The sequence below is a fragment of the Nicotiana tabacum genome, chromosome 18 (assembly GCF_000715075.1).
Source record: "Nicotiana tabacum cultivar K326 chromosome 18, ASM71507v2, whole genome shotgun sequence".
In the NCBI taxonomy this organism is placed as follows: Eukaryota; Viridiplantae; Streptophyta; class Magnoliopsida; order Solanales; family Solanaceae; genus Nicotiana; species Nicotiana tabacum.
In genome coordinates, this window is record NC_134097.1 from 93,154,452 (window position 1) to 93,215,399 (window position 60,948).

General features: G+C 39.7%; 2 protein-coding genes across 4 annotated transcripts; one reads left to right on the top strand and one right to left on the bottom strand.

Annotated features, from left to right (window-relative positions):
• Positions 1–42,385: 42,385 nt before the first annotated feature.
• LOC107764332 (F-box/FBD/LRR-repeat protein At1g13570-like) lies at positions 42,386–48,118 on the top strand. Its single transcript, XM_016582888.2, has 4 exons — positions 42,386–42,502; positions 46,514–47,361; positions 47,438–47,596; positions 47,683–48,118. The coding sequence occupies exons 2-4, from the start codon at positions 46,525–46,527 to the stop codon at positions 47,983–47,985; spliced, it is 1,299 nt and encodes a 432-aa protein (XP_016438374.1). The 5' UTR covers positions 42,386–42,502; positions 46,514–46,524; the 3' UTR covers positions 47,986–48,118.
• A 78-nt stretch (positions 48,119–48,196) lies between these two features.
• Positions 48,197–55,960, bottom strand: LOC107764333 (uncharacterized). 3 transcript variants are annotated; one of them, XR_012702193.1, is made up of 3 exons: positions 55,746–55,960; positions 48,891–55,539; positions 48,197–48,786 (listed from the first exon to the last, which is right to left on the bottom strand). XR_012702193.1 is itself a non-coding variant. In XM_075237066.1 (2 exons), the coding sequence occupies exon 2, from the start codon at positions 52,174–52,176 to the stop codon at positions 49,576–49,578; it is 2,601 nt and encodes an 866-aa protein (XP_075093167.1). In that variant the 5' UTR covers positions 52,177–55,539; positions 55,746–55,960; the 3' UTR covers positions 48,197–49,575. The 3 variants fall into 3 exon arrangements, 2 of the variants coding, with proteins under 2 accessions (XP_075093167.1, XP_075093168.1); XM_075237066.1 differs by having other exon boundaries at positions 48,197–55,539; XM_075237067.1 differs by having other exon boundaries at positions 48,197–55,558.
• Between the last annotated feature and the right edge of the window lie 4,988 nt (positions 55,961–60,948).

Consider the following 60,948-nt stretch of genomic DNA (forward strand, 5'->3'; position numbering starts at 1 on the left):
ATAATAAATCCTGTTTCGATTGTCCTTTAATTGGAAAAACTCCTTTACACCCTTTCGGGGTGTAGTAAAAAGGGGAGGTGTGACAACTCTGGTGACTCTGTTGGGGATCGAATTCAGAATCTCTGGTTCAGGGTTCAAGAATTCGAGCTTAGAATAATTGTTATAGTTGGCTTTATCCATTATCTGATTTTGTTACATGATTTGGGCCTAATGTGCTAATTGATTGTTTTTACCGCTTTGATATTCCGTGAAGTGTATATAAACTGTTGCGAAATCCCTCTTCTCTCTGAGTCTTCTAAATCATGAAGAAGTGTGCACTTCTTTTCTGTTAGAGTCATATTCCAAATTTAGAACGAGGTTCGGACAAGTTGCAAAGCCGGTGAAGCTTCTGTATTCCCGGTACGTGATCGCAGCAAACTCAACCTGAGGAAGAGTGGGCGCTAATACTTTTACCCAATAGCGGTATCGAGGTCAATTTTCCACAGGGAACTTCAATTTGGAGTTGTGTGTTTGTATAGTCTAGGACTATGTTTTAGCTCCTAATTGATCTTCTAACATTTTTGGTTTTCTTTTGATTAATAGCTACAATTTATCAACTATAATTGTAAAACTAAGTTATGCTAAAATTATGATTCTAAGTTGTATGCAATATAGAGAAAGACACTAGGGTCGTGACATGTACCTAGGTGGTTAACTAACGGGTAGAGATTCCTAATGCAAGAATGATGACTATGGGACTTATGCTATAACCATTGCACTTTTGCACTCACTCTCACACCTCTCGGTAGAGAGAGTGATTTTGCCCAATTGACTCTCTCGAGACCAATTGGGTAGGCCAATTTGCCCAAGCAACTTATGGTTCAAGTTGGGTAATTACTCTCTCGAGGTTTAACCCGTTAATTGGGACTACCATTCTCATGGGTCCATCCCAATTCCTTGTTGGAATTAATCTTGGGGTCATAGACTCTCTTTCTCAAGAAGAGTCAAGACTCACTAAGCTAGACTTAGTGTTTGCAACCACCAAATCTTAATGAAAACATAAGATTAATTCAAATAACAAATACCCAACATCATTCATGCACTAAACAATCACACCCATTAATTACCCATACTAGGGTTGAGCCACAACCCTAGCGTATGGGTTTAGCTAGCCATAATAGAAACAAAAATTGAAGAAATAATAGATGAAATTGACATAACAATTAACTACAATGTTAATCTACTCAAATCCATGTTAATACTAGAAGAAATTGCCCAAAATAGGCAAAAATCATGAAATCCCGAGTTCAGTTGCTCTATGCTCTCAAAACAGATCTGAAAAAAACTACTGCTAAAAAGTAAAATGTTCTATTTATACTACACAGGAAAAACTGGACAAAAATACCCCTGAGGGTCTGGTGCGGACCGCGCACAAATGATGTGTGGTCGCGTAGGGTTTTGGGCCTTCATATCTTGCTTCTGGCACTGGGGGGCGTGGACCGCACAAACATGATGCGCGACCGCGTGAACTTCATCCACGCGGACTGCACTGATTAGGTGCGCGGCCGCGTGGGCTTTTGCCTTGAATGATTGAGTCCCTGATACTCTTAGGCACGGACCGCGTAGAAAGGGGCGTGGACCGCGTGAAAACGGGGCGCGGACCGCGCGAAAAGAGGCGCGGACCGCACAACTTGACTTGAAGATAGCATGGCTTCTGAACTTTCCTGCGCGGCTGCATGGCAGAACAGTGTGGACCGCGCAGGTTGAACTTGAAGATGTCCAGCTTCTGAACTCTCTTGCACGGCCGCATGACAAAACAATGCGGACCGCGCAGGTCCTTTTGATCCCCCCTTTCAGTTGTCTTTTGACACTTGGCAGATTTCACTCCTTTTTGAGCCGATCTTTAGTATTTGTCATCTTGTCGCTCAAACCTGCAATCAAGCACAACTTGTAAGCATTTTGGGACTAATTTCTGGCAGTTAATGCACAAAGCTTAGGTAAAAATGAGTATAAACCATGTAGGAATCACAGTTATCAACTTCCCCAAACTTAAACCTTTGCTTGTCCTCAAGCAAATAAAATGAGACCTACCCCTCAATGGACAACACTCGAGTAATTTCTGTTTATCCTAAAATAACCTCAACAAGCCTCAATTGGGACTAACAATTGCCCTCAATGCGAATGCATCATTAACACATTTAAACTTTGCAAACTTGTGGATCAAGTGCGATGCAAGAGCATCAAGAGTTGACACATTTCATCAAGGAACCTTTCTCAATTTCTTTGGTCATTGTGGAACCCAAACCCAAACTCACACATCCTCGACTTTCCCTGAGTGAACCTCACCTTTTAGAGTATTTGCACACAAATCGAGGTGAATGGACTTCTCTCTCATCTCTCACAAAGAAAAGACCCTAAGTCCGGCTCTAAGTACCATATGCTTGCCCCTTATGTAAGTATCCACTAATGTAGGCTTCCCTCAACTAAAGATCATATAGGGCTTTTGAGGAGTCATTGTGAAGGCTTTGGGTAAAGGTAGGACGTGTTTTTGTTCAAATGGGTTCAATCTTCCCTCAAACACTTCTTTTGATTTATTTTGGCATACTTTCTTGACTCAATTGAGTAATTCACTTCTCTCAAGGGGTTAGAGAGACGCATTGTCACTCTTTCTTTTGCAATTCAAATCCTTTCTCCTTTTTATCCCTTTTCCACACCTTTTTCACTTTTTTGTTGTCCTTGGATTTCCTTTTTGGTTCTTATTTATTTTTGTCTTTCTTTTTGTCTTTTTCTCTTTTTCATTGCCTTCCTTTTCTTTTGCTTTTGCGCCTTTTTACCACATTGATGCCTTTCTTGTCTCTCCCCCCAAACTTAGACATTTGCCATTTACTCAAGGGAAAATTTGGGTGCCAAGAGAGGGTTTCATTAAGAACGGGTATAGGCTTGTAGCTTGGTTCATGAACGAAAAAGGTTTAAGGTTCAAAAGGGTTGAACTAGGGATTATTTCATTGGTAGGTCATGGAAATTGTTCAAATTTTGCATTTTGGATCAAGGAGAGCCTATAATCACGTCTCAAGTCAAGTTTCACCTATGATTTCGCCTCAACAAACATTCAGGGCAAGTTCTAGACCATCGGCTCGGTACTTGGGCTCACGATTTGAATTCTCACTACACACACTCAAGGATTGCCTAAGACAGAATCGAGGATCCACAACGACCTTAGATATGATTCAAGCGCACAACGGCCCAAAATGACCACATGATGATTGTTTGGTCAACACAAGAGTCTCAAGGCCACAACTTTCACCATCCTAAACACAACATAATGTATTTGACCATAGGATCAAAGGCAAATGTGCTAGGTCCAAGTGAGGCTTTGCCTGAGATACCCTTAACTATAAAAACTTGAAAATCAAAAAAAAGAAAAATCAAAAATGGACTCAAACCCTTAAGAAGGTTGTCACGCCATCTATCATTGGGAAGAGTCACCCGGTTCGCACAACATCTACCCTTGGAAAGAACCGTGACATTAAGAAAATCAAGGGCTTATTGCAAACGCCAAAATAAGATAAAAAGGCTACGAGCCTAACTTTGCAACTAAGACGAAGAATTTTAACGAGAAATAGAAAAACATGCAACTAAAATGAAAAATTTTATCGAAAAATAGAAAAACAAAATGAAAACTGAATGAATATGTACAAAAGGGGAGTAGAATATACAACCAGGGGGGAATGAATATATACATAGAATCTGATGAGCATCTGGAATGAACAGTTATATACAAACCATCTACCAATTACTAATGTCAACAAGCTAAATGTAAAGATAATATGTACAGTAATCCAGCAGTTAATCAAAATAGTAGGGCCACACCCCCACGAATAAAGCTAGCATTGTCCCCAATGCTAACTACCAAATAAAACATCAAAAATCAGCAAAGGATATAGAGCGGCCCCTCAAGCCTCATCAAACTGGTCCCCAGCCTGCTGCTGCTGTGCTACTGAGATAGGTGTCTGCTCCTGATCCGGCTCATCAACTGGTGGAACTGAAGAGGGCTCAACATCTGCAGTACTAGATGAGCCCACCTGAACTGGAGCCACCTCGATCACTATTCCCTCTATGCTAGGGAGCTTTCTCTTCTTCCTTGGCCTATCCTCCTCTGCCTGTGGCTGCATTGCTGCTAGCTCTCCAGCTGGATCTCCAAATAGTAAGTCGAGTGGAATCTGATCCGCTAGCATCTTGTCCACGTCCACTCTCAACTGTGCAACTGACTCCTTGGAAGCTTTCTGCTTCCTTAGCTTCTTGTGCTCCCGAGCCAACTTTTCCAATGCCTTTCCATGTGCCCCAACCGCCTTAGTCAAGGCATCCTACGTCGCCATCATCTTTTCCTGGTTGTCCAGGATCTTCTTCAATGCATCCTCAATGGAGGAGGAAATCTCAACAGTAGCTGGTGCTCCCTGTGCCTGCACAACAGTGGTCAAAGTAGACAACTTGGATGTCGCAATTGACATCCAGTTGTTCAAACTGGCAAGGGAGTGAGTGAGCTAGTTGGCAGTGAACTAGTGAGTCTTTGATGAAGGAATCACCGGATCAGCTGCGACAGATGGACCAACTGTGGAGGAAGGGCCTGGGGGCAGTGCCTCATCAGTAGTAGGCTCAGGGGGCTGCTCAGTAGCAACTGGCTCTTCAGACTGGCCAGGTGCGGAGGAGGTAGAAACTTGAGTCTTTTTGCCTCTCTTTGGGTTGTCCGGACCCAACCGATCATACCAAAAGTATGGGGCCACTGGAGGTACCGTAACATCATATCTTTTCTTCTTCCCTTTCAACTCTCTGAAGTAAAGGGAGAGTGTGTTCCGAAAGGGGTAGTTTGTTTTTGTCTCATTACCGACAGTAGAAATCACTCTCGACATTATATTACCTACATTCAGAGGGAAACTCTCCATGATAGATGCTACCAAGACAGCCCGAGGAAGGGGAACGGAGTGATCGTGTGTAGACGGGTCAAGTCGACTACACACGAAGGTCAACCACCATTTTGCTTCAAAGTTAAGGATGTTCTAAAAAATCTTTTCTTGTGCCTTTAACCACACAGGTACTGTACCTGGAGCTGCTAAATGCTCGGCCAACCACGGACAAACCTCCTCTTTCATTGCCAGCTTCTCAAGATACTGCGACTCATCCTCTTCTTCAAACCCCAAGAAGTCATTCAGCGACTTCCCATCAAATATCACGATCTTGTCCCTCACTTTTGTTGCTTTGGAGTCCCGAATTGTATGGTGGACATTGCAATAAAATTCCTTCACTATGTGCTCGTTCAACTCGCTCTTTGAAGAATCACCAACCCTCTCTAGTGTGGAATTGTGCTTGCACATGAGGGTTGAGTGGGACAAGATCGGCATCTATGAACCGCCTTTCCGGAATCAACTTTCTCTTGGGCCACCATTCTTTAAATTTGTGGAAAGCGACCTCACTGACAAACCTATTTTTCCATGCCTCCGGTCTCCTGGTCCTCTCTATACCTCCAACTTGTGGTGCACCTCCTTCGGCATATCCTTCACTTTCCCCTGATAGTGAAGCTGTGGGAGAAGTGGAGTAAGTGTTCTCATTTGCTTTTTCTGCTCTGTACTCATCAGACAAGTCCGAGATGACATTTACCGGCTTTTTGGAAGTGGCTACATCAGCACGACCAGGAGATGGGAAATCCCATAGCTGAAAAGATGTGGACATGTGGGGGGGGGGGCAGACTCTGAAGTGACACTCCTCGAAAGTGCATACTCACTCCCCGTGGAGTGAGATGCAGCTCTATCAGCTTCCCGGATTATCTTCCGATTTTTCTTTATCGCTTCCCTGGTTTGAGGATTAAACTTTACAATTCTTTTTCCTTTTCCCCCACTGGAGGAACCACCTCTCCCTGGTTGTATTTGTTTGCCCGCTCGTTTTTTAGCCACTTGATTTTGAACCATTGTCTGCAAGGAATACGTGTCTAACATTGTTAGTAGAAGCACATAATATGAAATAAACAGTTCAGTTGAATGCAACAGTTGCATACACAGTTACACAGATAGAGTGGCATGGACCGCAACAAAAGGCATGCGGTCCGCGCAGTATACTGATACCCACACATGTTTCTCTAAATAAGTCGACGCGATCCGCACTGTTTTGTACCGCGGCCGCGTGGCTTCAACACGGACCGCATAGAAATGGCATGCGGACCGCGCTGAGAAGGTTCGTCATTGCACACAAGGGGCCACGCGGACCGCGCAAGAATGCTGCGCGACCGCGTAGGGCAAATATAACTGAGTCGGGATATTTTTCCATTAAGTCCCATTTTTGTTCACAATTTGAGTCCTAAGTGTCCCTACTCAATTAATTAACATGCATTTATGCCCCATGATTCAACCAAAACAATAAAAATCTAAACTAACAATTAACTAAGAAGAAAAAGGACGAAAATAAGAAGTTATACTAGTAGGGAGTGATTAAAAGAAACAAAAATTAGGTTATGAATGAAATAAACAAGAGTTGTTACCAGGGATGAGAAATCAACTAACTGAGCAAGAGATGCGGATGTACAGTGAAAATTAAAGCTCCAGATGAAAATTTGCGAAAAGGTTCAAATGAGGCCCAAGGCTTCTATTTATAGAAAAACCCTGGGGACTCACAACTTACCTACCAGCGCAGCCGCACGAAAATGGCCGCAGTCCGCGCTGGTTTTCATTCTTTCACATTTGATTGCTCAGCCCACGCGGACCGTACTGTTTTGGTGCGCAGCCATGTGGAAGTTATCAGAGACTTGGTGATTTTAGCTTTTCCCACGCGGACCGCACTGCTTTGGACCGCGGCCGCATAGGAATTTTATCAGAGAGCATGTCATTTTAAGTTTTCACATGCGGACCGCACAACAAGGGATGCGCACCGCGTTGAATCTTCTGAGAATGAACTCTCAGCTGCTCAAGCCCACGCGGACCGCACTACTTTAGTGCGCGGCCGTGTAGGCCATTATCAGGGACTGACCATTTTTTACACTTTTGCCCTGCACTGGTTCAACATTATTCCCTGCAACACTTCACAAATTATCAGCTCAAAAATCATACTCTACAATAGAAAAACAAAGAAAAGAAAAAAAAAGACATGGGTTGCCTCCCAAGAAGCGCCTGATTTAACATTGCGGCACGATGCATGTTACCATCACAGTCATTTCAAATGAATGTGTGCCACTATGTGGCTGTCATCAATCTTTCCCATATAGTGCTTGACACGATGCCCATTGACTAGGAAAACTTCACCATTTTTATTTTTGAGATCAATGGCACTAAAGGGAGTTACACCAACCACTTCAAAAGGGCCGCTCCACTTAGACTTCAGCTTGCCCGGAAATAACCTCAACCGGCAATTGAAAAGAAGAACCATGTCACCAACTTTGAATTCCTTCCCTCGGGCATACTTGTCATGAAAGTACTTCATCTTGTCCTTATACAAGGACGAGTTAGAGTAAGCATGAAACCTAAACTCATCAAGTTCATTCAATTGCTCAACCCGGAGATTTGCAGCTACATCCCATTCTAAGTTCAACTTTTTCAGAGCCCACATATCCTTATGTTCCAATTCTACCGGAAGATGACAAGCCTTCCCAAACACCAAACGATACAACGACATACCAATCGGAGTTTTGAAACCTGTACGATAAGCCCAAAGAGCATCATCCAATTTCTTCGACCAGTCGGTCCTATTTGCATTGACAGTCTTGGACAAAATACTCTTGATCTCACGGTTGGACACCTCAACTTGGCCACTCGCTTGAGTATGATAAGGAGTGGTCACCTTGTGATTTACATCATACTTGGCTAGCAAAGAGTCAAAAGCCCGGTTGTAAATATGAGAACCCCCGTCACTGATGATAGCACGTGGAGTGCCAAACCTCGTGAAAATACTCTTTTTCAAGAACGCCACCACACTTCGAGCTTCATTATTTGGAAAAGCTATGGCCTATACCCATTTCGACACATAATCAACCGCTACCAAGATGTAAGTGTTGCCACAAGAACTTACGAATGGTCCCATAAAGTCTATCCCCCAAACATAAAAAATGTCAACCTCTAGAATCGTGTTAAGGGGCATCTCATCTTTCTTCGAAATACCTCTGGCACGTTGGCATTCATCACATCTTTTCACAAAGTCACTGACATCCTTGAACAAAGAAGGCCAATAGAAACCACAACTCAACACTTTAGACGTCGTCCTCGCCCCGTCATGATGGCCACCATAGGGCAAAGAGTGACAAGCTTCCACAATACTCAATTGCTCTTCTTCGGGAACACACCGGCGAATTACACCATCGGTGCAAATTTTGAAAAGATACGGCTCATCCCAATAGTAGTCCAAGCAATCCCGCTTGAGCTTCTTCCTTTGGTTAGAAGAGAGCTCATACGGAACCACACCGGTAACAAGATAATTGGCAATGTCGGCAAACCATGGCATGTCTAGCATTGAAACCGAGAGGAGTTGTTCATCCGGAAAAGCATCATTTATCTCAAGGCCGTCCAAAGGCCTCCCTTCCTCCTCCAATCGAGACAAGTGGTCCGCCACTTGATTTTCATTACCCTTTCTATCAACAATCTCCAAATCAAATTCTTGAAGAAGAAGCACCCATCTCATTAACCTCGCTTTAGAATCTTTCTTCGTCATCAAATACCTAAGGGCGGTGTGATCGGTATGAATAATCACTTTGGCCCCCATAAGGTATGGTCGAAACTTCTCCATGGCAAAACAATGGCAAGCAATTCCTTCTCGGTGACCGTGTAGTTCTATTGAGCTTCATTCATTGTCTTACTTGCGTAGTACACCGGATGGAACATTTTGTTGATTCTTTGGCCCAAGACTGCCCCCACCGCAACATCACTAGCGTCGCACATGAGCTCAAAGGGCAAGCTCCAATTTGGTGCAGTAATGATGGGGTAGTCGTCAACTTTTGCTTTAGAAGCTCGAAAGCCTCCATACATTTCTCATCGAACACATATTTGGCATCTTTCTCTAGCAATTTACACAACGGGTTAACTACCTTAGAGAAGTCTTTGATGAATCTTCGGTAGAAACCCGCGTGACCAAGAAAACTCCTCACCCCTTTGACAGAAGTAGGGGGAGGGAGCCTTGAGATAACCTCAATTTTCGCCTTATCAACCTCAATCCCTCTTTTTGAAAATTTGTGACCCAACATAATTCCTTCTTCTACCATAAAATGGCATTTCTCCCAATTGAGAACCAAGTTTGTGTCTTCGCATCGGGCCAACACATGATCCAAGTTTTGCAAGCAATCACCAAATGAGTCCCCAACCACACTAAAATCATCCATGAAAACCTCTAAAATGTCCTCCACCATGTCAATGAAGATTGCCATCATACATCGTTGGAAGTTCGTCGGTGTATTGCATAATCCAAATGGCATTCGAGAGAAGGCGAATGTGCCATAAGGACATGTGAAGGTTGTCTTTTCTTGGTCTTTCGGGGCAATGAGAATTTGGTTATAGCCTAAATACACATCCAGAAAATAATAGAAAGCCCCGCCCGTAAGACGATCAAGCATTTGGTCCAAGAACGGCAATGGAAAATGATCCTTTCTAGTCACCTTGTTCAACTTCCGGTAGTCCATGCATACCCTCCAACCCGTCACCGTACGAGTCGGAATAAGTTCATTGTTGTCATTGGTCACCACCGTCATTCCTCCCTTCTTTGGCACACATTGTACCAGAGAAGTCCACGAACTGTCAGAAATTGGATACACCACACCGGCGTCAAGCCACTTGATGACTTCCTTTTTAACCACCTCTTGTATGGCCTCATTGAGTCTCCTTTGATGTTCAAGAGAGGGCCTAGCATCCTCCTCCAATATTATCTTATGCATGCAAAACACGGGGCTAATACCCCGAATATCCGCCAAGGTCCATCCCATCGCCCGCTTGCGCTTTTGAAGAACCGCCAAAGTGGCATCAACCTGCACGTTAGTCAAGCAAGAAGAAAGAATAACCAGCAAAGTGAAATTAAGACCAAGAAATTCATACCTGATGTGAGGAGGAAGTGGTTTTAACTCCAACACTGGTGGCTCCTCAATAGATGGCTTGGTGGGAGGAGTTTTGCGATTTTCAAGATCAAGAGATAACTTCCTCGGTTCATAAGAATACGAGCCCATGCCATGTAATGCGTTCACACACTCCACCCTTCTAGCATCATCATCAACATCCATGTTCAATAGCACAGCCTCAAGTGGGTCTTCAACATTTGCCATTGCGCTTGTGTCATCCACTATCACCGCCGTGACAATGTCAACAAACAAGCACACCTTGGTGCTGTTTGGTTGCCTCATTGATTTGCATACGTGGAACACCACCTTTTCATAACCAACACGGAAGGTCAATTCTCCCGCTTCCACATCAACCAAGGCCTTCCCCGTAGCTAGGAAGGGCCTCCCAAGAATAATAGGCACCTCGAAATCCACTTTGCAATCCAAAATTACAAAATCGGCCGGCAGTATGAACTTATCAACACGAACAAGGACATCATCAATAATTCCCAAAGGCTGTTTCATTGACCGGTCCGCCATTTGAAGCTCATAGAAGTTGGACGGGGTTGTCCGATTCCCAAGGTCTTGAAGACCGAATATGGCATTAAATTGATACTTGCTCCCAAGTTACAAAGGGCTTTTGCAAAGTCGGCATTTCCAATGGTACATGGGATAGTGAATGCGCTAGGATCTTCAAGTTTTGGAGACATAGAATGCACAATTGCGCTCACTTGATGGGTCATCTTGATTGTCTCACACTACATTGATCTCTTTTTTGTAACCAAATCTTTCATGAACTTTGTGTATCCCGACATTTGCTCGAGTGACTCCACCAAAGGCACGTTGATAGTCAAACTCTTCATCATTTCAATGAATTTCTTAAATTGGTTGTCACCCTTTTGCTTGGCCAACCGTTGAGGATAGGGGGGAGGAGGTCTAGGTAAGGGTGCCTTGGATTTTGGCACCACCGGTTCGGGTATATCAATGACGTGTTCCCTAGACGGGTTCACGGCCAATTGAGTCTCCTCCTCACCTTCATCAATTTCAATTCTCACATCATCATTTGAACTTGGTTCAACAACATCCTCAACTACCAACGGGATCTCATCATTTTGCAACTCATCTTCATCTACCGTAACTTGGTTTCCTCTTGAGGCATGCACATCACCGCCTCTTCCACTTCGCGTTGTCACTTCCATCACATGATTGTTGTGCCCACCCTTGGGGTTTACTTCTGTATCACTCGGTAGAGCACCCTTTGGGCGAGTATTTAAAGATTGAGAGATTTGTCCTAATTGCACTTCCAAGTTCCGGATAGATGTGTTATGCGAAGCTAATTGGGCCTCGGAATCTTGACTCTTTTTCATCATTTGCTCGAACATGCTCTCTATTCGACCCATGTCATTGCCCGACGAACTCGACCCTTGAGATTGAAACGGAGGCGGGTTATTGGGTTGTTGATATATTAGGGGCCTTTGAAAGCCTTGCCCCCTATTACCTTGTCCACCATTGTTGTTCCAACCACCTTGACCACCATTGTTGTTGTTCCAATTGTTGTTCCCGTTCCAATTACCTTGATTCCCCGAATTATTGTTCCCCCAATTGCCTCCTTGATTGTTGTTGTAATTCCAATTGCCGCCTTGTTGATTGCCCCTATTACCTTGGGGTCTCCATTGTTGATTCCCTTGATTACCTCTATTCCCTTGGTAGTTGTTGACATATTGGACTTCCTCACTTTGGTCATCAAAACCTTCATTCGAATATCCACTACCATCATTGTTGTTGTCATATTGTTCATAATTACCTTGAGGTTGTTGCCCCCTTTGCCTCCTTTTCAACATAGAAACACCTTCCATTGCATTGACTTGGCACGGGTTTTGGATTTGTTGAAATTGCGCCTTTGCCAATTGATTCATAGTTGTTGTAAGTTCGGCTATAGCTTGGCCATGATCGTGCAATTACTTGTGCAAATGGATGACCGTGGGGTCAACTTGGGGCATGTTTGCTCGGCTTTGCCATGCCGAAGAGGTGTCGGCCATTTCATCAAGTACATCACATGCCTCTTGGTAAGAAAGTTTCATAAAATTCCCTCCGGCCAATTGGTTCACAATGCATTGATTTGTGGAGTTGATGCCCGATAAAAGGTTTGTTGAATCATAACCTCGGTTATGTCATTATTAGGGCACTCTTTCACCATTATTCTATATCTTTCCCATATCTCATGCAAAGGTTCCGTTGGCTCTTGCTTGAAAGCTAGAATTTCATCCCGAAGAGCTGCCATATGACTTGGAGAGAAGAACTTGGCAATAAATTTGTTCGCCAATTCATCCCATGTTGTAATAGAATGATTGGGGAGCCTTTCTAACCAATCCAATGCTTTACCCCGAAGAGAAAACGGGAAAAGCCTCAATCTCAATGCATCCTCGGACATGTTTGTCTACTTGCTACCCCAACATGTATCCACGAACCCCTTCAAGTGCTTGTAGGCGTTTTGATCGGAGGCACCCGTGAAATAACCTCTTTGCTCGAGCAAGGTCAGCATAACATTTGTGGTTTGAAAGTTCCCCACCCGGATTCGTGGAGGAACAATAGCACTAGCGTATCCTTGATTTGGTAGAACTCTAGGAGCCACTTTCGGCGGTTGCGGAGGAGGGTCTGGAATGTTGATGTTCTCATTTGCATTTATATTGACATTTCGGCCTCTCCGTGGAAGTTGAGGTAAGACCTCATCTTGTTCTAGATCTTCTACCTCCTCCCCCGCTATCACATTGCTGAGAGGGTCATTTGCATTAAGAGCCATTGTACCTGATTGATCGACACACACAAAGTTAGTAAATAAGAAGGAAAGAGAAGCAAAACATAATACTAGCTGCACAAATAGTCAACACCGTAAAGTTCCCCGGCAACGGCGCAAAAAAGTGATCGCAGCGGACTCAACCTAAGGAAGAGTGGGCGCTAATACTTTTACCCAATAACAGTATTGGGGTCAATTTTCCACAGGGAACTTCAATTTGGAGTTGCGTGTTTGTATAGTCTAGGACTATATTTTAGCTCCTAATTGATCTTCTAACATTTTTGGTTTTCCTTTGATTAATAGCTACAATTTATCAACTACAATTGTAAAACTAAGTTATGCTAAAATTATGATTCTAAGTTGCATGCAATATAGAGAAAGGCACTAGGGTCGTGGCATGTACCTTGGTGGTCAACTAGCGGGTAGAGATTCCTAATGCAAGAATGATGACTATGGGACTTATGCTATAAACGTTGCACTTTTTCACTCACTCTCACACCTCTCAGTAGAGAGAGTGATTTTGCCCAATTGACTCTCTTGAGACCAATTGGGTAGGCCAATTTGCCCAAGCAACTTATGGTTCAAGTTGGGTAATTACTCTCTCGAGGTTTAACCCGTTAATTGGGACTACCATTCTCATGGGTCCATCCTAATTCCTTGTTAGAATTAATCTTGGGGTCATAGACTCTCTTTCTCAAGAAGAGTCAAGACTCACTAAGCTAGACTTAGTGTTTGCAACCACCAAATCTTAATGAAAACATAAGATTAATTCAAATAACAAATACCCAACATCATTCATGCACTAAACAATCACACCCATTAATTACCCACACTAGGGTTGAGCCACAACCCTAGCTAATGGGTTTAGCTAGCCATAATAGAAACAAAAATTGAAGAAATAATAGATGAAATTGACATAACAATTAACTACAATGTTAATCTACTCAAATCCACGTTAATACTAGAAGAAATTGCCCAAAATAGGCTAAAATCATGAAATCCCGAGTTCAGCTGCTCTATGCTCTCAAAACAGATCTGAAAAAAACTACTGCTAAAAAGTAAAATGTTCTATTTATACTACACAGGAAAAATCGGAAAAAATACCCCTGAGGGTCTGGCGCGAAACGTGCACAAATGACGCGCAGTCGCGTAGGGTTTTGGGCCTTCATATCTTTCTTCTGGCACTGAGGGGCGCGGACCACACAAATGTGATGCGCGGCCGCGTGAACGTCATCCACGCGGACCGCACTGATTAGGTGCGCGACCGCGTGGGCTTTTTCCTTGAATGATTGAGTCTCTGATACTCTTAGGCGTGGACTGCGTAGAAAGGGGCGCGGACCGCATGAAAACGGGGCGCGGACCGCACAACTTGACTTGAAGATATTATGGCTTCTGAACTTTCCTGCGCGACAGCGTGGCAGAACAGTACGGACCGCGCAGGTTGAACTTGAAGATGTCCAGCTTCTAAACTCTTCTGCGCGTCCGCGTGACAAAACAGTGCGGACCGCGCATGTCCTTTTGATCCCCCCTTTCAGTTGTCTTTTGACACTTGGCAAATTTCACTCCCTTTTGAGACGATCTTTAGTATTTGTCATCTTGTCGCTCAAACCTGCAATCAAGCGCAACTTGTAAGCATTTTGGGACTAATTTCTGGCAGTTAATGCACAAAGCTTAGGTAAGAATGGGTATAAAACATGTAGGAATCACAGTTATCAGTACGCTGCCCCCTCGGCTCGAGCTGTCTACTCGGGTAAGCCAAAACTAGAACAAATAAACCCAGGTTTTTAAACCTAGAATAACTCAGCCTCATGTTGGATCCCTAGTAGGAATGTTTGCTTGCATCATGTGCATTTAACTTTGGAGACACAATACAGGGGTTGGGTCTATCTAGGATAGGTGTACCAAAAATGAAAAAGACCATCCTGATGCATCTTATTTGCTACTTGTGCATTTATTTGCTCCGGACTTGCATGTTGATCGACTTATGAATATTGGGAAAAGTCGAGAAAAACGAAATAGCAGTGTAGAGGGTTCAGAGAGTTAATCACATGTTTTGAGAAAAACTAATGTCCAAATAGTGCTGAAACTCTGCCGAATTTTTGAGAAAAAACGAAATGAAAAATGAAGAAAAAACAGAGTTTTGTTTTCAAAAATAGTTTGTTTTATTTGCCCAAACTATGCCAGTTTGATTCTCACAGGGTGTGAGATACGTAGGCAACCCCCATCGAGTTCAACTTCCTTTTTGCAAAAATAGCCAAAAGAACAAAAATTTTACTTTAATTTGAAAATAATTAGGGTGATGCCATTCTTGTCAGAAATTGCCGAATGTCCCTAAAAGGGCACCGGAAGGCTATTTTTGCAAGAACAACCACCTTTAGTCACTTTTAAAGGTTTTGGTTGGTTAGCCGACACAACCTTAAAATCTTCATTTTCGAAGTGCTGAAAGGCCGTATTGGCAAGGCCAGATATTTTATGAAAATTTTGAAAAATGGTTATTTCTCTTGAGTCAAAATTAGTCATAGTTTCCTTTTAATTAAAATTACCTTAATAAATGTGCAGGATGAGCACAATTCAAAATGAACCTTTCTCAGTCCGTGAAGAGATCCCTTTGGAGCTACATATGTGGTGGCATGATTTGGGGGAAGATAGCAGAAAGGTTGTGACAAAAGCATTGGGTGGTCTTATCGGGCTCTTAAAGGTTAAGCCAAGAAAAGACGTGATTGAGGCCTTGATACCATTCTGGGACCCAACACATAATGTATTTCACTTTGCTGATTTCGAGTTAACTCCTACACTGGAAGAGATAGCAGGCTATGCCGGTTTCAAAGGGAATCTTAGAAGTCAATACCCGATGGCACTGAGAATAGTAACCCCTCATAAATATTTGGACTTGTTAAGCATCAGTCGTGACATCCGAGACGAAAATTTGGCCAAAGGATTTTGTACCTCCTACTTTCTGTATCGACGTTCCGGGAATCCCCGTGGCTTCGAAACGCCAGATACCGGTCTTACTTACGCGGGAAACCAAGACAAGTGGGAAGCTCGGAGAGGATTAGCTTTCATAGTGGCGTTCCTGGGTATTTTGGTTTTCCCCAGAAAAGACGGGAACATAGAGTTGGGGCTTGTAGGGATAACTGACTTTATATGAAAAAGGCAAATGGGACTATAGTGCCGCTAATCTTGGCAGAAATTTACCGAGCTCTGACCCTTTGTCGGGAAGGAGGAAAGTTCTTTGAAGGGTGCAATATTCTGTTACAACTATGGATGGAGGAACGCCTTTGCCACCATCCCAGATACTTGAATTGTGGTATGACTGGCCTTGAATGCATCGAAAAACATGAAAAACGGGTAGAGGGTTATGAGTTACCAGATGGTACAGAAACATGGCATGCTCATTTGAGATCTCTAAATGCAAACAAGATCGAATGGACGATCGGGTGACTCTCAATCAGTGAAGTAATCTATATGTCGACTGAGGTGTGTTTTTTGCTGTTGATGGGTCTTCGGAGTATCCAGCCTTATGCTCCGCACAGAGCCCTACATCAGTTAGGCTGATACCAGACCATCCCATACGATGAAGATTTGAGTCTGCAGGTCATTGAGTTAGAGCCAAAAGCTGCCTTCCCAGAAGAAAAAGTGCGTCGAATTTGGCATCAGTGCAGATTCTTAGGGACTAATACTCAAGTATGAGATCTATCTAGAGGCGAGGTGGAGCCTAGTTATACTTCTTGGCATGGTAAAAGATCCCGAGTTCAACATGAGCCCGAAAGGCCCGCAAAGAAACCCCATGTCCAACAGTTCACCGACGAAGCACAAATGCAATGGGACTGGTTGACCAAAGAAAATGAGTACAGGGCTACCATAAGCAAATTGGAAAAACAAGTCAGGGACCTTCAGTTTGAAAATAGCTTGCAAGCCGCGACAGACGAAGGAGAAAAGAAAAAGCTAGCTAAAGAAAATGAGACCCTTCGAGCCCAAATTCAGAAAATGAAAACAGCGGCAGAAAACCCCGTCCGAAGTGCCAAAGATGAAAAACTCATAAATAACCTGAGGCAAAAAGTAAGTGACTATAGTTTTGATCTGAACAGAGCAGAAAGTGAACTAGCCAGGGTTCGAAAGCAATTGGCTAAAAACGCAGATGAACGAGCACGCTTGGTTAAGCAGTTGAAAGAAAAGTACAACAATGAGGTCGCGGGATTAAAGAAAATATTCATCGCTATGGAAAACAAAATGATCAAACAGGCGAAAGACTTCAAGGTTGAAAGGGAACATTGTTATACAATATTGGCACAATTAGAAATAGATTTGCAACAACTTCAGGAGCAGAATCATGTGGCCGAGCAAACTTTGGAAGCCAGGGCCCAGCAGATCGAGCGTTTGTTACAAGAAAAAGGGGTCATAAGAGAGAGAATTAGAAACATCGCCGATTACATTGTTGTGAAGTGCCAAGCCTGTGAGGATATGACTCGCACCACCTTCTTCGCGACAGTGATGACATTTGTTAAACAGATAATGAGTAACTTGTACCGACTTCAAAGGGATCTTGCATATAGGCCCGCGGTGAGACCGAATGATGTCCCGCGGGCAGTAGGAGCATTAATGTATTCATGATTTTTCATTTGAGTCTGTATTTTCTTTTCCGTTAGAGTCTCTGTCAATTGTTTTGAGTCTATATTTTTCTTTCTGCTGGAGTCTATCAATTGTTTTCGAGTCTATATTTTCTTTTATCGGAATATGATAGTTATTTTTGGAGTCTGTATTTCATCTTTTCATCAGCGTCTGTTAGTTTCCTCTAGAGTCTGTTAGTTTTGAGTCTTTGTAATCAAAGCATTTGCTTTTTATGAAAATTGAAAATCCCAAAATATTTTATTATTTACTTTCGCACTTATCCCCCAAAACTACGCTCGGTCTGATTCATGCGGGGTCATGATATGTAGGCAATCTCCATAGGATTCGACCACAACCAAAAGAAAAAAAAAGAATAAAACGAAAAAGAGACAGGAAAAACAAGAGAGAAAAAGAAAAGAAAAGAGAGAAGAATAAGAAAATCAAGAGAAAGAAGCAAAACAAGAGGGAAATGAGAGGATAAAAACAAAGAGAAAGCAACGGCAAGAGTGAAAACACGAAACGAAAAAAAGAAAGAAAAAGAAAAGTCGGGATGACGCAAGCATCTGATCAAATGCATAATATAAACGGTTAACTGCTTAGGTGCATTCATTCCCCAAATATGTGGTTACCAATCTGTTAAAGCCCTAATCGCTAACAAGGTTGTTGTTGATATATTGAGTCCAGGCAGGTGGTTAGTCGATTGGCATTCTGGCAACTCACTCCTACAACACCCGATTAAAAGACAAGCTGAATATGGCCAACCAAGAACCGGAGACAAGTATTGTTGATCCGTCAAAAGAGGCGGAAGAATTGGATGTTAATGCGATGAAGGAAGAAATGTATAAGTTAAAACAGCAAATGGATGAAATGTACCAGGCCTGGGCAAAGGGTCATCCACCACCGGTTTATCCCGCTAACCCTGTGTATATCCCACTATCGGCCCAACCTCAGGAGCCTCCCACTGTGAACTCATCTCCAGCCTTTCCCCTCTACTAACAATGCTATGACACCACTTCCCACACTTCTCAAGCTCCACCACCCAAACAAGTCCCATACCCTCCTCCACCAGTCACTCCCGTTTTTATGGCACCTCCACCTGCTGTATTACACCAATATTCTAGTGAGCCTCTATTCCAAACTCACGACAACCAATATTATCCCCCTGAACCCACCTTCAAAGTTCTGGAACCATATTCTTACACCCCTCATCTTGATCTCCCGGCAGAGACCGAGAAGCCACCCAAAAATCCCGAGCATGAGGAGATGATCAGAAAGGTCAAAAGCTTAGAACAATCGTTCAGAGATATGAGGGGGCTGGGAGGTCAAGTAAGTGTGGCCTATAAGGATTTATGTCTGTTCCCAGATGTTCAGTTACCAGCAGGGTTCAAGATACCCAAGTTTGATCTGTATAATGGGCATTGTGACCCAGTAGCACACTTAAGAGGATTTTGTAGCAAGATGAGAGGGGCAGGCGGAAGATATGAATTATTGATGGCATATTTCAACCCAAGTCTGAGTGGATCGGCATTAGAATGGTATACTAGACAAGATCACAGCAGGTGGTACACATGGGACGATTTGGCCCAAGCCTTCGCCTACCATTTTCAGTACAATCTTGAAATTATCCCAGATCGTCTGTCATTGACAAATATTGAGAAAAAGCCCGGTGAGAGTTTCAGAGAATATGGATTCCGTTGGAGGGAGCAAGCAGCGAGGGTTGACCCTCCGATGAAAGAAAGTGAGATGGTTGATTATTTCTTACAGGCTTTGGAGCCCACTTATTTTGGTCACTTGGTGTCAGCAGTGGGTAAGTCCTTTAATGAGGTTGTAAAAATGGGAGGCATAGTTGAGGAGGGACTCAAGTCCAACAAGATCATGAGTTATTCCGCAATCAAAGCGACTACCCATGCCATTCAAAATGGTACTGGGGGTGTACTCGGGAAGAAGAAGAAGAAGAAAGAGGATGTTGCGACAATCGAGTCGGGAGCTTGGGTCGGGTCCAGGGGCCCTTCACGTTACTACGACTAGCCTCGACTCTATCATCAAACTTACCCCCACACTCCATATAGACCACCACAACACTACTACCCACCGCCAGATCCCCATTTTTCCGTCCATCACGCACAAACCTATACCCAACCTCCTACTCACGCACAATGGCATGCGCTAGCTCCACAAAATCCATACCGAGCTCCACAAAATACCTATCCACCCCCAAGAACCTATAGAAATCCCCCTGGAATAGGTTTTCGGCCAAATCAAGCATTCAAGAATGAGAGGTTGCAAAAGTAGAAGACTTTTACTCCATTGGGAGAATCATATACCAATCTATTCCACAGATTGAGACAGTTGGGTATATTGAATCCGATTGAGGCTAAACTGCCAAATCCCCCTCCCAGAAATCTTGACCGCTCGGTAAGTTGTGAGTATTGTTCAGGGGCCCCAGGTCATGACACAGAGAAATGCTGGAAATTGAAAACAACTATTCAAGAGCTTATTGATACTAATCGAATTGAGGTCCAAGCCCCAGAAGCACTCAATATCAACCAGAACCTGTTGTCGGCCTATCATGAGACAAATATGATTGAGATAGTGCATAAGGGAGGGGAGCCTAAGAAGCCTTCGCAAACTGTCATGATGATTCGGGCTAGTGAAGCCAAACCGTTTGAAAAGTCAACAAGTGAGAAGTCTGTGATCAAGTTGAACGAGGCAAATAATGAACCATCTGTGGGGGTCAAGAAGGGGTCCTCAAGTGACGTTGCAGGAAAACATGAAAGAGCAAAAGTGGTTGTACTAGGAGTGACAAAGAAGCCTGTGGTAATTGTCAAGGGTGCCTGCACAGATCCTATCATTATCAAACCGGTAACTCAATTACCGATAGTCAACAGCAAGGCAGTCCCATGAAATTATGAACGAGTGACAGTGACTTACAAGGGGAAAGAGGTTAAAGAAGAAGTGTGTGAGACCCATGGTTTGACTCGATCGGGGAGATGCTTTGCCCCCGAAGAGTTGAGAAAAGCTAAGACCTCCAAAGATAACCCAGTGTTGGTAAAGAAAGTTATGACCGAGGAAGAAGCATAGGAATTTCTGAGAAAGATGAAAGTGCAGGACTATTCCATTGTGGAGCAGTTAAGGAAGACACCGACTTAGATCTCGCTATTGTCTTGACCCATTCAGACGAGCAACATCGGGCTTTGATGAAGATCTTGAATGAGGCCCACATTCCTAACAAAATCTCAGTAAACCACTTGGAAAAGATAGCTAACAAGATATTTGAGGTGAACAAGGTTACTTTCTCCGACGATGAGTTGCCTGTGGAGGGCACTGAGCATAATACGGCCATGTATTTGACGGTGAAATGCGAAGATTCTGTGGTCACCCGAGTTCTAGTCGACAATGGGTCTAGTGCGAACATTTGTCCTCTCTCCACGTTGAACAAGCTGAAAGTGGACGATGATAGAATTCACAAGAACAACATTTGTGTTCGGGGGTTCGACGGTGGGGGCAAAGATTCAGTGGGTGATATAATACTAGAGCTAACCATAGGGCCCGTTGAGTTTACTATGGAATTTCAAGTTTTGGATGTGGCAGTCTCTTATAACCTTTTGCTGGGGCGCCCCTAGATTCATGCTGCTAAAGCGGTCCCGTCTACTCTGCATCAAATGGTCAAGTTTGAATGGGATAGACAGGAAATTGTTGTGCATGGCGAAGATAATTTGTGTGTTCCCAGTGATGTCATTATTCCGTTCATAGAGTTTGAAGATGACAAGGGGCCATGGGTTTATCAGGTTTTTGACACAGTATCGGTACAGAGAATTCCAGAAGGGAGGTGTGTTCCAACTCCGAAGGCAGCTGGTGCATCAGTCATGGTAGCCGTTGAAATGTTGAAAAATGGTTTTGTACCGGGCAAGGGTTTGGGTATATCTCTGCAAGGTATCGTACAACCGGTTTCTCTTCCTAAAAACTTGGATACATTTAGTTTGGGGTTTAAGCCCACAATCACAGACGTGAGAAGAGCCATAAAAATGAAACAGAGAGCATTGGCCCTTCCAAAGCCAGTCCCGCATCTTTCCAGATCATTTGTCAGGCCTGGTACCAGAAAGCGCCCAGTGACGACGGTTCCCAGTTTGGTGGTTAATATGGATGGAGATTTGATGAAAAAGTTTGAAAGGATATTTGACGAAGTGAACATGGTGGAAGTTGGAGAGGGTTCTAGCAAGGCGGATGTGCAATTTGTTGGGCCCAGTGCAAAGATTAACAATTGGGAAGCTACTCCTCTCCCCACCAAGAAGGAGTTTTGGTAGTTTGCTTTGATTTTCTTTCAGTTTATCTGGATTATTCCACGGTTGTAATACAGATTCTATCTCCCGTCCATTTGGATGTATAAACCTTGTTGTCTTTAAGTTCAATGAAATGCAATTTCCCTTGTCTTCCTTTCTGATAGTTTTATTTTTGTTTTTCTTTTCTTCCTTGTACAGTTCTTTTTATGTTGGCTTCAATGATATGACATGCATGAGGAATCTCTGGCCCAGTCTTAAAAACCAATCTAATTCTGAAATAGTAATTCAAGAAATAGAATGTGATGTTGAATCGGAATATGATGAGGATGAAGCCTTTGAAGAGATTAGTAAAGAACTAAACCATTTTGAAGAAAACCCCAAGCCTAACCTGAGTGATACAGAAACAGTCAATTTAGGGGACCAAGATAATATCCGAGAAACTAAGATAAATGTTCATCTGGAACCACAAATTAGGGAAGTGATAATCAAGGCATTGTTTGAATTCAAAGATATTTTTGCATGGTCCTATGACGACATGCCAGGTCTAAGCACTAACTTGGTGGTTCACAAATTACCCACTGACCCGACATGCCCCCTGTCAAGCAGAAGTTGAGGAAATTCAAAACTGATATGAGTGTGAAGATTAAGGAAGAGGTCACCAAACAGTTTGAGGCCAAAGTCATTCGGGTCACCCGGTATTTCATCTGGTTAGCCAATGTTGTGCCTGTGCCGAAGAAGGATGGCAAGACCAGGGTGTGTGTTGATTATCGAGATCTCAACAAGTCAAGTCCCAAGGATAACTTCCCATTGCCGAACATCCATATATTAATCGATAATTGTTCCAAACACGAGATTGGTTCTTTTGTGGATTGTTATGCGGGTTACCACCACATCTTAATGAATGAGGAGGATGCAGAAAAGACAACATTCATCACGCCATGGGAAACGTACTGCTATCGGGTCATGCCATTTGGTTTGAAAAATACTGGGGCAACCTACATGAGGGCAATGTCATGATACATAGGAGGATCGAGGTTTATATGGATGATGTGATTATAAAGTCTAGAAAGCAGTCTGACCATGTCAGAGATCTGAGAAAGTTCTTCCAAAGGTTTCGCAGGTACAATCTCAAGCTTAATCCTACAAAATGCATGTTCGGTGTTCCGTCTGGAAAGTTGTTGGGATTCATAGTCAGCCGTCGAGGTATTGAATTAGACCCGTCAAAGATCAAAGCTATCCAGGAGTTGCCACCCCCAAAGAACAAGACTGAGGTGATGAGTCTATTGGGGAGATTGAATTACATCAGCAAGTTTATTGCTCAGCTCACGACAACTTGTGAGCCCATCTTCAAACTGTTAAAGAAAGATGTTGCGGTTAAGTGGACAGATGAATTTCAGAAAGCATTTGATAAGATAAAGGGGTACTTGTCAAACCCACCTGTGTTGGTCCCGCCAGAACCAGGGAGACCTTTGATTCTGTATTTAACGGTCTTGCACAATTCATTTGGATGTGTGTTGGGACAGCATGACATCACTGGCAGGAAGGAGCATGCCATCTATTATCTCAGCAAGAAGTTCACATCTTACGAGGTTAAGTACACTCATCTTGAGAGGACATGTTGCGCCCTAACTTGGGTAGCCCAGAAATTGAAACATTATTTGTCATCTTGTACTACTTACCTCATCTCTCGCTTGGACCCGTTGAAGTATATCTTCCAGAAGCCTATGCCCACGGGAAGGCTTGCAAAGTGGCAGATTTTGCTCACAGAATTTGACATTGTCTACGTGACTCGGACTGCGATGAACACAAGCGTTGGCCGACCATTTGGCTGAGAATCCTGTGGATGAAGAATACGAACTTTTGAAGACTTATTTCCTTGATGAAGAGGTAATGCACATTGATGAGTGTGAACAGGTTGAAAGGCCAGGATGGAAACTTTTCTTTGATGGGGCTGCTAACATGAAAGACATTGGGATAGGAGCGGTACTTGTTTCTGAAATGGGGCATTATTACCCTGTTATGGCTCAACTTCGGTTCTACTGTACTAACAACATGGCTGAGTACGAGGCATGCATTTTGGGTTTGAGGATGGTTGTGGATATGGGTGTCCAGGAAGTCTTGGTCTTGGGTGACTCGTACCTTCTGGTGCACCAAATTTAGGGAGAGTGGGAAACACGGGATTTAAAACTCATACTGTATCGACAATGTTTACATGATCTTTGTCAGCGATTCCAATCAATAGAGTTCAGGCATATTCCGAGGATTCATAATGAGGTCGATGATGCCTTGGCTACTCTGGCGTCAATGTTACATCATCCGGATAATGCTTATGTTGACCCATTGCATATTCAGATCCATGACCAGCATGCTTATTGTAATATGGTGGAAGAAGAACTTGACAGTGAGCCTTGGTTTCATGATATCAAGGAATATATTAGGATGGTGGTGTATCCAGTACAAGCCACAAGCGATCAAAAGAGAACAATTAGGCGATTGGCAAGCGGCTTTTTCTTCAGCGGAGGGGTTTTGTAAAAAAGGACTCCAGATCTTGGATTACTGAGATGCATAGATACTAGGCAGGCCACAACTATTATGACCGACATACATTCTGGAGTCTGTGGACTGCACATGAGTGGGTATGTGCTGGCAAAGAAGATTCTCCAGGCAGGTTATTATTGGCTCACTATAGAGCGAGATTGTACCAGTTTCGTGCGTAAATGTCATCAGTGCCAAGTGCATGGATATTTGATTCACTCTCCACTATCTGAATTACACACGATGTTTACACCATGGCCTTTTGTTGCATGGGGCATGGATGCCATTGGGCCAATTGAGCCATTAGCATCGAATGGGCACAGATTCATTCTGGTGGCCATAGACTATTTCACCAAGTGGGTGGAGGCTAAAACATTCAAGTCTGTAACCAAGAAGGCGATGGTTGATTTTGTGCACTCAAATATCATTTGCCGGTTTGGGATACGAAAGGTGATCATTACAGACAATGAGGCTAATCTTAATAGTCATCTGATGAAAGAGGTGTGTCAACAGTTTAAGATTACACATCGCAATTCCACCCCATATCGCCCTAAGGCAAATGGATCAGTTGAGGCAGCCAACAAGAATATAAACAAGATACTTCAGAAAATGGTGGAAGGGTCCAGGCAATGACATGAGAAGTTGTCGTTTGCATTGTTAGGTTATCGCACTACTGTCTGTACTTCAGTAGGGGCGACTCCTTATTCGTTTATGTATAGCACCGAAGCAGTGATACCCGCGGAAGTGGAAATTCCATCCCTTCGAATTGTCGCGGAGGCTGAGATCGATGATGATGAGTGGGTCAAAACCCGCTTGGAACAATTGAGTCTGATCGACGAGAAAAGATTGGCAGCAGTGTGTCATGGCAAATTATATCAATAAATAATGGCAAGAGCATACAATAAGAAGCTGCGTCCACGGAAGTTGAAGTCGGTCAGTTAGTATTGAAACGCATTCTTCCTCATCAGGCTGAAGCCAAAGGCAAGTTTGCCCCGAACTGGCAGGGGCCATACATCGTAACTAGAGTGTTGTCAAATGGCGCTTTTATATTTAACAGATATAGAAGGCAAGTGTGTAGAAATGACCATCAACTCTGATGCGGTCAAGAGATACTATGTATGATTTTCTTTGGTTAATTTATATTTGTTTGTACTTGGCATATTCTTGAAGATTTGGAATGCGAAGGCATTTTGTTCTGCTATCTAAACACTTTATCCTTTGTTATCCCTTTGAGCCTTATTTATTTTCTTTCATACCCCTCTTTCGGAATCAGTAGCGAATATCAAAAATACAAGCATGAAAGATAAGTAAAAAAGAAGAGAAAAATATATTTTTATCTAAAAAAAAAAGAAAGAAGAAAAGCAACAAAAGAGAAAAGAAAGCAAAATGAGAAAAGAAAAGAAAAAGAAAAGAGATAATCACAACAACAAAGTATCTATGACATGAACTACGTTCGACCTGATTCCTGTCAAGGATACGTAGGCAGCCTCACGGTTCGGTCCCATCAAAATAAAAATCCAAAAGTCCCCAAACAGGAAACTGGGGCAGAAGCTGTGGTTGTTGTAAGAAATCTGATTCCGAAAGTTGTAATTTTTGAACCTATTAGAATGGGTTTGAGCCTTCTATACCCTTTTTTCTAATCCCGTCCAAAAGCCCACATTACGATCCAAAGAAAGACCTTCCGATCAGTCTTCGAGAAATGCCAAGTCGAGTAGGTAGAGGTAATTCATATCAGGGGTAACACTCTGGTCCAAACAGGGAAAAGAAATCAAAAATGAGAGAGTCTTATTGGTGAAAACCCTCATGGGCACCATAAGGCGACGAGAGCTGAGAGAGATAAAAATGATAGTCTTATTGGTGAAAACCCTCATGGGCACCGTAAGGCGATGGGAGCAGAGAGAAATAAAAATGAGAGAGTCTTATTGGTGAAAACACTAACGGGCACCTTGAGGCGAAAGTGAGTTGACAGATGAACGAATGAGGGAGGTATGCTGGTGAAAATCTTTCAAGGCACAGCAGGATGAACAAAGTCAGGATTTGGGTGAAGAAATCAGGTTATGGAAATTCCGGGGCAACAAAGTATGGCAACTGAAAGTTTATTGGTTGGACAGATTGGGCCGATTAATCCAAAATACATGTCATGATCATTGGTGCCAGCTGCTCCACTCAGATAAGTCTCTTTTACTTTTTCTCTTCAGATAGTCTTCTAGTTTTGGATTTTCTTATTCTTAACTCTGAAAGTCATTGCATTTCATTTCTTTTGGGTTTATTTCTCTAAGATGTTCCCGATGTCAGTTCTGTTTAAGCAAATAAGAAGGAATTTCAAAGCTTACTACCAGCTTCAAGATTGCAAAGCATAGTATGGCCAAAACATACCAAAGATAGCATGATGTAAAGTGGGATAAAGTGCCAGCAAACGTTCCATCGGCAAAATGATTTAGTAATTTCATGGGAGATGCAGGGGTTCAGTTAAAGGGGTCAGAGGTGTGAAACAATAGTTCGAGTATAGAACACTCGGGTCATCCAAAGTCATGGGGGTTTGGAAAGTCAAGCGGTTCAGGGCCAGTTCGAGGAAGCTAGTCAAAATAAAACAATGCAGTAGAGAGACCTTCAGCAAAAATGTCATCAACTAACCACCATATTTTAAACTGACAAAATTTTTCTTTGATTAAAACAGGGGTAGGAAATTTCGGTTGTTTTGGAGAAACCCTCAGTGGAGAAAGGCAGTCACCAAACATGTTTGATTTTTGATTTTCAGGACCCTCCTGGAAAATGGGACCTAGCGTAAAGTTCAAAAATAGCGTAATCTAGAATAAATGTATCCCAGAGGAATATAAGAAGGTTTAGAAGTTTGCATGTTCGAGATAAGATTCAATTAGGAGTTTCCAGGACCCTCCTGAATAATGGGACTTAGTTTAAGATTTCAATTAGATAACAACATTTAGCGTAAGTTCTGTTGTAGGGTAGTATAATTTAGCCGTAAAAGTTGTCACTCTTAAGATAAGACTTGATGTTTGATTTTTCAGGAACCCCCCTGGATAATGGGATGTAGTTCTAAGACCTTCTTAGATAACAAGATTTAGCAGGAGTCACATCTTTAGAAGATATAATTTAGATTTTTAAAGCCATCATTTAACTAGGAGTTTTCAGGACCCTCCTGGATAATGGGACCTAGCTTTCAAATTCTTAGTAATACTTGATAACATGATGTAGTTTACACTCACATCTGTGCCCAGCCACCAAACTGGGACAGAAATTTTTTTGTGTTTTGTCTATTTCGTTGAAGTCAGGAGCCCGCCTGGAGAGCAGGGAATACATTTCAAGTCATGTAGTCAGGAAGCCCTCCTGGAGAGCAGGGAATACATTTCAAGTCATGCAGTCAGGAGCCCACCTGGAGAGCAGGGAATACATTAAAGTTTAGCAGTCAGGAGCCCGCCTGAAGAGTAGGGAATACATTTCAAGTCAGCAGTCAGGAGTCCGCCTGGAAAGCAGGGAAAACATTTCAAGTCATGCAGTGAGGAGCCCGCCTGGAGAGCAGGGAATACATTCAAGTTTAGCAGTCAGGAGCCCGCTTGAAGAGAAAAAAATACATTTTAAGTCAGCAATCAGGAGCCCACCTGGAGAGCAGGGAATACATTTTAAGTTAGCAGTCAGGAGCCCGCCTGAAGAGCATAGAATACATTTCAAGTAAGCAATCAGGAGCCCGCCTGGAGTACAAGGGAGTACAATTCAAGTTTTAGCTTTCAAGTTCTTATTGATATTTGGTAATGTGATCCGTTTTGCACTTACATGTGTGCCCAGCCACCAAACTGGGGCAGAAAATTTTCTTTGTTTTTTTGTCTATTACATTGAAGTCAGGAGCCCGCCTGGAGAGCACGGAATACATTTCAAGTTCAGCAATCAGGAGCCCGCTTGGAGAGCTGGGAATACATTCAGGTTCAGCAGTCAAGCGTCCACCTGGAGAAAAGAAAAAAACATCTCAAAGTGTAGTTGGCAATCAGGCATCCACCTGGAGAAATGGAAAACATCTCAGATTACAATTCAAGGCGGCAACAAAAAGATTCCACCGGGAGAATACAAGTCAATAAGGCAACAAGAACCGCAAGATCAAGTTTGAAGATAGATAGGATTTTGTAATGCATAGATCATAGTCTAGTCTAGCTTCTTTTTATTTTATCATGGTGTAATAAGGGGATGCAGTAAGCAGTAGCAGCAATAGTGAAACCACAGTTTCATGGTAATCCCAGCTACCAAAACTTCTCGAACTACACTGACCTGATTCCTTTATAGCCAAGGATATGTAGGCAACCTCAGAAGCAGGGTGCGGTCAAATCTTTCAAAATGCTTCCCACGGAGTATTCAAACGGGCAAAAATCACTCGTATCCGCTCACTTTATCTTTGCATGAAAACTCTTCGTGTTTCCGGGCAAAGAGGGGCAGCTGTGAGCACGTGATTTTTGCCCTATATGAATTACTCCCATAAATTCAAAACAAAATAACTTCTTTTCATTATTTGCAATTTTTGTGGATTTTGTGGCATGTTCTGATAATTGTTTGCATTTGTCTGTGCATTTTTATTTTTGTTTAATTAATGAAAAATACAAAAATACGTGGCATGTGCATTTAGGATTTAGTTCTATATTTTGAGATTAATTAGCAAATTAGTTGTTTATAAAAATGGGAAAAATTACAAAAATAGTTTAATTTGCACTTTTTGATTTTAATTTTTAATTTGAGTAGTTTTCTTTAATTTGTTTTCTTTATTAATTGTGGTAATTAATATTCAGGTTTAATTATTGTTTTGATAGGTTAATTAGGTTTTAGGATTTAATTTAGATTTAAATTTAACTTTAAAAAGAAAAAAAAAAGAGGAAGAAAAGAATTTTTGGAAAAATTGTTTTGAAATAGGAAATAAAAGAAGAAGAGAGTTAGTTTGGGCCAAAATTCGAAATTTGCCCAAAGCCCAAACCAATTTGCCTTTAAATCCGGTCCATAACCCATGTCCCCAACCCGGTCAGTCTCACTTGATACCAAACGACGCTGTTTCCTTGGCCCCTGATCTGAGCCGTTGATCCCTGTAAATCCAACGGCTCAGAACTGACCCTTTCCCCCATATAAATCTGTTCGAAATAGACCCCCCCCCCCCCTCAAAACCCCCCGTCTTCTCTCTTATATCCCTCAAACCTTCAGAGACCCCAACCAAACGCCACCTCGAACCACCATCCGCCGCCCGCCGAAAATCGCGGCGTCCGGCGTCCGGCGTCCAATCACTACCAAATTAACACCACATATTCCTCTCCTCCTCCTCTTCCCAAATCTCCAAACCTCCTCCCTCGGATCCTACTGGAACTCGTCGAATCTTCAATCAAAAGTCAGATCAAAAACCTAACTTCTCCCAAACCACTCCAAATTGACACCACAAGACCACCATGACCCCCTTGTATCAAATCCCCACTCCGTTTCCCTCAAATCTTGCTAGAGCATCTCGAATCTTAAATCTAAGATTCGAGCCCCAGAAGTCAAAGCCAAATCTGCACATGCAAGGGTGTTTCTCCAGTTTTCATGAGTGTTTAGGGCCGGTTTTACCATGAAATAACGTTATTCGACAAAGAACAAGCAGTTGACATTATTCGGGGGTTTAAATCAAAATATTAGTCCCGAGTTCAAGCTTTGGTCGGTAAGTTTTTCCTTCATTTTTCATTTCTGGCATTATTTCAGTTTCGTTCCTCTTCATCTCTCCTTCTTCTTCTTTGGTCAATTCAACTGAAACTCGACCAAAACTTTCTGGGCGAGAATAAATAATGTTTTTTTTATTCCCTTTTAGTTTTATTTTTCAAAATCTTGTCCTCTGATTTTTCTTGGTATGTTTAGTCTTTCTTGGTAACAGCATGAAAGAAGTTCTGATTTCGTCTCTCGTTTAGTCGCTTAGTTAATTTAATTAGGTTTATTTTGATAACTTAGTCAATTTCCTGCTTACTTGTGTTCAATTAGTGTAAGTTTGGTTTCAAAATCATTTAAGTGTCTGCCCTCAATTTGTTTGACTGATTTGATTTGGCTCATTTTGTTGCTTGGGCTTTGAAGCCAAATCAGAATCCCCCCCAAGGGGTTGATTTAGGCCATTGGGTCAGCATTGAGCCCACGTTTGACTTAACTACTGGGTCATTTCAACCCATGACCCATATCTATCTAATTTCAGGGGTAATAACATGGTGCTTAAGGGGGTAAAATAGGAATTGTGGGTAGGGAATCTCATGGTAAATGAACTAGGAAGCTTCCTAAAAGCTGGGGTGGGGGTTGTTGTGTTAGTTACTAAATACATTAAGGGTATTTCAGAAGAAAAAAAAACTAGCCAAGGACTAAGTAGCAAAAACCAAAATTCACAAAGGGCCTAAGTGCAGAAACTATTTCCTTAAGGCTGCCCTACTTGCCTTGCATATAAAGACATCTTTTCTTGCCTTTCAAAGCAGAGTTTTAAGAGCTAAAATACAGAAAAACAAAAACGGCTGGCTCAAAAAGAAGAACATTGAATTCTATGCTTTTCTTAGTAAAACTGATCCAAAATTCAGTCCTGATTTCTGTTTTTCTCAGCTCCTCTTGTTTATCTATAATTTCTGAAAAATCACAAGTACTTATCTGGGTTGAAGATGGTCTGATTTTGGGTTTTAAACCTGGTTTTGAACTGCTGTGAGGTTATTGTTCCATTGTTACTGCTGGGCACTATTTTGCTGATTTTCTACTGCTTCCTCACTTCTTTTTCCTTTCAATTTCCAGGTATATATCTCTAATTCTAGCTATGTAAGATGGTTGATATGATCTTGAAGAAATGAAGGACTTCTTTTTCTTACTAGCTGTCTTTTTCTTTATTTTTGTTCCACTGGATTTGTTTGGTTTAATTTCCTTGGTGTAGTATGTTTAAAGTAGAGTTATACTTTGAATTTTGAGGTTTACACTAACAAATTTAATTGAACCTTGTTTGGTATTTATTGACCTTCAGTTTGTTTTGGAGTCATGTTTCATGAGTTGGATTGGAGGCAGGTTGTTCAGCTTTTCTCTAGTTTTGGCTATACATTTCGGTTTTACATTACTTGGTAACAATTTTATGTAGAATCAAATATCATGATAGGTATAGGATGTGTAGTCTGTTGTGGTGTTTATTGTCTTGCTCAGAATTGGTTGTACTTTGAAATATGGTCGTAAACTCATGTTGAGAATAATGGATTTGCCTATTAGTTTTGTTTAAATTGAGGCATCAATAAGTTTAATGTTGATATCTTGTGAAATGAGACTTTAAATCTTGTAATTTGAGGCCTGGTTTATTGCTATGAAGAAAGGGTTAGATATATGTTGTTTGCTTCTGAGGAGACTCGATATCGAGTCTTAAACCTCCAGCAATTAACCTTGAAATCTGGTTTGGGCTCGTTTGGGCCTAATGCTTATTTTCCTTGTGATGTGGCCTTGTGAGTCCAAGGCAAACTTGGGTCCAAAGTGCAGATCTGACTAGAAATATAGTTTTAGTTGCTCTATGTTTAAATGATCAAAGAAGCAAAAATATTAGTTTAATCATGTGCTCAATATAGTTTTAACTGATTGGTATTCAACCAATTGTGTACAATTCTAAGTTCTTGTGTGTGATTTGGCGTTGAATCTTGCAACTGGGCCTTTCGCGTTGGCCCAGTGTCCTTTTGATGCGCTACAAATTTCGTTCAAGCCTAGACCTTTGTTTCCAATGTGCAAAAATGACAGAATGTGATTTGGGCCTGCTTTTAATTGGGCTTTATGTTAACCAAACGTTGTTCCATTTTATTGATTCTTAAGGGTTAAGTTATTTGTTTGCCTAGATGAAATTCAAATCACTTTAGACCCTTAGTTAATTAACTAGACCCTTTAAAATGGGTTGGGGCATGCCATATTAGCCGAAAATGTATAATTTATGGCCCTCAATATTTTGATCAATCTTAGACAAATAGATTGAGGTGCGCCACACTGAACAAAAATGACAATTGTGTGGCCCTCGCTTAATTATTTCTTTTAAAATTCTTAGAATTCGAGGCGTGCCATTTAGTAAATTTTCATGGCCCTCGCAAAGTTGCAAACTCGTAGTTGCTTTAGGCGCGTCACCTAATAATATTACCTTCCTAAACTCGGGTGTGCATTTCATGTGACCCAAATCAAAATCTTAAAACGTTGAATAAAATATATTTAGGATTGTGGGTGCATTTCATGTGGCGTGATCCAAAGACGTGTTTTAAACGACGTTCAATCTTTTTTTAAAATTGATTAAAAGCGGTTAAATTAAAATGCACATAGGCTTAAAAGTGTTTTAAAATCAGATAATTAAGCCGAATATAACAGTTGAGCGACTGTGTTAGAACTATGGAACTCGGGAATGCCTAGCACTCCCGGGTTAACAAAATTCTTTACTCGGATTTCTGGTCCGAGTCAAGCTTTTCCTCGATTAGGGATTCAACCGGTGACTTGGGACACCATAAATATCCCAAGTGGCGACTCTGAATCTTTTAAATAATAAATCCCATTTCGATCGTCCTTTAATTGGAAAAACTCCTTTATACCCTTTCGGGGTGTAGTGAAAAAGGGAGGTGTGACAATTTTGTCAATTTTGTCATGTTTTTTGAAAACTGAAGAATTGAGTTTTGAGAGTCGATTTGGACTTGGATTTGAAAACAAAACACATAAATGGACTCGTGGGGTTATGGGTAGTCGGAATCTACCCTTCGACTCGGGTTTTGACTGGGCAGGCCCGAGGTTAACTTTTGTTGATTTTTTGGAAAATGTGTAAAGATCATGGCTTTATCTATTGTATTCGATTTTCCTTGCATTATTTGATGATATTAAGTCATCTTTGGTTAGATTTGAGCCATGTGGAGGCGCATTTATGGGGAAAAGATATTTTTGAGGGTTGATTTTGCCTAGTTAAGGTAAGTATATTGTCTAACTTTGTATGAGGGAACTATCCTTTAGGATTTGGGTTGATTGTGCTATTCATTTTATGTGGACGAGTGTGTACACGGGCTATATGTGGTATTTGAGTGATTTAGGTTAATTAGAAACTTTCCACGCCTTAAACTGAATTGTCATAACATGTTACCTCCTTCATTGATAGTCTACTCTTACATGTGTTAATCTACTCTTGTATGCCCTATTAGACATTGTTAGCATTTGTTCTATCTCTTACTTGCTATAATTGTCCTCATATGTTTAGTTGAAGTTGTTACCTCCTTATTATCTTGTTACCTATTTATTGTTGATTTACTCTTACTTGAAGTTGTTAATTGTGGAATATCGTCTTGTTGAGTTATTGGTATTGAAGTTGTAAAAGTCGTTATCATTTGAGGTGAAGTTGTTAATCGTGGGAGATCTTTCCTCACTGAGTATTCCTCATTTATCTTGTTGTTATTGAGATTATTATAAACATTATGATTAAGTCATTGGTTATTTGTTGTGGAAACATTGGTATTGTTGACGTTTTGGCAAGTTGTGGCATATGGGCACTTGAGGCACGAGTTATGATTGTGTTGTGAATTGATACGCATGCGATAGTATAAGACTAGGGGTTGATACGCATACGGTGATATAAGGTGGGCTTCATATGCGTGTTGCTAGTAGGGGAAATACTTGAAGCCATGTGGTGATATAAGGTGGGCTAAAATGTGTGTATCTATTTCAGGAAAAATGATTTCCAAAAGTAAATGCAAGGCTCATGCGGTGATATAAGGAAAGATTGTGATTGAAATTGTGAAATGTGAAAACGAGGCGGTACCTCGGTTATGATTTTTTGTCATGCATTGTATGTTAAAAAGGCTTGTTGGTTAAATAGTTTTTGTTGTTTCTTCATTGTCTTACTTGAAATTACCCGTATTTGTTTCCTTGTTGTTTTATCACGTGTTTACTCTTTGTTGTCTTTACTGCTTAAACTTCCGTTGTTAACTTACATTATTGAACTGTTTACTGGTCATTTACTTCCTCGCTTTCCATATTTAGATTGTGCTATACTCTGTTAGTCCACTGTAATCCTAGTGGGTGTCTTGACCTGACCTCGTCATTATCTATTGATGCTAGGCTTGATATTTATTGGGTATCGTTGTGGTGTACTCATACTACGCCTCTGCACATTTGTGTGCAGATCCAGGTATGTCTGCCTGTGCTAGATGCCAGTGATTGATTGATTAGCTACTTTCTAGAGACTTCAAGGTATACCTGCCCGACGTCCGTAGGCCTCAGAGACACCTTCTGTTTTCCTCTCATTAATGTTATTTCCTTTATCAGATAGTGTAGTAGTATAGGTTTTAGAACATTTTGTAGAGCTTATGACTCAGTTCCATCGCTTTTGGAAATTATGATGTTGATGTTCTATTTTTGGAATTAATATGAGCTTATCGGATTTGTTTTAGATCTCAGTTTGGTTATTTTTGTTCAGTTATTATTAAATGTTAGGCATACATAGTCTTAGAGACTAGGTGCTATCATGTTAACCTAAGTTGGAAAATATGGCTCATGACATCTAGCATGTCGTTCGAAAGTTTGAGACCTTGAGTAGTTTCACCATGTATATTATGACTTGCATGTGCAATTGGTTTCTATTTTCGAGAAGTTCGGAGTTGATTTGGAAGAATAATTCTCAATTCAGAAGCCTTAAGTTGAGAGAGTTGACCAAGGTTTGACTTTTGAGTAACTGACATCAGAATCAAAATTTGAAAGGTTCCTATAGGTTCGTAAGGTGATTTCGAGATTGGGCATATGTTCGGATTGATTATCGGATGGTCCGAGAGCGATTTTGCGCTTATTATCGGAAGTTTGCATTTTGAAGATTTTGAATTTGCTAAGTTTGACTTGGAGTGGACTTTGATAACATTTGGTGTTCTGGAACCTTGGATAGGTTCCTTTAGTTGATTGGACCTTGTGTGTGAAGTTTGATTTTGATCCAGAATGTCTAAGTGTGACTCAAACGCGTTATACGTAGTTTTAAAATTTGAAAGTTAAGAGAAGGATTTTTATCGCCGATTCTTGGTTTTGATGTTATTCGTGGTGTTTCGAGCCCTTGAAAAAGTTTGGGTATGATATTGGGGCTGGCTTGTATGATTGGACGATGGTCATGGGGTCCTCGGGTGTGTTTCTGGTTGGTTCGGACCACGTTGGTATTTTTTGTTGTTGCTGGTGGTGGTGTTGTTCTTCATGAACATGGTGGGAAGCACGCGTCTGTGATGAAGAATTTATTTGGGCTGCTGGATTTTGTGCTTCGCAATCGACAGGGAGGTCGCGAACACGGAGTAAGAACTAGGGCCAGGGGATTTGTTCTATGCCAATGTGACAGGGTAGTCGCGAACGCGAGGAGTAGGAGCTGGGCAGATTGCCAATCACGAATGCGACAAGGAGAGTGCGAATGCAGGAATGGTTCATGGTTGGGGAGAATTTGGCCATCGCAAACGCGATTGGCCATATGCGAACGCGTAGGTTTGGAGGGTGATGCTCCGCGATCGCGATGGTTGTTCACGATCGGGATTGAGATTGGCAGCGACAGATTTGGACTTCATGATCGCAAAGGTATTTCCGTGATTGTGAAGAGGAATGGCTGGGCAGTGTATAAGATGTAAAATCGGGACTTAGCTCACTATTATCTCATTTTTCTTATTAGAGCCAATTTTAGGCAATTTTGGAAAGGCATTTTCTTCATATATCACAAGGTAAGTGATTCCTACTCATTATAAGCTAAATACATGGATTATGTATGGATTTAAAGATGGAAATTGGTAAAAATCCTGGAATTTTGGAAGAAAACCTAGAAATGATATTTTTGAGTTTTCACTACGAAATTGGATGTATAATTAAAAATAAATCATATATTTGCTTGTCCTTAAGGACACGGTTTAGCACGGTGATTCCATGGATGTTACTATTGGGGATGATGGGGTGTTGAGGATGCAGGATCAGATTAGTGTGCCTAATTTAGATGGGCTGCGTGAGTTGATTCTTGATGAGGCCCACAGTTCGCGGTATTCCATTCATATGGGTGCCGCGAAGATGTACCAGGAATTGAGGCAATATTATTGGTGGAGGAGAATGAAGAATGATATAGTGGGGTTTGTAGCTTGGTGCCTAAACTGTTAGCAGGTGAAATATGAGCACCAAAAGCGGATTACTTTAGAGGCTTGAGATTCCGAAGTGGAAATGGGAATGTATCACAACGGATTTTGTAGTTGGGCTCCAATGGACTTCGAAGAAGTTCAATGCTGTTAGGGTGATTGTGGATCAACTGACCAATTCCACGCACTTCATTCCAATTGGGACTAATTATTCTTCAGAGCGGTCGGCTAAGATTTAAATTCGCCAGAGTGTTCTCCTTCACGGTGTGCAAGTGTCCATCATTTCAGATTGGGGCACGCAATTTACATCGCATTTTTGGAGAGCCGTGGAGCGAGAGTTGGGGACCCAGGTTGAGTTGAGCATTTCACCATCGGACGGACGGACAGTCCGAGCGCACTATTCAGATATTGGAGTATATGCTATGCGCTTGTGTCATAGATTTTGGGGGGTTCTTGGGATCAATTTCTGCCGCTCGTGAAGTTTGCCTACAACAATAGCTATCAGTCGAGCATTCAGATGGCTCCGTATGAGGCTTTGTGTAGGAGATTGTGTCGATCTCCGGTGGGTTGGTTTGGCTGGGGGAGGCTAGGCTATTGGGTACTGACTTGGTTCAGGATGTTTTGGACTAGGTTAAATTGATTCAATATCGGTTTTGCTCAGCGAAGTCTAGACAAAATATGCCGATAGGAAGGTTTGTGATGTTGCTTACATGGTTGGAGAGAAGGTACTACTCAAGGTTTCACCTATGAAGGGTGTTATGAGGTTCGGGAAAAAGGGCAAGTTGAGCCCTCAGTATATTAGGCCATTTGAGATGCTTTAGAGGATTGGAGAAGTGGCTTACAAACTTGCCTTGCCACCTAGTCTGTCGAGTGTGCATCCAATATTTCATGTTTCTATATTCTAGAAGTATGTCAGCGATTTGTCTCATGTTTTGGATTTCAGCACAGTTCAGTTGGACGGTGATTTGACTTATGATTTGGAGCTGGTGGCCGTTCTGGGTCAGCAGGTTTGAAAGTTGAGGTCAAAGGATATAGCTTTAGTGAAGGTGCACTGGAGAGGTCAGCCAGTTAAGGAGGCTATTTGGGAGATCGAGCAGGAGATGCGGAGCAGATATCCACGCCTATTTGAGACTCCAGGTACGTTTTTAGACCCGTTCGAGGACGAAAGTTGTTTAAGATGGGGAGGATGTAATGACGTGGCTGATCATTTTAAGAGTTGTAGCCGTATTTCCAACATTTCCTAGTCATTCTCTGCTCAATTGTTGTTATGTGACTTGTCGGGGTAGTTAGCTCGGGTCCGGAGAAGTTTCGGAGTGAGTTGAGACACTTAGTCTCAAGGTTGGAAACTTAAGTTAAAAAGTATTGACCAGATGTTGACTTATGCGCAAACAAATCTAAAAGGCTGAATACATACGGAGACACTTAAAGTTGGCACGATTTTTTATTTAGACACCTAAACTCAAGGGTGTTCCTATTGAGCACTTATACTACCCACAACTTATTCCAATTAAGCATTTCTTGCTGAGTTGGCACATAAAGTGAGTTTCACCCGCCAATATAGGCGCGTGAAGATCCAAAAACAAATTTTGTTTTGTTCCTCCTTCTTCTCCCTCAAAAACAAAACAGATCTAAGGCAGTCCCCTCTTCACTGCCGGAATCCGGCGAGAGAAACCGGCGGCCTCATCCTCTCCGAAAAACCAACGAGCCCCCCTCTTCTTCTTCAACCCTAAGAAACCAGTTGTACCCCATCTCCTCATCTCCAGCGCAGCCGCAACAAACCATGCCGTTCTAAGAGATTTCCGGCCACCACGCTGCCGCTGGACTTCATCGCCAGCGGCTAGCGACCCATCTCCAAGACCATAGCCGCCAGAACTCCAACCCAGCCGCCAGAACTGAAATGAAGAAGAAGAAGCAGAGAACTAAGACTAAAATGAAGAAGAAGAAGCAGCAAAACAAGAAGCAGCGATGGGTCGTCTGGTTGGAGAACCATTGATTAAACCCTAAACATCATTAATGAGGTTTTTAAAAAGCTTGAAGGTTTAAAATGAGTTACTTAATTTGATGAAAGTTTGGGAAATTAATATTGGGGTTGTCTTCGGACCGTCGTGGGGATCTTTAGCTGAAGTTATAACAAATTTGGAGGAGTTTTCTCTTAAAAATTTGGATTAAAATCGTGCTTTGAACAAGAACACACATGAAAATAGTGAAGAACACCAAGACCACTGATTTCCAGAACATAATTCTCACTTTTTTTAAAATGTGTTCTTTCCTGATTGGGTGTAAATTAAGCTTTTCTTTTCTTTTTGAGAATGTTATTTTTATTTTATTTATTAAATAGATTTAATATAGTTTTTCCTTTTTTTTATTTAGAATAATATATGTCCTTTTTTTATTTGTCATTCGCCACGTCAGCAGCGAGTGCATTGCACAAACTTTGTAAGTTTGGCTAATTGTCAAAGAAGTGCTTAATTGGAATAAGTTTCGGGTAGTATAAGTGCTCAATAGGAACAACCTTGAGTTTAGGTATTTAAATGACAAATCGTGTTAACTTTAAGTGTCTCTGTATGTATATTTTGATGGTTTTGTTAGCTCCGTTGGGTAATTTTGGACTTAGGAGCGTATCCGGATAATGATTTGGAAATTTAAGGCTTGAAATGGCGAAAGTTGAAAATTTAGAAGTTTGACTGAGAGTGGACTTTATGGTTACCGGGCTCGAATTAGAGTTCCAGAAGTTGGAGTAGGTCCGTTGTGTCATTTGTAACTTGTGTGCAAAATTTGAGGTCAATCGGACGTGATTTAATAGGTTTCAGCATCGAATGTATAAGTTAGAAGTTCAAAAGTTCATTAGGCCTGAATCGATGCGCGATTGTGGTTTTAGCAATATTTGATATAATTTGAAGGCTCGACTAAGTTTGTATCGTGTTTTAGGACTTGTTGGTATAATTGGTTGAGGTCCCGGGGGCCTCGGGTTGGTTTCGAATGGTTAACAGATCGAATTGGGAGTTTGAAGGAATGTTGAAGCACCACGTCTGTTGCAATAGCACCTGCGTAGTTGTGATCGCATGTGCGAGATCTTAGGTGTGAGTGGGGGAAACACAGATGTGGCCTGGAGTTGAGCATGCAGTGGTTGCAGGTGTAAGGGAATTTCCGCACCTGCGAGGTCGCAGATGCGGTAAGTGGAACGCAGAAGCGGGATTCGATTAGTTTACTGTGGAGCACGAATGCGGAAGGATTTCCGCAGGTGCGGACTGGCACCTGCACGTGTGTGGTTGCAAAAGCGAAGGCGGTGGGGCCTTGGGCAAACCGCAGAAGCGGAAGATTTCTCACACTTGCGAGACCGCAAGTGCGACTAAATGAGTTGCAAGTGCGAAAGTGCTGGGCAGAGTATTAAGTTTGAGGGTTTTGTGATTTCCTTCATTTTGGGCATTTCAAGCTCGGAATTAGGCGATTTTGATAGGGATTTCGAAGGGATTCTTGAGGTAAGTCACTTCTAGTTAAATTTATTTAATAATTATATTTCCCCATTGAATTTCCCACCTAGATTATGTGGTTTTAAGGTGTAATTTTGGAGTTGGAGTCTAGGGATTTGGAGAGTTTAAATTGGGGATTCGGGTGTCGATTTGATGTCTGATTTTGGTAAATTTAATATGGTTGGACTCGTGGTTGAATGACCTTCCGGATTCTGTGACTTTTACCGGATTTCAATATGTGGGCCGGGAGGCCAGCTATTGAGTTGACTTTTTGACTTTTGATTGAGAACTTAGTATTTTCTTATGGAATTGATTCATGTGTTGATTGTATCGAACTGTTTGTGGCTAGATTTGATGTATTCGGAGGCCGTTTTGGGAGGCAAGATCGTGTTTGAGTAGAGATTTATATGATTTAAGGTAAGTAACAGTTCTAAACTTGGTTCTGAGGGTATGAAACCCCGAATTACGTGTTATGTGCTTGATATTAAGGTGACGCGCATGCTAGCTAACGAGCGTATGGGCGTACACCGTAGAAATTGAAATTTAGTCGTTTTCCTGGAACTACATCGCCATTTTATCTGAACACTTTTGTTGTGCTCTATGTGTTAGAGCACTTGAGTTGTGAATCATGTCAGACGTCATGTTTAGGTTATATGTTGGTATTATTGGGACCCACAGTTATCGTACTTTGTTATTTAGTTATCTATTTAGTTACAGTTGTATATCTCAGTCTCTGTTATACATATATTATCGGATCTTGTATCATTGATTAGAATGCTTAGCATGAGTGTGGTGAGCCCGAGAGACTGAAGAGATTAGTGACTGAGTTGGGGACTGAATGTCGTACTATGAGTGATATCTATATATGTGGATCGGGTTGCACGCCGCAATGAGCTCTATGGCTCTCTCTCTCTATCTATCTATCTATCTATCTATCTATCTATCTATCTATCTATATATATATATATATATATAGGGGGATCAGGTTGCACGCCACAACGAGCCTTATGACTATATATATGTGGATCGGGTTGTATACCGCAACGAGTCCTATGGCTATATATATATATATGTGTGTGTGTGTGTGGATCGGGTTGCATGCCGCAACACGTCTTATGACTATCAGCAGTACTGAGTGACTGAGTGTGAAAAACGAGGATTGACAGGCAGATTGAGCCCTCTGAGAGTGCGAGTATTTGGGATTTCACTATGTTTCATCACATACAGTATTCACCTTGGCATGTAGATATAGCGATGTCATACTCTTCTTATCAATCACACTTGTCCTATTTTACCTGTGTTGAACTTAACTATTGAATCTAGAAACATGTCTACGTTTTTGTTTTGTTAAACTCTTTATTTTTACTATACTGTTTGAGCTCGTCGCTATTTTCAGACCACAGGTTAGACTTGTTACTTATTGAGTTGGTTGTACTCACGTTATACCCTGCACTTCGTGTATAGATCCAGGTGTTTCTAGGCATGACGATTGTTGATTCCTAATGTTTCATCTGTTCGGAGATCATTAAGGCAACTGCCTTGGCGTTCGGAGACCTTGACTCTCCTCCTATATCTTTTAATTTTATTTTACTGTTCTTTTTCCTAGGCAGTTTTCTATTGGTTAGATCGTGTTGTTATGTAGATGCTCATGCACTTCTTGGCACCCAAATTTTTAGAGAGAATTTTGTACTGAGTTTCGATGTTTATATCTAGTTTTTACGAGATTCTTACTTATTTAAATATATTTCCGTATAACTGGGTTTTAAAAATATTGGTATGTGTGAGATGTCGGCTTGCCTAGTACCATGATAGGCGCCATCATGACAGGTCGAGTTTTGGGTCGTGACAACTTGTGATACCGGATTTTGGAGATTAAGATTTTTGTTCTTGGTTGTATTCTGTTATGATGTCCAAATTTATATTTCAGCCACGTTCGAACATTTAAAATAATATTAGTATTTTACTATAAAAATAAAAGATTTTATTTATTATTTATTTTTAGATACATTTGGACTACCTATTGGCGTGTTGATTAAATTATTGGCTTGTCTAATGATAGCGTTGGGCACTGTTACGACCTATGGTGGGAATTGGGTCGTGGCAATGAGTGACGGTGAAGTTATTGCCGGTAATTTGGTCGGTGGGCAATGGTTTAGTTGGGGGAGGAGGGTGGAGGTCTAATTGGGAAGGGGTTATTCTTTTTATTTTAACATATTATAAATATTTTTATCTTTTGATAAATTGAAGTGTGCAACTGAAATTTTGTTGTTGAATCACACGTTTAATTATTTGATTGTCCATTTGACATGTCAGCTGGGAGTGCATGTGATGTGAGTTGTTTGTCCAAAGTAAGTGTTTAAGAGATATATTCTTGTTAAGAAAAAGTATCTATCTAATTATTTGTTAAGCCGAAATGTTTGACTGACAGTTGGTGCCAACTTTGAGCGTCTATCTATATATTTTTGCCAATTTAAAATATTAATTATTAATTTTTATGAGACTACTAGTTATGGAGTAGTGATATTTATTAAGGAGATTTTCTTCCCAAATATTATATAAACTTACTTATAAATACCTTAACCTGAAAAGAAAGTTTTTGCATTCTAGGTATGCCCGCCTCACTCTTTCTCCCTAATCCCTATTTAGCACCCGCTCCTCCTGAATCCCCTCTCACTCGCCGTTGTGAGGTTAGTTCCTTTCTTTTATTTCTTGTTTGTTTTCATTTTCGATAAGGATGTTACAGTGGCGATATTTTCTTCTCTCAACTCCGAGTCTTAAATAATTTAATTAATCCAAGAGTTTACTACTTCGAAAATTGATTTCTTGCATGGATTAGTTGATTTCTTTGATTAGGATTACAAGTTAAGAAATATTCATATATATCGTGAAACTTCTCTATAATAATTTTATTTGTTCCGATTATATTTTTGACTTTTATAGTGATTGGCTGATACACATCCATAATAATATTTGATGTTTAAATATTATTTGACCGGTATAGACAAAGATTTTCCGAAAAAAAATCAATTTCTTTAACGTTATAAAAGATAAAAAAAATTATTTAAATTAAAAATTACTATAAAATTTTAAATAGAAATATATGTGGAGATCTTTCAAGGGTATGAAATCTTTAATGATAGATTATGTATTCATGTAATATTCTTTATCATAAGTAGTGCGTTAAAATTTTAAAATATTTGGTCAAATCTCTAATTTATTATTGGTAATTTTAGTGATTTTATTTCTATGATGATGACTATTTTATTACCCTAAAGAAATAGTTGTTATAGAGGAGTAGTTTTACAAAGAGTGTACTCTTATAAATATAGTTCCTGCTGTTATAGGTAAAAAAAGAAAATTTGTTAAATAGAGCTAAAATTTTATTGGAAAAATATGTTCTGAATAAAAAATTAATTTTTATGATAAAATGTTATTATATAAGGTGACTGGTATACATAAAACTAAAAAAATGTTGATATTGACATTAACTCTCAAAAGAGAAGTACTATACAACTCTCACAGTCTCTTATCGAGGAATTCTGTTTCTTCATACTCATCATTTGAATTTTAGCAGCTAATAAGAACTTTTCAAAGGTATATATCACAACACAACACATTGCACTCACATAGCCATATTTTTAGTTTACACCCGCATAGCCAATATTCTTTTGCAAATGCACTCTTATATATTACTAGTCTTAGAGTCATGTTACCCTATCTCAATAAATATAATATTTTAAAGAATTACATAAATTTTATATTATTATGGTTTCAGTTATAAAATAAAAGGTAAAATTAAAAAAGTTATTATTCAGTAAATAGAGGATTTCCTAATATTTTATCTATCAATCAGAAAAGCGAAGCGAGTTCCATTACGTATTGATTGGTGAGTTAATCAATATCAAATAAAAAAAATCAATATCAAATATGAAAGGGAAATCGTTAAATTACTCAATTAGATAATAATTGAATAATTGAATTCTTTTTTCGAGTTGATTCAAATTATTCAAACGTTTTATTACTTATTTATTTTTGTTTGGCGTACAAAAAAGCTTTTTGAAAATAATAATTGTTGATCCTATTTAGCTAACTCAAAAAAAGAAAGAAACTCTATCCCGTATAAGTTCTTAATCATCTCATTCAATTGATAGAAGCGCCTTCTTTTTGCTCACGAGCAAAATGTAATTTGTTCTGGTTCTTTAATATATAAGAAATACCATAAGAATTATTTTCAACATATTAAGAAAATAAATTATTGTCACAAAAAGTAAATTCAACCGCAACATTTTAATTAATCTACTCCTTTTGTTTTTAACTTTCCACGTATGAAATTATATGAATAAATTTATTCAAGAGTATTATAGGATTTTGCAGTTGATGCTTATTACTATATTATAATTTTGCATTAAATTTTATTCATTCCACCACAAATGCTATTCCTGTAAAAAATCTAATTTTTGTATCAAAAAGTCTTTTCAACTGAAAAAGAAGGGTTTACTTATATGATGGATTTGGAAAGAAATTGAATAGGATTTATTTTTCATTTTGTTAATTCAAAAATTAAATATCTATTCTTATTAACAGAAATGATTTAATTTTGTTGATTGAATAATATTAACTCATTGCAAGTTTTAAATATTTGGTTATAGTTATAATTTTATTTAGAATTATATTTTTCAAGCTTAAAAAATCAATCTAATATTTAAGTTTGGATATTTGTATTTGCAAAGTTATTCGTACTTTTTAACTATTGCCAACAACCCAACACCTCTCTCTCGTATGTTTTTATAGTTACTTGTTGAAATTATTGAAGTGTAGTTTTCAAATATTATAGTTTGAGATAAATTATACAAACTAATATTAATAATTAATCACTTTCTCATATTTATTTGAAAAGTCTTGTTCATGTCTACAATGGTTTCCATCATTTAACTTTGTGGTATTTAAAGAAAAAACTTTGTGGCATTTATGTTTTTCCTCCTCGTAATAGCATGAGTAACATTAAGTTGGTTTATATAAGGAAAAGCACATAAATTAGTAACATTAATTTTTTAATGCACGTACCACTAATCCTTCCCAATGGTTTGTTATTGATAGTTTTTCATTTCCTCTTTTTTTTTTTTAATAATTTATTTTTTAATTGATTTTAAAGTCCTAAATATTAGGATTTCTTACTTAGTTCAAATAAGGAATAATTTAAAGTACAAAATTTAGTTGATCTAAAATTTTTAAATATTAGGAAACAATTTTAAATGTCGATTTTGTCCAATATGAACTCTATTTTAAAGGGTTAAAAAGGCAAACGATATTTCGCTAAGGGCCTTTGTGCTTTTAATATAGTATAGATATAGATTATACAATAATCATATACGTTTATAGGCAATTTATCTCCCTTGTATAAAAGTGTATAATAGTGTATAAAAATATATCAAACTTGTATGAATTGTATAGCAATGTATAAACATTGCTAGCCATGTGATTGTTATGTAATTATCTTTTAACTTGTCCCTATCTTTCTTGAAAATTAGATAGTTCGAGGGGAAGTGTGAAAACACTATAGATCCTCCTAATTTGGGAGGGGTTTTAAAATTAAAAAAAAAAAAAAGAGAGAGAGAGAGAGAGAGGGGGGAGAGGGATAAACCCATTATTAGAGTATAACCGCCCTTAGGGGCAAATGTAGATTCTTACTTATGGGTTTATCCAAACCCAATATTTTTGATACATGCCCCTTTTACGTATTAAAATTTACTAAATAAGTGTAAATAATTGATTTTATTTTCGGCAAATTAAGTGAATTCTATTATAATTCAAATATTGGATAGTGTCTTTCTGTCAAGTTATAAAACAAAGAATGGAATCGATTGGTCGAAAGACAGCTGTTGACTATTGTTAAACCAAAAAAAGAAAAGAGTATCAACAATTATAGATATATCAAACTTACATATAACTTGGACAATTGTGTTTTAATATCCTAACAAGAATCTTTTGTAGGTGTTTCATTAATCTATAAGTGGTCTGATTTTTCTCTTCCCTCTTCGATGTCTCCCTTTTTTATTCATCCACTTTTGTCTCTTTATGTAATAACCAAATATAAAAATGAGCTATTGTCTATCCATAGAACACCGTCCTCTTAAGGCTGCCTTTTCAACCAGAGCAACAAACATACATCCTGCCATAAACTGTGTAATGGCATTGACATTTGATTTTTGGTATGTTATATATATTTAGCTTATGTGTGAAAAACTTTATTACTAACTCTTTTTTAGACAAACACCACCAAATAAAATGAAACAAAGGTAATAGTTTTTATTGAGACCAAATAATAAGCATTAAGAAAAAAATGAAAATAATATGCATTCGCTTGAGTGTGTTTCTTTAAGGGTGAATGTTGTGAAGTTATTCTTTTGATATTTTATACTCACTTTTATATTCTCTTTTGAACGGCGGATTGTTCATCTCCGCCTATGAATGTTAATCTAGTAGAGTGAACAACACCAATCTTTGTACTTCCTTTGGCATGATTTTTCATTGTCTAATTTACCATCGTTGTGGTATTCTTTTGTCAGCACAATATCCCAAGGTTTAATTAAATACTAACACTTTGAAGTCTGTGATCAATAAAGTTGAATATGTGTAACATGTGTGAAGCATTTTCTATGCAAATTACTTCACTTATTTTTGTTGGTTCAAATGGTCAGGACTTACAATCATGATGACAAATAGCTATAAAAGACCTCAAAATGGAAGGGACAAACTTGATAGACTTACAGATCTTCCTATTAATGTCATACACCAAATTCAAGAGTACATGACTATTGAGGATGCCGCAAGAATGAGTGTCTTGTCCAGTAAGTGGAGACATGTTTGGGCTTCAAATCCAAAGCTAAGAATTTCTACGGACTTCTACAGAAAGGAAAAGCAATCAAGCACAACAGACATCATTAATAGAATTCTATTGCACCACTATGGACCCATTAAGACATTTCTCCTTGATCTTTCAATAATAAATCCTTCTAACCACTCAGTTATTGATCTATGGATGCTACATTTGTCAAGAAATGGTCTTGTGGATCTCACCCTCATGAATCCAAGAAATCTGAATGCTCCTTATAAGTTGCCTTCCTATGTGTATGGTATGGAACTTGAACAATTGAGTCTGTCAAGTTGCATTTTCAGGCCGCCATGCAGTTTTGGAGGTTTCCACAAGCTCAAAAGCCTTGAATTTGTTGGAGTCACATTTGAATTAGACGTTGCAACTTCTTTCCTCTCTGTTCCAAATCTTCTAGATTTGATGTTTATGCAGTGTAGTGGTCTTCATCACTTGAATATATATGCCCCAGAACTTTTAAGTTTAAAATTTTCCCATTGTGGCATTGACACAATTAAATGGATTTCTTTCAAGGATTGTCGGAAGGTAAAATTTTTTGCAGTTATACCACAACAAGAAGTTTCACAAAACAGACAACATGAAGCAATGGAATTGGTAAAACTTCTCAGCAGCTTGCCTGAAATTGGAGCACTTATTTTGGACGGATGCTCCCTCAAGGTAAGATGGCAATTGATACCTTTGCATAGCTCAAAATGACTATTAATGTTCTTATTTTGGTTTTTTTGTTGTCTAGTTTTTAGCTTATGGTAATTTAGAAAGGAGGCTGTCAACTATGCTCAATTACTTGGTCAATCTCGAATTTTATGATTTTGATTTTAATGATGAAGATCAAATTTGTTCCCTTCTATGCATCCTTAGAAGTTCTCCCAATTTGAAGTTGCTTAACCTTCTGGTGAGTTGTTGAATTCATGAGTTATTACTCCGTTTCCCAGTATAGAAATTGCAAATCTTACTATTCTTTCTTTATACTATTTATAGTTGAGTCGGATCAAGAAAGGTTCCAGGGAAGTAGATGTAAATCTGTTGAAAGTACAAGGCTGCAGGATTGATGAACTCAATAAACTTCAAGCTCTGAAAATACATAGATTCCATGGTTCAAGAGTGGAATTGCTATTTGTAAGGTTAGTGCTGGCGTCTGCGCCTATTCTCAAGAAGATGATCATTAACGTAGATGAAGAAGTTAGTGAAAGGCACGCAACTAAGATTTCTAAGATCATTGGCGTTTGCACCTATTCTCAACCAGCTCTTACACAAGTAATATGCCAGAGGCATCAATGCTGAAGCAACTTCATTTCTTTTATAAATAAGGAGTCAAAACAATTCATTTATTTTGTAGTCTTTATTTTTATACATTTCTCAACTTCATTTACTTTGTAGTCTTTATTTTTATAACAGTTTAAGATTTTATTTAATATTTTCTTATCTTTCCTTCTTTTATTATTTTCACTAGATGCACCATGGCCCGTGCTAGCACGGGCCCAACAATTTGAAATAAACAGTATAATACCAACAATTTATATAGGCTCTGGTTCATTAGTACATTTATTTTTCATTTTTATATAGACAAGAATCATCTGCATTATCTATTTCTTAAACTACATTGTTATCTAGTACATAAGAAGGCACTTGGGAATAGGTATTGCAAGAGTATGTGATTCTTGATAAAAGTAGTTCTGGAAGGCCTTATTTTCTCTTCCATTTCTCAAAACAGACCTTGAGCAATCACTTCCATTTCACCATGGAAGGCTTTACCTTCCTCACTGAATGAAAATTTCTCTGGATTAACCTTTCTTGTTCAGAAGACAGAAGTGAATGCCATAGTACATTAATACGACAACAACAAACTTTAAAATGTTAACTCCAGTGAAAATATAACATGATAGGGTGAAGTAATAACAGTAAAGCACAGACGTACACGATGACACTCGTTTTTAAATATTAAGACGAACAAAGATGTGCACTATGCATATTTTCAACCATATGCAGAGTTATTCCAATCATGCTAGCTAATCATTCCCCTCGCAGTGCTCTGTTTCTATAGTTCAATAGTTCTTTTAAGAGTCTCAATCTCTTACCTCCATGCTGCATCGTCAAAAATTATCTTCCATAAATACCTTCTTAAGCATACATATAATCTATCTGGAAAAAAATTTGCTCACAAAGTTGTGCATGCAGTATAGTCTTACCATCACCTAGGAGTGCATCTTGCTGACAGTCTACTAAACCTATTATATGCCAACATCATAATAATTACCATTATATTGAGCAAAAAACTGAAAGTTAATTTTAATTATTTATAAAAAACAATTAGAGTAATTCTTAACATATACAACTAAAACTAAAATTCCTATATCCATATTTACATTATCATATGTTTTTAGTGTGTTGCATTTTTGGAAATATCGTCGTTTACATAGATTCAACATATGTGCCTTCAAGCAACCGGGTTTATTGTGACAAGACTGAAATGGATATACAACAACAACAACAACAACAACAACCCAGTGTAATCCCACAAGTGGGGTCTGGGGAGGGTAATATGTACGCAGACCTTACCTCTACCCCGAGGGGCAGAGAGGCTGTTTCCAGGAGACCCTCGGCTCAAAGAGGCAACAAGAGACACTATATTAGTACTATCAATAGACTCATAATAAAACAACATAAAGTACCATAAAATCCATAACATAACATAAATACCATAAAAACAAAGTAACAACAATATAAGAGATATAGGAAATACGAGAAAGATGTAAGGTATTAATACACAGGAGATAAAGCCCATCATCAGTAGTTGATCAATAGCATCCTAAGACTACTTCCTAACTGGCTAGTCTCACTCTAGTGCGCTGTAACAAAGACATCACAATTTCCCTAACCTACCACCTTAATGCTCGATCTCCACAATTCCCTGTTTAGGGCCGTGTCCTCAGTAACCCTAAGTCGCGTCATATCCTGCCTGATCACCTCTCCCCAATACTTCTTAGGTCTCCCCCTACCTCTCCTCGTACCCACCACTGCCAGTCGTTCACACCTTCTCACCGGTGCATCAGTGTTCCTCCTCTGAATGTGCCCGAACCATCTGAGTCTTGCTTCCCGCATCTTGTCCTCCATGGGGGCCACACCCACCTTCTCTCGAATATCTTCATTTCTAATCTTATCCTTCCTTGTATGCCCGCACATCCACCTCAACATCCTCATCTCTGCAACTTTCATCCTCTGGATGTGTGAGATCTTCACCGGCCAACACTCGGTCCCATACAACATAGCAGGCCTAACCACTGCCCTATAAAATTTACCTTTCAGTAACAGTGGCACTTTCTTGTCACACAGGACTCCCGTCGCTAACCTCCATTTCATCCACCCCACCCCTATACGGTGTGTGACATCCTCGTCGATCTCCCCGGACCCCTGAATAAACGACCCCAGGTACTTGAAACTACCCCTCTTAGGGATGACTTGAGAATCAAGCCTCACTTCCACTCCCGCTTCCGTCGGCTCTGCCCCAAATTTGCACTCAAGGTATTCCGTCTTCGTCCTGCTCAACCTGAAACCTTTGGACTCAAGGGTGTGTCTCCAAACCTCTAACCTCTCGCTGACGCCGCGTCGTGTCTCGTCGATTAGAACTATGTCATCAGCAAATAGCATGCACCATGGCACCTCCCCCTGAATATGATGTGTTATAGCATCCATCACCAGGGCAAATAGGAAAGGGCTGAACGCAGACCCTTGATGCAATCCTGTAATAATCGGAAAATAATCTGAATCGCCTCCTGCTGTCCTAACCCGAGTCTTAGCTCCATCATACATGTCCTTAATCGCCCTAATGTAGGCAATCGGGACCCCTTTAGCCTCTAAGCATCTCCATAAGACCTCCCTAGGAACCTTGTCGTACGCTTTCTCTAGATCGATAAACACCATGTGGAGATCCTTCTTCTTATCCCTGTATTGTTCCATCGTCCTCCTAATAAGGTGGATAGCTTCTGTGGTAGATCGCCCCGGCATGAACCCGAACTGGTTGTCTGAAATAGACACCGTCCTTCGCACTCTCATTTCTACCACTCTCTCCCAGACTTTCATGGTATGACTTAGTAATTTAATACCCCTATAGTTGTTACAGATCTGGATATCGCCTTTGTTCTTATACAACGGGACCATAGTACTCCACCTCCACTCTTCGGGCATCCTATTAGTCTTGGATATCACATTAAGCAACTTAATAAGCCATTCCACGCCTGCTCTACCCACACACCTCCAAAGCTCAACCGGAATTTCATCTGGTCCGGTAGCTCTGCCCCTTCTCATCTTACGCATTGCCTCCATGACCTCATCGACCTCAATGTCCCGATAATCACTTAGTTCATGGGGGCTGTCGGCGTTCCTCAATTCACCTAGTACAATATCCTGATCCCCTTCCTCATTTAGAAGCTTATGAAAGTAGGTCTGCCATCTCCTCTTTATCTGGTCATCCCCCAACAAAACTTTGCCGTCCTCATCTTTTATGCACCTCACTTGGTCCAAATCCCGAGCCGTCCTCTCTCTCACCTTAGCGAGTCGGAGTAACTTCTTCTCCCCGCCTTTGTTCCCTAGTTCCTCATACAAACGAGCAAAAGCTGCCGTCTTTGCCTCCGTCACTGCCATCTTTGCCTCCTTCCTAGCTACCTTATATCTTGCAATGTTCGCTCTCTTCTCCTCCTCTCCAGTGCTCCCCACTAACCGCAGGTAAGCCACCTTCTTCGCTTCCACTTTACCTTGTACAACTGCATTCCACCACCAGTCTCCTTTGTGACCACAAGTGCGGCCTGAAGATACCCCTAACACCTCTCTTGCCGCCTTCCTTATATAGTCCGCCGTCGTCGACCACATAGTGTTTGCGTCCCCACTACTTCTCCAAGCTCCCATTGCCGACAACCTTCCTTCCAACTCCTGGGCTTTAACCTTAGTCAAGGCGCCCCACCTAATCCTCGGGCAGCCTCGTACTGACCTCTGTTTCCTTCTTATCATAATACTAACGTCCATCACCAAGAGCCTATGTTGCGTTGCAAGGGTCTCACCTGGGATAACTTTGCAATCCTCGCACAACCTTCTGTCGCATCTCCTTAGGAGGAGATAGTCAATTTGAGTCTTCGCCACCGAACTTTGGTAAGTAACCAAATGCTCCTCTCGCTTCGGAAAACTCGAGTTTGCAATCACTAGATCGAATGCCTTGGCAAAATCCAGCAGTGATATGCCCCCTCCGTTTCGTTCCCCGAAACCAAAGCCGCCATGCACCTCAGTATAACCACCTGCCGACGACCCAATATGACCATTGAAATCCCCTCCTATGAATAACCTCTCGGAAGGCGGAATACTACGAACAATGTCATCTAACCCTTCCCAAAAACGCCTTTTAATCTCCTCATCACAACCTACTTGCGGTGCGTACGCGCTAACGACGTTTAAAGGACACTCACCCACCACCAATTTAATAGTCATTAGTCTATCATTCACACGCCTGACCTCTACCACCGACTCCCTAAGATGGCTATCTACTAGGATACCCACTCCATTCTTACCCCTCACGACTCCGGAGTACCACAACTTATACCCATCCGCGTTTCTCGCCCTCGATCCGACCCACCTAGTCTCCTGGACACACGCTATATTAATCTTCCTCTTCTGAAGGATCTTCGCCAACTCTATAGACTTACTCGTTAGCGAACCTATGTTCCATGACCCGATTCTCAACCTATAGGCTCCCTTGCCCACTCTACCTCCCCTACCTCCCGACCCACCCCCTGACCCCGAGCCCACTCTTTGCCCCTCCCTCTGCCCCACCTGAGGACATGCCTTTAATCTATCATCCCAGACTGCCGCCACTACACCTACGACAACTCTACAAAAGACTCGCTAGTGCACCACGGACAACGAATCAAACTAGAAGGAAAGAAGTGACTACCTGTACACCTATTGAATGATTCAACTATTGTGAACTAAAGTAACATCAATTTAGCTAACACCAAAAGGAAAACAGTAGAACGGGAGGTACCAATTCCCGAGAACTAAACCTGTGTTGATTTGCAGCCCTCGATATACTTGCAAGCTCACGCAATGCTTCCCACCGCCCTTTGCTGATGCTCGTCCAGGTTGCTCTCCTTTGCTAGTGCTCGTGTGCCCAACTTGTCTCCAACCACTTTGAGAATTTCCCTGAAAACACAGAAAATACCACGACCCAAAGACCAACAAGGGCTATCACCGCTACCACTGGTGTAGCACCGAAAGTAACTAGCAGCCGAAATTAACTGAAGAAAAACAACAAGCAAGCTTCTGAAATAGGTGAGGAGATTCGGCTATTTCAGAAGTTCTCATATAAAAAATCGGATAGGAGTGGAATTGACCAAATGCTCAGTTCTGAAACTTATGCAATATTAAAAGAAGACGGTTTATGCAAACTTATGGTTTGAACTTAATTAACAAACAAAAATTCCAAAAAAAAAACCCAAAATCAGTAATGAACGAGTACCCAAGTAATAAAACCTTCAAAATGAGCAAGAAAACTCGATCCTACTAAACATCCCAGAAAGCTACACGATCTCGATGTGGAAAAACAACTTACACACCCCTAATTTTTGGAATTAAAAAGCAATTGCAGCATCAGATTCTACTCAAATTATGAATATATAAAGCACAAAAGCAGAATAAAATGGAAATGGGTGTTACCCGGGGGGTTAATACCTGCTAGCGGTTCGTGGGTGGAGAAGAAAATTCGGGGGGTCTAAGAAAAGCAGTGAATTCGGGGATCTAAGAAAAGCGCCGATTTCAATTTGAGCTACTGTAACGAAAACGAAAATAAACCAAAATCAAGGAAAACGAAAAAGCTTTTAATGTTTGTTTTGCTGAAAAAGAATGTTTTGTTTTGCCGGAAAGTTCCTGGAAAGTTTCGAAGGAATTTGCTGTATTTTTTAGTGTGCACGGCGTATTTTAGCACTGTAATGCTAACTCAAACCATAAACTACAAATAACAGATAACAGACTGAGAGGGTAAATATTGGCCGTTGGATCAAAGAAAGGGGAAATGTTTTTGAAAAATGGAGAAATGGGTTTTGTAGTTAATTAACTGTTTAACTAAAATGAATCAAATTTATTGAGATTGTAATGAATCAAAAGGCGAAAAGATTGATTTTTAAAAGAAAAAAGCAAACTTTTTTTCTTCTTTTTGAGAGGAAAAAAGGTGGAAAGGAGAAAGGTGACTGAAGTTCTCTGGCAGTAAACAGCGGCGAAAGGCGGTGATTTTAGAGAGAGAAAGAGAAGAAGGAGAAAATAGAGAGAGAAAGTGCGTTTTTTTTTTTGGGTCAAACATAGATTTGGTTTGAAAAACGACATTTGTTAATCACACTACAGAGCCTACATCATAACGCTGACAGTTCAAACATTCCAAGCCAATTAGCCAAGCTATAATTACTACCTAAGAATTGTTTATTCATTTTATAATTACTGCATCAATCACTATACCAACAAATTATCTGCCACCATTTCAACTACATCACCTAAAGTCATATTCAAGCAAAAGATCTAAAACCCAGAGAATAAATTATCAACTCCACCACATCTGCTGATATTGGTACTAAACAACTAAGAAATTTGCAATCAATGACAGAATTATATAACATCATACAAGCTAAGCATGAAACCTCGTCTATCACCTTTGGTAGGTCTTTTTGTAGCATTTTAAAATGCTTGTTCAGTGGTTTTCAGTTCAAAAGGCATTGGGCATCAGAATAAGGTTAATAATTAAGCTACATCTTAGTGTACTGATTCATATACTTTTTATTACAGTGAAATCTCATATATTGATATAAACATTTTTAAGGTAAAGAGATTGCAAATAGCGTACGGGGAGATCTTAGCAATAAATGACATTCATACTTGTTCAGTGGCAATCCCCTGATTCATTATCTTAGCTGAACCAAATTAATTGATATACTGAAAATGTGAAGCATATTCACCTGTGGCAGTGAGTGTGTTATCTTCTAACAAAGCTAGTTTACAATAATATGATTCGAGCCTACGAACGAAGAGACCGAGCACTACCGACCTTTAGGAATTATCTATGTCTAGTTTTCCAATTTTCATAACCGTAAATAAATTATCAAGACAAAGAAACTTTGATGCGGAGCAGAAGAACTCTCAAGATTCACCATACTTGTTTGCTTTTGGGCCCATCAAATTTACAGCAAATTGAAAACCTTTTCTTGTCCTACGATCAGTCTTTGTTTCTTTAACCTATTACAGATTTGATATCAGAAATGCATACTTCACTTGACTTATGATATCATGTGAATGATGAGTTATCCAAAGTGAAATCTTTTCAACTTTTAACAGTTAGTATTCACTATAGTCCTCAAAGTGGAATCTTTTTAACTTCTAACAGTTAGTATTCAATATAGCTCTCATAAAATATTTCTTATACTATAACTTCGATCTCAAGAACAGTAAATATAAACTACAAGAGTTATATGAATGTTATAAAATTGCTCTTAATATACAACTCATTACTTGCAACTTGTCAGCGATAGTAAAGACTGTTGTTTCTTTCACCTTTATATTAATTAAAGTAGTTATTTGGAATCTCATGCTGCCAAACCAAAAAAAAAAAGAGCCCAAATAAGCTCTTCATAATCACCAACAAAATTCTAAAAATTAAAAAAAAAATAAGGAGACAAGAATACAAAAAATAGCCCTCAAGAAAAGTCAGAGAAATGTTGTCACAGAGACAGTGAAGAGATACCTTAGAGGGTATTAGAGTTGAGGGCTTATTTTCTGGAGTCATAATTACTGGAGCATCAACTGTACAGTCACCTGTAAGAGCAGCACACATCTAATGTAGAAACATAGCATATTCAGGAACTCAAAAGGAAAACCCCCAATTTCCAAATAAAATTCTAATATAATCCCCAAACCCGATTTTGAGAAAACCCATTAAAATTCCCATCATAAATTGCTTATAAGAATCTATGAACAACTATAATGCAAGGAAAAAGACTGAAATTTAAGGAGAAAACTACCTCTTTTACCATTGATATTTAACAGTTTGATTGCTTTTCAAACTTTAGAAAGGTCCTCAACCACCAGAGAAAAATCATGAAGTCGCTATTCTAGGGGTTTGTCGACGCCTACAAACGGCAATTCAATTTTGTTGCAAGAAAGATCTTTACACTTTATGAGAAGAAGACCAGGGAGAGTGAGAGCAACTAAGAAAAGTGGAAACAAGGCAATAGAAAATAATGCTTCGGGAATTATGTTGAGCATGCAGTAAAGGACTGAGCGAAAAGACAATTTTGCCCTTGGTCGACCAACTTCTCATTTCTATATATATACTAGTGGGAATGGCCCGTGCTGGACCCGGGCCCAAACTTGATAAAATAGCAGCTTATATTAATTTATAACGAAAATAAATTACTTTCTATAGAGAACAATCTTCTAAATAGTACTAGTGGGAATGGCCCGTGCTGAACCCGGGCCCAAACTTGATAAAATAGCAGCTTATATTAATTTATAACGAAAATAAATTACTTTCTATAGAGAACAATTGCAGTTTGATCAATTATGTATTGAGATATGTGAGTTGATTTGTTAAACATTATGATCTGTAGGACGAGGTGCGTCATTATACTTTGGATAACAATAAATTTCTTTCGATTCAGTCTTAGAAAGTTGGATATGTAGCAGAGTGAAGAAAAGAAATTCAAGCCAAAAAAGAAGATCATATTTATTGTCAGTCTTTCAACCCACTATTTACATCTGTTACAACACCAATATGTTTTACCGGCTAACAGAAATATAAATGTACATGCCAGTAAGTTACACAAAGTGAACTGTGGTGTCCATGTTTTCTACAATATTGGAAACAAAACGACGTCAGTAACGGCAAGTGGCAATATTTTCTGATAGCTAAAAAAGGTAGGGGTTGTTCTTTGTATTACCTGTCAAGCAAAAACTGGCGATTTTCAAACACGTATTTACATAGTTGGATAAGACGTATATACAGGCATTTTACATAGTTATAACACCCTGCGAACAAAGCAGACGTAAGATCTATAATGATGCCTTTTTTCGTCAACAAAAAATTCCTATCAGTAAACCATAATTTATATTGAAAAATTTGTTGCATAATCTTAGTCAATAAAAGTGCAAGGTAAAAAGTATAAATCAATCCAAGCACAAGAATGTCTTAGAATACCTGTACAGATAAAGTACTACTTCTTTATAAGTATTTTGAAAACAAAAGGATGTCAATAATGGCAGCTGACAAAGTAATTTGGTAGATAAAAAAAGTAGTAGGCTGTTGTTTGTCGTACCTATCACAGACAAACTGGCGAGTTTGCAACACGTATGTACATACAAAGAAGAGAGTGAATGTAAGAGCAGCCGAAAAATATATAAGTTTTGGAACCTCATGCTAGGTTTTTTTTATTGAAGTACATCAGTAGTTTATATTGAAAAGCATATTGTATAACAGGAGAAAATTCAGAACCTAACTGAAACATAGAGATTCTATAGAATAACATTATAACCAAGTCTTTGTTAGGCATAAAGAATGCAACAACTCTATATTAACAGAAGGACTTAGAGAAGGCTTTTTCACGCATAAACAATGGAATTGAAACTTGATGAAAGATAGTGTGCTCAAAATTTATCCAACAACGATTTGTGAACATTAGTAAGATGCTAAGTAATGGTAAGGACGATTTCTTTGATAAAATCTTAACTCATTTCCCCCCATTTTTACCCTCTTCTCACAACGAAAAGGAAAAAGAAAAAAATGAAGCCAATAAGGGGAGTGGTATAGTCAAACACTATAGTTGAGGAATGACATAAACCTGATACTCTATGATGTGAACAAATGAAAATTTACTGATCAACATTTGAAGTTTTTTTGAGTTATTTGTTCTTTAGTCAAAGAATCCAGTAGAGGACTCAACGTTGAAAGACGGGAATTGCAAAAGGCGAATTACCAAAAACACTCAAATGTTAATTAATAAGGTGAAACTCTTTTCAACACTTAATTCCTGAATTTCTAAATAGAAAGATAAAAAATTTACCGGCAACCGCAGAACTCCCAAATGATCGCAGAACTCCCAAATGATTTTCTGAAGAAGCTTCTTCGGACAGCATTGCCCTTATCTTAATATTGGCAGCTTCTAATGTGGGAACTCATGCGTCAATTATATTTATTTCTATGACTTGTGGTGTACTTTACTGCATGACATTGTTCTTGCCTTTATAAATTCCTTTTTATGCTTTTTGTTTTTACTGATACATCCTCTATCTCATTTTTTTACTTAATCATTTAGTAGTAAATTTTGAAGGAGAAAATGTATATAATGGAGAAACAGTTGGAGGAATTGAGGAAAAGGTTCGTTATATGGAAGGTGCAAATGGGTTGGAAAGTGAAGCAAGTTTTGAGAGAACTATAGGAGATTTAGGTGGCCATCAAGAAGAAGATTAATTATTGTGAACTGTTAGCTTTAGATGTGTAGAAGCATCAATGAATATAGAGCTGGTTATACTCGAACAGAAAGATAAAAGCATAATGAAATATTTTTGTAACTGGAAAATATTTTCTTAGTTACTGATGCCTACAATGGTGCAGTTGACTAATTATGTTACTAAATAATAGTTTATATTGTGCCCTTTTTCTCTTCTTTAGCTTGGTACAAAGGTGGCAATCTATATTTATAATAATGGTACCTATTCAACAACATTGTATGTGTGTGTTAACTGAACTAGATGCACATGGATTTCTATGTTCTCTTTGTTATTACAAAATGCATGATTTTGGATGTTTGTGTAGCTAAAGTCTGAATTAATTTCCCCTCAAGCCATATATGATGAAGTTGGATACTAACCGAAAAATAAAAAGAGAAAACCTGAGCTAAAGTAACTCAACCTTCGAAGGTACCAAGACCAGATGAAACTTCAAAGGTTTCTTCCAATTTTGATGTTGTCATTGTTACATCTATTTTTATTTGAGTTCTGTGTGACTTATTTATTCTTCATGTTAAAAAGAGTAATAAAAAAGTAGAGACAAAGTTTATTAACCTTCATTTTTTCTTGGGGGGGGGGTGTCTCCAGCTCAGTTTGTTGCCTTTTGGTAGAAGAGCCAACTTCTGTAGTTAACTCGTTCTCCAGCTCTTCTCTGGGTGTAACTTCTTCCATAGTCGACTGACTGCTTTCTCCAGCTTTCTAACTCTTTCTTCAGCTCTTTCCTTGTTGCAACATTTTCTAATTTAGTGTTACTGCTTTCTCCAATTTCTTCAGAGGCTACTGGTGCGGGCAACTGAAACAAATCTTCCTTGACAAAGTAGGACACAATGAACAACCGCATATCAGAAGTTCTAGAAAATGCTTTCCTCGGTTGTATCTTGAAGAGTTTATGAGGAAGACACTGTCGAACATGTTCAAGAGGTAATGGTTGTTTCTGCAAGAGAGAAAAAGATGAATTTAACATATCAAGATAGTGTTCAAAAGTGATATACTCTGAGTTAAAATTGATGTTTGTAGCCTATAAAGTACTTGGAATGCAGAGAAAATTAAAAAACATCTAACTTTTTCGGTCATTTAAAGGATTTGCATCATCTAGCTCCAGACAGGAAAATTATTTTAAGCTTTTAAATTTAAGTCAATGTATTTAATATGGGAAGTTCAAATAGAATGGCAGGTACCTGGAATCCCCTATCCCACACCCAACTACTTCAAAGTCCAAGGATGTGTGGATACTAAATTGCACCTGTTAATGGAATAGGCATTGATAGCATTAAAAATAAGATCAAAACAGAATGAACAAAATCTAAATGCAAGAATTGACAAGTAAAAAGTAAAGGAAGGCAATTAAAGTTCTTGTTTGTTTGGTGCATCCTAGAACTGGATTATTACAGTTTAAGAGCTTAGAAATGGGTTAGATTTGTGTGCCATCTTGGAATGGAGCGTTGCACGGGTTAGGCTTTGGCTTCTCTGGATTGGACCTGGTGTTGGGCCGGTTAGGCTTGGTCCAGGTTATGTTTCGGCCACCACAGTGAAAATGAAAGCTCTAAAATGATATTATTTGTGAAAAAGCCCAGTTGGAACCTATCAAGGTTTTGTATTTTACATGCTCTTCAAAATTAGGCCACCAACAGAACAAGTTAGGACCTGTTTGACAAGAATCAGTATTGCTTTTCAGTTAAGTGGGTTTGTCAAAATGACACCGGGGTAGAACATGTGTAACTAATGGCCTTCCAACTATGCTTATTTTCAATATACCTAAAGGCATACATTAACGAGGACAGAACAGAAAGAATTAATAGTACACTTATTTTCACAGTGTCATAATTTTAACAATGTTTCTATTGTTACCATCCACAACATACCTTTACCGAGATTATTTCACAGATATCTGCGGCGGTCATATCAAGAAATTTCACCGAGATTATTAGTTCGCCTAATAATATTGCAACCGCTGATCCACTATCATCTGTCATTACAACCTCAAAGCGGGCCCTAATATGCAAGTAATGTACGTTATTTGATTTTCCAATCCGATTTCACTCTTTTCTTTTTCCCTTTCATTTTCTTTCAATTCCTAAAAACCAAAATTCCTAAATTAAATTGTAAAACCAAGATTATTTTAAAAAGATATTAATTAACCCTTAACAATAATTAACACACAAGCTCAAACAAAAATAAAATCACACAATTAAACAATAAAAATGACAAAGCTACCAAAATTCATATTTTTTGTGATTTTCATTCTTTAAAATAGGACATGGTTTAATTAACTCAAAAATGCACAATTAAATCCTAAATATGCATGCAACATGTATTTTGGTATTTTTCAATTAATTAAAACAAGATAAACATTCATAGACAAAAATAACTATCCAAAAGGTCACGCAAAATTCTCAAAACTGTACCCAAAGGCAATTTGTTTTATTTTTCGATTTCTTTTGGAGTAGTTTTCGTGAAGCAAAATCACGTGCTCACAGATTATACCACATTCGTCCTGATTGCTTTAGACCATACAAAGATCTTTGCAATTTGATTGAAAACATTTTCTGAGACTTTGAATTATGTGCGTTTGGCATTTTAAATCCATCGGAAATTTTCATGTATATCTCATTATCAAGTGAGACATAAAGGTAAGCGGTAACCACATCCATTAAATGCATGTCAAGCTTTTCATGGACAACAAAACTAATGAGATAACGGAACGTTATAGCATCCATAACG

Bases quoted from the DNA above. Each gene is read 5' to 3' on its own strand.
- LOC107764332 (XM_016582888.2), top strand. From the start codon at position 46,525: ATGATGACAAATAGCTATAAAAGACCTCAAAATGGAAGGGACAAACTT. The intron at 47,362-47,437 runs GTAAGATGGCAA...TTTGTTGTCTAG, and splicing joins TGGACGGATGCTCCCTCAAG to TTTTTAGCTTATGGTAATTT. The intron at 47,597-47,682 runs GTGAGTTGTTGA...TACTATTTATAG, and splicing joins TGAAGTTGCTTAACCTTCTG to TTGAGTCGGATCAAGAAAGG.
- LOC107764333 (XM_075237066.1), bottom strand. From the start codon at position 52,176: ATGACTATTAAATTGGTGGTGGGTGAGTGTCCTTTAAACGTCGTTAGC.